Source organism: Chiloscyllium plagiosum, chromosome 1, assembly GCF_004010195.1.
Source record: "Chiloscyllium plagiosum isolate BGI_BamShark_2017 chromosome 1, ASM401019v2, whole genome shotgun sequence".
In the NCBI taxonomy this organism is placed as follows: domain Eukaryota; kingdom Metazoa; phylum Chordata; class Chondrichthyes; order Orectolobiformes; family Hemiscylliidae; genus Chiloscyllium; species Chiloscyllium plagiosum.
Genome location: NC_057710.1, coordinates 99,936,144 through 100,008,232, shown reverse-complemented (window position 1 = coordinate 100,008,232; position 72,089 = coordinate 99,936,144). Strand labels below are relative to the sequence as shown.

General features: G+C 40.8%; 1 protein-coding gene and 1 long non-coding RNA gene across 3 annotated transcripts in view; one reads left to right on the top strand and one right to left on the bottom strand.

The window, feature by feature from the left end:
- The window catches only part of LOC122555723, a 24,042-nt gene extending 9,552 nt beyond the window's left edge, over nucleotides 1-14,490 (bottom strand). Inside the window, exons 1-2 of one of the 2 annotated variants that reach the window (XR_006313347.1) lie at nucleotides 13,455-14,490; nucleotides 4,688-4,722 (exon numbers count right to left, since the gene is read on the bottom strand). This is a non-coding gene — a long non-coding RNA (uncharacterized LOC122555723). The remainder of the gene's footprint in view (nucleotides 1-4,687; nucleotides 4,723-13,454) is intronic. The other variant, XR_006313348.1, reaches the window with a different exon arrangement.
- A 4,456-nt stretch (nucleotides 14,491-18,946) lies between these two features.
- On the top strand, nucleotides 18,947-54,246 carry dthd1 (death domain containing 1). Its single transcript, XM_043693376.1, has 11 exons — nucleotides 18,947-19,406; nucleotides 27,089-27,809; nucleotides 37,225-37,558; nucleotides 37,659-37,838; nucleotides 38,901-39,142; nucleotides 39,339-39,509; nucleotides 40,787-41,076; nucleotides 43,801-44,045; nucleotides 48,401-48,452; nucleotides 49,922-50,220; nucleotides 53,218-54,246. Exons 1-10 carry the CDS (start codon nucleotides 19,115-19,117, stop codon nucleotides 50,203-50,205), a joined length of 2,811 nt encoding a protein of 936 aa, XP_043549311.1. The 5' UTR covers nucleotides 18,947-19,114; the 3' UTR covers nucleotides 50,206-50,220; nucleotides 53,218-54,246.
- Nucleotides 54,247-72,089: the final 17,843 nt, after the last annotated feature.

Sequence of the window (72,089 nt, the reverse complement as noted above, 5' to 3'; positions counted from 1 at the left end):
GCTAATATTATATCTACATTAAAAAGGGAGCTAGAGTATATCCAGAGAACTGCAGCTAGTCAGTTTCATATGGAAGATAATGAAATTCTTAATAAATGAGAAAACTCAAAAACAACTTAAAACTAAAAATATTGCAATTAGTCATCAATATGGATTTCCAAAGTGAAAACCTTCCTTGGCCAACTTCATTGAATTATTTCAAGAAAAGTAAACAGAAGAGAATGCATAGGTTGTGATGCAGTACCTGTGACCTATCTAGGTTTCCAAAAGGCCTTTGGAAAGGTACCTTGGACTAATGACTAAGGTAAGAACATGCTGAACTAAGAAACATTCATAGCTATCTAATTGCAAGACGGAAAATTAAAAGTAGGAGTAAATGATAATTATTCCAAGTGACAAAATGTAGGCGGTGGGGTCCATAAAGAAGTGTACTGGAACCAATATCATTCACAACTTATATTAATGATTTAAATTCTGGAATCAAGAAGCATAATTTCTAAAACTGTTCTCAATATTAATTTCAGAGGATAGTCAATATAGAAGAATGAATTATGAAAAAAATTGATAAGTTGGTAATTGATGGCATCAAATTGACAAGTGAGTTTAAATACAAATAAATGTGAAACCCTTCATTTAGGTAAGAAAAATAAAGAGGTTACATATTACTTGGAAATTGAAAACCAAAAGGGATAGATGAACAAATAGCTCAGTACATTTAAATATGTAAATCACTAAGTTGCAATGTGGATTAATAAGGACATAAAACACAAACCGAGCATTACAAAATTTTCCTGGAGGGTTAGAATTTTTAAAAATAGAAAAGTTGTGCTAAATGTCTATCACTCCTTGATTAGATCACACTTGGAATACCATGTACATTTCTGGTCCTCATTTCATAAAAAGAATCAAGGAATTGGAAAGGGTAAAAATTCTGATACCAGAACTGTGAGTTTCTACTGACCAGTAATAGATGAAATTGAGGATCTTTGAGTTATGGAAGGTTTTTATTGACAGAACAGAGGTGACACCTGACATATGTGTTTGGGAAATTGTTGTCTATAAAATCAACGATAGGGATAACTGATCACCTCCAAAAATTTCAGTTAAACAGGGAGAGTCAGCATGGATTCATGAAGGATGGGTCATGCCTGACAAACCTCATAGAATTTTTTTGAAGAGATGACAAAGATGGTTGACAGAGGTATTTTACTGAATCTTGTTTATATGGACTTCCAGAAGACTTTTGATAAAGTGGCACACGAGAGAGTGTTAGTTAGGGTGGAAGCCTATGGAATTAAGGACAAATTACTGACATGGATAGGAAATTGTTTGAATGGCGGGAAACATAGAGTTGGAATAATAGAGGGAGCTCAACACAGGATGACACCTGGACTTCAGCAATAAAGTCATGAGGGGACACTAGACAAAATAAGTCTTTATTCTCCAGAATTTAGAAGGTTAAGGCTTCAGCATATTAACAGGGAAAGATAGAGTAGATGAAGATATTTCCACTAGTTGAAGATTCTAGAATCAGGGAACATAGACTAAGATTTATGGCCAGGCCATTCAGGAGACGTATTAGAAGCAGTCTTACATGCAAACAGAAGTGGAGGTTTGTAACTCTCTTCCTCAAATGGCAGTCAATTCTAATTCAATTGTTAAATTTAAATGTGAGGAAGAGGACACAGAGTGGAGGTGAAGGGTTGCTTTTCAGACTGGAGGCCTGTGACCAACTGTGTGCCACAAGGATCAGTGCTGGGTGTACTGCTTTTTAAAATTTATATAAATGATACAGATGTGAATATAGGAGGTGTGGTTAATAAGTTTGCAGATGACACCAAAATTAGAGGTGTATTGGACAGCGAAGAAGGTTACCTCAGAGTACAAAGGGCTCTTGACCAGATGTGCCAATGGGCTGAGGAGTGGCAGGTGGAGTTTAATTTAAATAAATGTGAGGTGCTGCATTTTGGAAAGGCAAATCAGAGCAGGACGTATAGATTTAGTGGTAAGGTCCCAGGGAGTGGTGCTGAACAAAAAGATCTTGGAGTGCAGGTTCATAGTTCCTTGAAAGTTGACTCACAGGTAGATGGAGTAGTGAAGAAGTCATTTGGTATGCTTGCCTTTATTGGTCAGAGTATTGAGTTTAGGTGTTAAAAGGACATGTTGCGGCTGTAGAGGACAGAGGCGAGGCCACTTTTGAAATACTGTGTGCAATTATGGCCTGCCTCCTGGAAGAAGGATGTTGTGAAACTTGAAAGGGTTCAGAAAAGATTTGCAAGGATGTTATTAGGTTTGAAAGGTTTGAGCTGTAGGGAGAGGTTGAATAGACTGGGGCTATTTTCCCTGGAGCATCGGAGGCTGAGCAGTGACCTTATAGAGGTTTATAAAAGCATAAGGAGCATGGATAGGGTGAGTGGACAAGGTCTTTTCCCTGGAGTGAGAGAATCTAAAACTATATGGCATAGGTTTAAGGTGAGATGGGAAAGATTTAAAGGGAACTAAGGGGCAACGTTTTCACACAGAGGGTGGTGTGTATGGAATGAGCTGCCAGAGGAGGTGGTGGAGGTTGGTACCATTACAACATTTAAAAGGTATCTGATTGGGTACATGAATAGGAATATTTAGAGGGAAATGGGCCAAATGTTGGTAAGTGCGACTAGATTAAAGATGTCTGATCGGGTTGGATGAGTTGGATTGAAGGGTCTGTACATCTCTATGACTCTATGACAGGTTTTTATTAAGCAAAAGTATAAAGGGATATAGGCCCAAGGCAGGCATATGTAGTCAGGCCATAGGTCAGCCATGTTCTTATTTAATGGTAGAAGAGGTTCAAGGGGCGGAATGGCTTACTCCTGTTCCTATGTTCTACTTATGGGGAAGAAGCCATTAATATAAGACAAGCTTCAGATAAATGAAGTAAAGAGTTCAAAATAAACCACTTTACCTCAAGAGTAGTGAGAATATGGAACTCACTAACATAAAGAATGGTTGAGGTGAATGATATTGATGTAATTATAGGGAAGCTAGATAACCACAAGAGAGTGGAGACTTATGCTGATGGGTTTAGTTAAGGATGGATGTGAGAAGGCTTATAAGGCTTACACAACAGCACCTGTTGTGCTGAATGATGTGTCTAGGTGCTGCATATTCTATCCAAATCCCTGTAAACATTAATGTAACTTATCATTAAGGTCTCTTTCTTTCACCTGTCCCTGCCATTCTGGTAACTTCCTCTATTTTACTTGGTCAACCAATATCTGTCACTCTTTTTGTGTCTTCTTTCTTTGACTTGTAAATGTCTCTCTCGCATTTAGTTCCAATGTCACAATGCCTTTTATCTCCATTGTTCTCCATTGGATTAAAGCATTAATTTACCTATAGCTCATCTACCATACCACTATTACATTTTACTTCTTCTTGCCTCGTCGTTCTTTCTCCCTGCCCTCATTACAGCCACCTTTCTCCCTGCCCTTGTTACAGCCATCTTTCTCCCTGCCCCCATTACAGGCATCTTTCTCCCTGCCCTCATCGCAGCCATCTTTCTGCTACCTTTTCCTTCCCTTTCTGATTGTGTGAATGACAGCCAGAGGGCCAGAACCTAACATGAAATGGGAAAGAGACATGGAACCTTCGATATAAAGCATGAAACAAGGACCAAAATGCCTAAAAATGGGAAGCAAAATGGTGATTAAAGAAATTTGCAAATGATTTATTTCCATGATTTGACTTTTTATGTATTTTTTATAGCACATTGAAGTATTGCTTGATTGATTACTTTTGCTAAATCTAATGTTCAAACTGATGTTCAGACTTAGAGTCCATTCACCTATTAAATCCTTGTGCTATAAATTCAACATTTTACTGTATACATTAGCTACTATGTTTTCCACCAGGTGAACAATTTACAATTAAGCCAAAATGTTTAATCAATAACTTAATTTCTGGCATTGTACTAAATATACAAGAGTGATAATCTTGCATCTTGTAACATGATGGTTTGCATGGAGGTGGTGGTGCTAACCATTTCTTGCTGTGTCTCAGGGGCCCCAGTCTGGCATGGCCAACTGCTGAAGAAGGTAGTGGGCTGAAAAGGTGCACAATTTTCTGGCCTCTGTTTTCTCTGGCTCTACAGCTGAGCCGTATGTACAGTTCTGCTCATGTCTTCCAATGCTCATTCTAACACTTCACCTCCAGACATCACAGATAGCAGCAACAACCAGTCCATCATCCTTTTATCTGGCTTGCTTGTACCAATGGTATGGACTCCCAGTAGGTCAAAAGCTAAATCAGTACTCAGTATATGGTGGCCAAAGTACCATAAAGAAACTCTTGTGGTGTCTAACCATCATCCATCAGGTGAATGAGACTGCGCCAGCACACACACTGTTGGATTGAGAATATACAGTACTAAAGACTGACTTTCTCCTCCAAATCTCAACTACATTGGAGTCTAGGGAATTTCCCCATCTCAGAGTCTATCCAACAGTACATGTCTGCCCCCCTGCCAAATCCAGCTGCTCGGATCAGGCAGGGGGATGCTAGAGTCAAGAGACATGAGCTCTTGACAATTGAGATCTATGCCATCAGTCTGCTGTTCAACCTTCGATCCACTGTCAGTATTGGAATGTCAATCACATTTGCTTTGGAAACATTGTACATTGCTACACATCTCCAACAAATGACTTACTTTGGAAAATGAATATAATATTGTTGTAGAATGTTCTGTGGAGAAAACAAAGAAAAAGAATATAGTATTGTCACTTTTAGCAAATGATGCATGTTCTTCTTCTGAGAACCCACAACCAAGTCTCTTATCTTATTTGCAATGATTTCATCTCTATAGCAACTATGCAACACTATAAACAAGCTGTTCTGCCAGATTCTAGGACATCAATTGATGTTCAGTAAATCAGTCTTGTTTAAAAACTTCTTATCATGTTGACATTTTGTCAATAAGCTTGAATAATGATTTGAATATTGTTATGTTATGCCCTCCTGTGCCCTGCGTATATTATTCATATTTTATGTTCAGGAAACAAGACTATCAATAAATGGTTCTATAGTTTACATTCTCACAGCTCCATCTCATATGTTCTACTAACTAAATGTCACACTGCTTTTTAAATGTTAGTAACTGAAGACTACTTGTCTGACAATCTCTCCTTTGTTCATTTTGACAGGGAAGTAATTTGAAACCTTTACATAATAATTACTGCGTGGATTACAAACTTATCTGATTGGGTTTTCGGTATGAATTGTATCTCAGTCAACCAAGATAATGATAAGAGCTTTGATGCCTAAAATGGACAGACTGAATTTGTTATTCTGAATCTGAATAATCAGATGGAAATGTAGTGCCCTCTTAAACAGAAATAAATTTGTCCATTAACATTTTTTTGTCAGAAAAACGATGCATGCTTTAACTGCAATCTGTTATACCTAGTAAATGTTCGCTTCTGGTCTTGCCACTGTAGAAATTCATATCACTGTTCCTCTGAAAGCTCTGATTAGCAGGAAACCCCTTTCCAAATTATTTCAAAATTTAATCAGACACTCAGTATCTTTTTTCCCTTTAAATTCAATTTAATGTGAGAGAAAAGACAATTTTGCTTTACCCTTATTTGTAGTTAGAAACCCTCAAGGCTTGAAATTCAATCATGAGGCTTATTACCTCTTTCCAGAGTGAATAACATACAGTCTGCTTATTCCTGCATGAAATCACACCATCCTAATACCCCTTCACCTGGCTGCAGTCTTTTTGTATCCAGATGATTCACCACACATTGATCTCTCCACACTACCGCCTCCTAGTTACATCCTGCAAACACACACATGGTTATGGTGCAATAGAGGATTCTGATTTGGTGCTAACCTGATGTTTCACAGTCAACTAGCAGATGCGAGTTCAGGATTCTTAATTCGCACCATGCAGGATCTCTGCTCACACTTATTCATCATTCTTCAAAGGTCTGACCTGTTGCTACAAAATAGGCACTGCCCTAACATTGTGGTAAAAACAATGACTGCAGATGCTAGAAACCAGATTCTGGATTAGTGGTGCTGGAAGAGCACAGCAGTTCAGGCAGCATCCAAGGAGCAGCGAAATCAACATTTCGGGCAAAAGCCCTTCATCAGGAATAAAGGCAGAGAGCCTGAAGCGTGGAGAGATAAGCTAGAGGAGGGGGGGGGAGAGAGTGGCATAGAGTACAATAGGTCAGTGGGGAAGGAGATGAAGGTGATAGGTCAGGGAGGAGAGGGTGGAGTGGATAGGTGGAAAAGGAGCTAGGCAGGTCGGACAAGTCCGGACAGGTCAAGGGGACAGTGCGGGCTGGAAGTTTGAATGAGGTGGGGGAAGGGGAAATGAGGAAGCTGTTGAAGTCCACATTGATGCCCTGGGGTTGAAGTGTTCCGAGGCGGAAGATGAGGCGTTCTTCCTCCAGGCGTCTGGTGGTGAGGGAGTGGTGGTGAAGGAGGCCCAGGATCTCCATGTCCTCGGCAGAGTGGGAGGGGGAGTTGAAATGTTGTGCCACGGGGCGGTGTGGCCCTAACATTCCTTAAATGTTCAGATATTCAGATTGAAAGATATTTTTGAGGACCTTTTTTAAGTTATAAAGTGTCTGGAAGCACACTGGAGTGTTTCTAGAGGTACTGTTTGCTGAACTCCTGGATGTGTTTCAGCATGATATTAAATGCTCACTTCCAAGGTAGATCTCCAGTAAGTGTCCTGTCCACACAAAGCTTACAACAGCTAAGGGAAGCTGCAGTGGCAGTGTAACTGAGTCTGCTGATGCCAGGGAGATAGAGCATAGGCTGCAAAAACAACAACACATGCATGTCATTACCTGGTAAACTGAAGTCAGACCTCTCCATGCCCTTTGACAGTGACAGGAGGTTGTCCAGTTGGTCAGACAATGCATGCGGCATCTCATTGAGTATGCCTATCAGCCTTCTCCATCATGATGCCTCGCTGAGTTTCTCATTTGTGCCCTTTACAGCAAACATGTCCTTGACCTCAGCCACACTTAGTTAGGAAGCAAACTTCCTTAATATCCCTGACTTTGCTGCAGGCCCTTTGTGTCTGGATGACTTACAATGTACTGATCTGGCCACTGTACTGATTTGACAGAGATTGTCCTACTTATATGCTGTAGCAATATCCAAATTGGTGACTGTGATTGTCAGATTTATTCATCTTTGTTGTCTTGGGTAGAGACAAATTAACCACCACCCCTTGACATTCAACGGTGTTGCCATTAGTATCCTGGGGGTTACCATTGACCAGAAATTCAACTGGACTCCCCATATAAACGCAATGATTATAAGAGCATGTCAGAGGCTAGGAATACTATAGTGAGTCCATATTATAGAAGAGGAAGTGCTGGATGTCTTGAAATGGATAAAGGTGGATAAATCCACAGGACCTGATCAGGTGTACCCTAGAACTCTGTGGGAAGCTACAGAAGTGATTACTGGGTCTTTTGCTGAGATATTTGTATCATCAATAGTCACAGGTGAGGTGCCGGAAGACTGGAGGTTGGCTACTATTTAAAGTCACTATTAGTGACACTGTTTAAGCAGGATGGTAAGGGCAAGCCAGGGATCTGTACCAGTGAGCCTGACCTCGGTGGTGGGCAAGTTGTTGGAGGGAATCCTGAGAGACAGGATGTACTTGTATTTGGAAAGGCAAGGACTGATTAGAGATAGTCAACATGGCTTTGTGCATGGGAAATCATGTCTCACAAACTTGATTGAGTTTTTTGATGAAGTAACAAAGAAGATTGATGAGGTCAGAGCAGTAGATGTGATCTATATGGACTTCAGTAAGGCATTCGACAAGGTTCCCCATGGGAGACTGATTAGCAAGGTTAGATCTCATGGAATACAAGGAGAACTAGTCATTTGGATACAGAACTGGCTCAAAAGTAGAAGACAGAGGGTGGTGGTGGAGGTTTGTTTTTCAGACTGGAGGCCTGTGACTGGTCGAGTACCACAAGGATCGGTGCTGGGTCCACTAGTTTTTGTCATTTATATAAATGATTTGGATGTGAATATAGGAGGTATAGTTAGTAACTTTGCAGATGACACCAAAATTGGAGGTGTAATGGACAGCGAAGAAGGTAACCTCAGGTTATAACGGGATCTTGATCAGATGGGCCGATGGGCTGAGAAGTGGCAGATGGAGTTTAATTTAGATAAATACGAGGTGCTGCATTATCGGAAAGTGAATTTTAGCAGGACTTATACACACAATGGTAAGATCCTCAGGAGTGTTGCTGAACAAAGACACATTGAAGTGCAGGTTCATAGCTCCTTGAAATTGGAGTCGCAGGTAGATAGGATAGTGAAGAAGGCGTTTAGTAAGCTTTCCTTTATTGGTCAGAGTATTGAGTACAGGAGTTGGGAGGTCATATTGCAGCTGTACAGGACATTGGTTAGGCCACTGTTGGAATATTGCGTGCAATTATGGTCTCCGTCCTATCGGAAAGATGTTGTGAAACTTGAAAGGGTTCAGAAAAGATTTACAAGGATGTTGCCTGGGTTGGAGGATTTGAGCCAAAGGGAGAGGCTGAATAGGCTGGGGCTGTTTTCCCTGGAGTGTCGGAGGCTGAGGGCTGTCTTTATAGAGATTTACAAAATCATGAGGGGCATGGATAAGGTAAATAGGCAAAGTCTTTTCCCTGGGGTCGGGGAGTCCCGAACTAGAGGGCATAGGTTTAGGGTGAGAGGTGAAAGATATAAAAGAGACGTATGGGGCAACTTTTTCACACAGAGTGTGGTACATGTTTGGAATGAGCTGCCATAGGAAATGGTGGAGGTTGGTATAATCGCAACATTTAAAAGGCATTTGGATGGATATATGAATAGAAAGGGTTTGGAGGGATATGGGCTGGGTGCTGGCTGGTGGGACTAGATTGGGTTGGGATATTTGGTCAGCATGGATGGGTTGGGCCGAAGCGTCTGTTTCCATGCTGTACATCTCTATGAATCTATGAGTTACTCATCTCCTGGCTCTCCAAAGCCTGTCCCCCATCTACAAGGCAGAAGACAGGAGTACAATGGAATACTCCCCACATGCTTGGATGGGTGCAACCCCAACTACACTCAAAAGGTTGACACCATCCAGGACAAAGCAGCCACTTGATTGGCACCACATCTACAAGCATTCACTCTCTCTGCCACCAATGCTCAGTAGCAGCAGTGTGTACTGTCCACAAGATGCACTGCAGGAATTCACCAAAGACCCTTCGACAGCACCTTGCAAACCCAAGACCAATTCCATCTTTAAGGGCAGCAGTACCTGGAATACCATCAACTGCAGGTTCCCCTTCAAGCTACTCATCATTATGACTTGAAAATATATCACCGTTCTCTCACTGTCAATTGTTCAAAATCTTGGAATTCCCTCCCTAATGGCATTGTGGGTGAACCTAACACACATGGAATGTGCCGTTTCAAGAAAGCGGCTCACCACCATCTTCTCAAGAGCAACTAGGGACAGGCAATAGATGCTGGCCAGCTAACGATGTCTAGGACCCATACGTGAATAAAAAAAATGTCTAGGACCTATGAGTCGGTCAGATCTATGAAGGCTTCTTTTAAAAAATAGCTCATCATTTTGAAACAGAAAGAATGTGACTGAGGACCCCTGTTGTTTAATGAAAAGATGTTTATACTTTTGAGCTTATGACAGGCAGTGTAAACACATCAATGCCATTAGCTTTGTTTTTAGTGCAGTTCAGAAAACATCAGGATTGCGTTCAGAAGCAAGGTGTAGTTTCTTTTACAGCAGGATCAGTTTAGGGGATCCAAGGTCAAGTATCTAGTTTGTCCAACTTTTAAACCAAGAGACTTTGGACACAAATTCGTGTCCTATTGGACTTGAGAGTGACGTGACTTGTATCAACACTCTCACAGAACTTCAGTCATCTCTTATTCTGCATGAGGTGCCATCTTTCTTTGTAGATTACACACCAATCCTGTAATAATTGTCACATTGACTTAGTGCAAAAATTATATCGCCACACTTGAGGCGTCTACTTTCCCAAGGACTCTTTGTACTCCAATAATCCCCCATCATTATTGCCCAATCCACCTGATTAAGGTTGACTTGGGCTAAGCATTTAGTGAGCTTCAGCCACCACCTCCTCACTCTTACTTACATACCAGGAATCCTAATTTAAGTCTTTAAAATTATGAAGGGGTTTGCTAGGATGAGGATATAGAAGATGTTTATATGCACAGGCAGTGCAAATCTATGGGCCATAAATATAACACAGTCCCAAATTAACCTTATCAAGATTAATTCATTAGAACATGGATCTTGTCACCACATAGAGTGGTTGAAGTCAGTTTAAGGGGAAGCTAGACAAATAGATGAGGAAGAAAACACTAGATGAATACATTAATATGTTTAGAAGTATTAACATGCATCAAAGTTCCTGTCGATCAGAAATACTGCTACTAATCAGTTGAGCCAGATGGCATTGACCAATACAATAAGTTCAATGCAATTCTATGTAATGGGGATGGGTCTCGTTTCTCAGGGAGGGAGATGAGAACTGGAAAAGGCCCAGAAATAAGGAGGCCATAAATAAGCCGATTAGTAATGGAAATAAGGTTTGGAAAGCATGGAGATAAGGCGATCACTGGTCAATTGTAAGATTCTGAAGGTGCCATTTAAAGCTTGAGGGGAACAATGCAAACCTTTTTCTCGACATTAAGATTCCGATTTATTTTCATTCTCACTGTATTTTCCCAACTTTCTTGCCATTGCTCACACACCAAGGACTGGGGAATTGTACCAAATGAGGAGTAACTGTAAGGATTGGGGTATTGTAAAACACACTGAGGGGTACATTGAGAAGAACATCAAGAAAAAATGTTTTTTGTAAATAATTTGTGCCTTACAGAAGAAAATACTTCACTCTATATTCATGCATGTGCTCCAATGCCTAACTATAATTATAATCTGTACAACCAACCCAAGCTGAATTGAAACATGAAAATGTAAAGTTTTTTTTCTGTTCAAATGCCAAGTATATATACAGTAAATGAATATTTGGAACAAAACCACATTGTGGTTGAAGTTATAGCACAGTTTATCAAACACAATGGATTACAATGTTGTTTGCACTTTGTTTAGTCACGATATCTGCTTTCCACTGATCAATTTAATATGCAGACGCTTCCAACCTTTCTTCTCAACTATATATAATGTCAATGGGGGCTGTCGGGGCACAATAATAATTTTCCCTATCTCTGTGCCAGGAGGCCTGCGTTCAAGTCCCAGCTTGCTCCAGAGGTGTGTCATAACACATCTGAACAGGCTAACTAAAAATATCACCAGTCTGTGAGCTAGTGTTTGTTAAAATAGAGTGGCACAATTCATCTTAAATGATGCCCCCAGCTTCTCAGTTTCCGTACACTGCCTTGACCTGAAAAGGAAGAGAATGACGACAAGATTTAAGTAAACAGAGAGAGATAAATGGATGCTGGAAGCCACTGGGTTTAGTCAAGTGTTATGAGTGAGGGTGAGATTTCAGTGTGAAGTGATGATGAGGAGGAATAACTAACCTGGGGTGAATAAAAAATAACTTAATACAACTATTTTCTTTATAAATGTCAAAATGTTCAAAGTGAAGATTAGGAGCCAAACATAAAGTTTATGAGCTGAACTGAACCTGTCCTTAAACTTTACCACTAACCACATGTTGAAATGACCCATCCCCATTACATAGAATTGCATTGAACTTATTGTATTGGTCAATGCCATCTGGCTCAACTGATTAGTAGCAGTATTTCTGATCGACAGGAACTTTGATGCATGTTAATACTTCTAAACATATTAATGTATTCATCTAGTGTTTTCTTCCTCATCTATTTGTCTAGCTTCCCCTTAAACTGACTTCAACCACTCTATGTGGTGACAAGATCCATGTTCTAATGAATTAATCTTGATGAGGTTAATTTGGAACTGTGTTATATTTATGGCCCATAGATTTGCACTGCCTGTGCATATAAACATTTTCTATATCCTCATCCTAGCAAACCCCTTCATAATTTTAAAGACTTAAATTAGATCACCTTTCAGCTTTCTCTTTATTAGAGCAAATAATCCAGACCGAATCAATTTTCTTTTGACAGCAGTAATTTTTTAAGTTTTGCTATTTATATAAATCTTTATTTTCTTCAGTGCCTTTATATTGAAATATGGAGATATGTCTTGAAACTTAAAATATGTTAAATCAAGGTTATACATGAGATTAATATAATTTTCTTGTTTTGTGATTCTATTCATATGGAAATGAACCACAGTGGTTTGAAAATCAGAATGGCAGAGAATTATTTAACAGTAATAGATTGGACTGGGACCTAGGAGTCCTTGTCCAGCAGTCACTGAAAACAAGATATATTGGCCTTTATTTTGCCTTTGACATAACCATTTTGTGGGTTTATTAATAAACTCATAGATTTTTACAGCACAAAAAATGGCTCTTTTAGCCATCATATCCATATTTGTTGTTAAGCACCTATCTACTTTATTCCAATTTTCCAGTATTTGACCAGTAGCATTGTGTGCTGGGACACTTGAGGTAATCATCTAAGTACTCCTAAATGTTGTGATGGTTCTTTCCTCGACCATCCTTTCAGGCACTGACTTCCAGATACCTACAATCCTCTTCCTTAAATCCCCCTCCAAACCTCCTACCTTAAATCTGTGTCCCCTCCTTATTGAGTCCTCTGCCTAGTGAAAAGTCTTATTTATCCAAGCCCTCAGTATTCTCTACTCTGAATAAACATCCTCAGTCTATTTTGTCTGTCTTCATAGTTGAAATGCTCAAGACTAGAAAATATTCTGGTGAATATCCTCTGCATTTTTCTGGTGCAATCTTCCTATGGTGTGGTGACCAGAATTGCAACAGTACTCCAGTTGTGACCCACCTAATGTCTTATGCACCTCCATCATAACATCTTTGCTCCTTAATCAATGCCTCAACTAATAAAGGTAAGTTCCCTCAAAGCTTTTTCACTATCTTATCAATCTGTCTTTCTACCTTCAAGGTCACTCTGGTCCTCTGCACTTCCTCTGGTTTTGCACTCATTGTGAACCCTAACTCTAATCCTTGTTGGTCTTCCAAAAATGCATTACCTCACACTCTCCAGGATATGTTCCACTTGCCACAGTTCAGCATATCTATATCATCCTGTAGTCTAAGGCTTTCTTCTTCACTATTTATCACACCACCAGTTTTCATGTCATCTGCAGGCAGACTGGTCAAACTTCCCATATTTGTGTCTTGATCACTAATATACACAAACAGCAAGCGACCAAGCACCAAATCCTGTGGTACCTCACTGGACCCAGGCTTCCAGTGACAAGTACACCCTTCATCAATAAGCCTCCACTTCCTGCCACTAAGCCAATTTTATATTCAATTTTCATGGGCTCTTACCTTCTTGACCAGTTTCCATGTGAGGTCAATGATGATATCCATTATACTAGCCTCATCAACAGATCTAGTCAGGTCCTTGGAATATTCAATCAAATCTTTTAGATGTGATCTCCCTCAACAAAGCCTTACTGACTTTCCTTGATTGATCCTTGTCTCTTCAAGTGGAGATTAATTTTGTCCCTCAGACTTTTTTCCAATAGCTTTCCTTCCACTAATGTTAGATTCGCTGACCTATCGTTGACTGGTTTATTCCTTAAATAATAGCGCCACTGTTTGTTATAACCATCTTTAGTGCTAATTGTAGTTTACATTTTGTAACATGCAAACATTAAGAAATTGTGATTCCAAATCTCAAGTCCAAGTTGAGGTGAGCAGCAATAGTGTTTCGGAAATACCACTTGTTGTCTTTGATCTGTTTGAGTAAACAGCTTTAACAGTTATGGTCATGTTTTCACTTTGTGGTCAGTGTGCTATTCATTCTATCAATTTCTCTGGACTGCAGAAGATCTGATGTTCAGGGACTCAGAGGATTTGGGGAGCAGGCAGGAAGATTGAAACTCAAGGTCATCCACGATCATATAAAGTGATGGAGCAGGCTTGCTGGCCTTATCCCTGCTCATATTTCTTGTTTCTTTGTCAGTATCCTTCTCACTGTTGACTCCAGAGGCCCAATATCCACCTGGGGCTCAGCACTGGCCTGGCTTCAAGGCAGTTTCTGACTGACAGTGGCCTTGGCTGTCACAGTCATTGTCAACTCTCTGTGTATGTTGGTGATGTGGTCTCACCAGGTTGTGATCGTGAATGTACTTAGAAGATCGTTTCCACTGACATGACAGTACCTGTGCTGCTAGAGGGTGTGGAGGAATAATGTGAAGCCACAGACTCCTCAGAGCTAGATGACTGTCTCCCAGTCTTCTGATGCCTTCTGGCCTTGGGTTCAACCTGACCTGCATGAAAGAACATAAACATGTAAACACCAGTGCATCTGTGCTTCAGTGATACTGCTCTCTTTCCTTAATCTCTGGGTTCAAGTTCAAGCACATGACTTGAACAGAAAAAAAGGTTGAAATTAGTGCGTGACTGATAAAATGCTACACTGCCAGACTTACAGTCTTTTGGATGATATTTTAAATGAAGGCCACTGCTTGACTTTATGATGGTTATATGCATGGTCTAAGCCACTATTTCAAGGACAGCTAACTCTGACCTCCTGCTCAATATGTATCTTGCAGTTTACATCACAATGAAAGGTAATCCATATTGCTGTTTATGGGAGATTGCTGTCCTTCATTGAGCTGCCGGGTTTCTTACTTTACACCAGTGACACCAGTTCTAAAGCACTGGCTGTGAAGTGCCTTGAGTACAGTGGTTGCAAATATCATGACAGGCAAATAAATATTTTTGCAAGTGTTACCCCAGTTTCTGGGAGGGGGAGGGGAAAGAAAACAGGGAACCATAGTCTTGTTAGCCTGACATCAGTAGTAGGCACAATATTAGATTCTTAAGTAAAGGATATGATTACTGGACATTTTAAAAATAATGTCTGTGTAACTAACCACCTAGCAATTTAATTAGACAGCCAACATGATGGATCTTTATGAGGATACCACTAGCAGAACGGATAAGGAAGTCTCAGTGGCATAATTGGATTTTCAGAAGGCTTTGATAAAGTCCAACAAAGGATGTTACTCAACAAAATTAAACCACAGGAATTGGGAGTAATATGCGATCATGAGTTGAGGATTGGTTAACTGGAAGAAATCAGAAAGTTGGAAAAAATGGATCATTCTCAGATTGGCAGGCATTAGCAGCTGGGTACGTCAAAGATCACTCCATGGTATCCAGCTTCTCACAATCCCTTTCAATGATTTGGATGTGGGGGCCAACTGTTATATTTCCAGGTTTGAGGATGACTCAAAACCTGGTAGGAATTGAAGTTATGAAGGGCATACAATGAATCTTCAGGGATTTTATATTGAATAAGTGGGCAAGAGTTTGGCAGATAAAATATAATGTGGATAAGTATGAGGTTATTCACTAGGGTAGGAGGAATCAAGGTGCAAAGTATGTCGTATATCTTCAATTGTCAGAGATTGGGAAGTGCTTACATCCAAAGGGATCTTGACATCCTTGTTTGTAAGTCATTAAAGCTAGCATTCAAGTGCTGTATGTAATTCAGAAGTCAAATTCCAGATTAGTCTTTATTACAAAAAGATTTGTGAACACAAACAATTGTACTGAGCACTGATGAGATTGCACTTTGGCTATTTATTTTGCAGTTTCAGTCCTCTTTCATAAGGAGGGATATGCTTGCTGTAGAGAGAGTGCGGAGTAGGTTTGCCAGATGATTCCTAGCATGGTGGTGCTGTCCCATGAGAAGAAACTGTGGAGTGTATTCTCTGGAGTTCAGAAGAAGGACATTGGTTAGGCCACTGTTGGAATATTGTGTGCAATTCTGGTCTCCTTCCTATCGGAAAGATGTTGTGAAACTTGAAAAGGTTCAGAAAAGATTTACAAGGATGTTGCCAGGGTTGGAGGATCTGAGCTACAGGGAGAGGCTGAACAGGCTGGGGCCGTTTTCCTGGAGCGTCGGAGGCTGAGGGGAGACCTTATAGAGGTTTACAATATTATGAGGGGCATGGATAGGATAAATAGACAAAGTCTTTTTCCTGAGGTTGGGGAGTCCAGAACTAGAGGGCATAGGTTTCGGGTGAGAGGGGAAATATATAAAAGAGAACTAAGGGGCAACTTTTTCACGCAGACGGTGGTACGTGTATGGAATGAGCTGCCAGAGGATGTGGTGGAGGCTGGTACATTTGCAACACTTAAGAGGCATTTGTTTGGGTATATGAATAGGAAGGGTTTGGAGGGAAATGGGACGGGTGCTGGCAGGTGGGCCGAGATTGGGTTGGGACATCTGGTTGGCGTGGACAGGTTGAACCGAAGGGTCTGTTTCCGTGCTGTACATCTCTGTGACTCTATAACTCTATAATGAGAGACAATTGCATAGAAACTTTTAAAAATGCTTAAAGGGACAGGCAAAGTAAATGCCTCTCCTGGTAAATTTGTTTCCCCTGGCTGTGGAGTCTAGAACAAAGGGACACAGAATGACAATAAAAGACATTTAGGATTGAGATTAGGAGAAACTTCTCTCAAAGATGGTGGGTATTTAGAACTCTGTGCCCCAATGGGCCATGGAAACTCAGTCATAAATCAGGTTCAAGGCAGACATTGATAGGTTTCTAATTACTGATGACATTAAAGGATTACAGAGGAGGATGTGCTGGATGTCTTGAAATTCATAGAAGTGGATAAATCGCCAGGATCTGATTAGATGTACTCTAGAACTCTGTGGGAAGCTAGGGAAGTGATTGTTGGGCCTCTAACTGAAATATTTGTATCATTGATAGTCACAGGTATGGTGCTGGAAGACTGCAGGTTGGCAAACGTGGTGCCACTCTTTAAGAAAGGTGGTAAGGACAAGCAGGGAACTATAGACCAGTGAGCCTGACCTCGGTGGTGGGCAAGTTGTTGGAGGGAATCCTGAGGTAAAGGATGTACATGTATTTGGAAAGGCAAGGACTGATTAGGGATAGTCAACCTGGCTTTGTGCGTGGGAAATCATGTCTCACAAACTTGATTGAGTTTTTTGAAGAAGTAACAAAGAGGATTGATGAGGGTAGAGTGTAGATGTGATCTACATGGAATTCAGTAAGGCGTTCGACAAGGTTCCCCACGGGAGACTGATTAGCAAGGATAGATCTCACGGAATACATGGAGAACTAGCTAATTGGATATAGAACTGGTTCAAAGGTAGAAGACAGAGGGTGGTGGTGGAGGGTTGTTTTTCAGACTGGAGGCCTGTGACTGGTTGAGTGCCACAAGGATCGGTGCTGGGTCCATTACGTTTCGTCATTTATATAAATGATTTGGATGTCAGCATAAGAGGTACAGTTAGTAAGTTTGCAGATGACACCAAAATTGGAGGTGTAGTGGACAATGAAGAAGGTTAGCTCAGAGTACAATGGGCTCTTGACCAGATGGGCCAATGGGTTGAGAAGTGGCAGATGGAATTCAATTCTGATAATTGCGAGGTGCTGTATTTTGGGAAAACAAATCTTGTCAGGACTTATACGCTTAATGGTAAGGTCCTCAGGAGTGTTGCTGAACAAAGGCACATTGGAGTGCAGGTTCATAGCTCCTTGCAGATAGATAGGAAAGTGAAGAAGGCATTTGGTATGCTTTCCTTTATTGATCAGAGTATTGAATACAGGAGTTGGGAGGTCATGTTACGGCTGTACAGGACATTAATTAGGCCACTGTTGGAATACTGTATGGTCTCCTTCCTGTCAGAAAGATGTTGTGAAATTTGAATGGGTTGAGAAAAGATTTACAAGGATGTTGCCAGGTTTGGAGGATTTGAGTATATGGAGATGCTGAACAGACTGGGGCTGTTTTCCCTGGAGTGTTGGAGGCTGAGGGGTGACCTTATAGAGGTTTACAAAATCATGAGGGGCATGGATAGGGTAAATAGACAAAGTATTTTCCCTGGGGTCAGGGAGTCCTGAACTAGAGGGCATACATTTCGGGTGAGAGGGGAAAGATATAAAAGAGACCTAAAGGACGACATTTTCCTGCAGAGGGTGGTACGTGTATGGAATTAACTGCCAGAGGAAGTGGGGGAGGCTGGTACAATTGCAACATTTAAAAGGCATTTGGATGGGTACATGAATAGGAAGGGTTTGGAGGGATATGGATCGGGAGCTGGCAGGTGGGACTAGATTGGTTTGGAATATCTGGTCAGCATTCACGGGTTGGACCGAAGGGTCTGTTTCATCTCTACATCTCTATGACTCCATGACTCTATTTGGAGATAGATGAGAATACAGATGATCCGCTATGGTATGAAATGGCGGAGCAGACTCGAAGGCTAATTGAATCTCTGCCTGTTCCTATCTTTTATGGTCCTCATAGTAAGCAGTTTGGTTGGAAAAGACATCCTTCTTCTTGATGATCTCTTCCTGTCAGACAATGTTGCAAGTAAAAAGGGCCAGAGAAACATCAGCTTGGCTTGCCATCTTCAGAATTGTCTTCCATTTCCCCTCAGCGAAAGGATCTATGATACAAATTGTCTTTATGTTAGAAATGTTCAATACACATTGTCCCAATAAAGCAAGTTTCCAATTAGCAACATGACTAATAATCACCCATTTAATGATAACTAAGGCCTGTAATCAATGTCACCTCTTAATTACAGCCATGTTATTGTTTATGTTTCTCATTGTGTGTTAACTAGACCTAACACTCAAGCTCAGTGTTATATTTATATAGGAATACTAACCCTTTCTTTCTCTGAAATAAGAAAGTATCACTTTTCAGCTAAGCTGGTTTAATCTATAGAACATTCAAAGTCCAGTATCAAAGCAAGAGGCAAACCTTAAAGTGTCCCACCTCCTAGTCGCCTTGGTTACACTTATCTGCAGGGAGTGGAGCACAACAGTCAACAGCAAGGAGGAGAAACATTTAAAGGAACTTTGGTTAAAGAATATCACACTTCCTTAATAATTTCTCCAAATTATAGTAGCTTCAAGTTTTTGAGAGGTCCTGTTTTAGAAGACAGCAGAAATTCTCAGATCTTCAGGTTCAATCAGCTGTGAGGAATGGAAGAGGCAAAGTTTAAAAATGTGTCCCAGCCAGGCAACATTTTCAATATCATTGGAGCAATTCAGCAAAAAAACCATGACCTTAAGTCTTTCCTTCCAGAAAAGGGAAAGCTTCATGAGAATGATGAAGAGAGCATCAAACAGAATCTCGACACAGTTTTGTTCCTAAACCAACAAGTGAACACTGAATTGCTGGAAAAGATCAAAAGTGCGAAACAGATACTTCAAGCGACAACTGAAATAATCTCTGCTCTATGTGAACCATATCGATTAAGTGTGGGCCACAGAGGTAAAAACAACTGTTAAATACAGCATGTTTGTAACACCAAATAGAACAATGCAATGACTTAATCTTTGTTTACAAAAGGGGATGTCACACTACAGAATAATGTACACTTCTACACTTACTGAAAATGATTTTGTTGAAAACTACACATTCTGAATTCAGATGATTTTACTACAATTTTGTACCTCTCATCTTTAATAGTCACCACCTTGATGTGAGCCAAGATTAGAGTGGTGCTGGAAAAGCATAGCAGGTCAGGAATGATGAAGGGGTCCTGCCAGAAACGTTGATTTTCCTGCTTCTCTGATGCTGCCTGACCTGCTGTGCTTTTCCAGCACCACTCTAATCTTGACTCTAATCTCCAACATCTGCAGTACTTACTACCACCTTGATGTGAGGCAATTATCCTGTTTTACTGCTAGTAGATTTTTTTCAGGGATGCTTCTACTCTGGGATTCACAATTGGCTGCCTAACATGACTGCTCCTTCATTATCTCACATTAATCACTCAATTGTAAAAGTAAAAGTTCTCACTGAATTTTCTGGACCATTCACACAGCTTGGATGTATTCCCTTCTGTGATCTTTAGGTGATCTCTTTAAATCTCCCTATCATCTCTATATTTGATTAATCTTGCATTAGCACAGATCATGAAGAGGAAAGGAGGGACATGTATATCCAGAGTTCTACTACTTGAAGTTTTTATTTGCATTTGTATCTATGTTACATGTGCAAGTATTTCTCATAATGGGGAGACAAATTGACAAAGGAACCAGTTTGACTTTAGTTGGTTGTCACATTTTTCCAGGTGCCATTTCCAATTTTTTTCTTTTGAACAATGAGGAGAGATGGGCTTGGCACTGGAGAGTATCTAATGTTGTCAAGTTGATTAAAGTCCAAAAACTGGTGGGGAACTCCCCAGTTCCCTGGAGTGGAAAATAGTTTTAGAATAGTTGGTTATACATGAGCATACCTTGGTAGGGTCAGGGAAAGCAAGCCTTAGCTTCCACCAACTAATGTCTATGTTCTGTGAAATTAAGTGAATGAATGGTCAGGACGTTTGAATTTTACACATATAAATTTAGTTTTGGAGCCTCTTGATTATGGCAAAATCTAATCCTATATACAATTTAATGATAGGACTTCAGCCAATTACCATACTTTTGTTTAGGCAGCACAGAACAAAATGCAATATGAAAATAAATCTTGACTTAATCTGTGTTGGTGTGATTGTAAAGGAGGGAAATGTGGCAGGCAGAAAGCTGTCAGAACAGCAAAGTGATCAGTAATCAAGTAACTATTTTTGTGATGTTGGTTGAAAGATGGATCTTCGCCAGCACACCGAGAGAATCCTTCTGTGAATAGTCCCATAAAATATACATGGTCAAGAATGTGGTGCTGGAAAATCACAGCCGATCAGGCAGCATCCGAGGAGCTGTAGAATCCATATTCTAGGCATAAGCTCGCCTCATTCCTAATGAATAGTTAATGTTCAAAACATTGATTCTCCTGCTCCCCGGATGCTGCCTGACTGGCTGTGCTTTTCCAGCACCACATCCTCAACTCTGTTGTCCAGCATCTGCAGTCCTCACTTTCTCCCATAGAATATACATGGTCACCTGAGAGGGCAGCTAGAGCTTTGATTTCATATCTCATGTGAAAGGCATCATCTCTAACCATGCAGTGCTTCCTGACTACTGCTTCGATGTATCATCCAATATCTGCATGGAAGACCTGCAATGGGCTTGTGCCTACAACCTTCTCACTCAGATGTGTGTATGCTTGTATTGAGTCAGGCTGACACATATATACCATCTCACAATGTAAAAGACAATGGAGATATTTTATAGGGCCTGCCAGAATGGGAGATATGGCAGGAGGGGTGGAATTTAATTAGATAGGACTTGAAATGTTGCATTCCCAATAGCAAGTTCACAATTAAAGATTAACTTGGCAGCATGTCTGTGGTGGCATAGACAGAGTTGTCAGGAAGAGACTTTTGTCTTGACCAAAGAACATAGATCAAAAGTAAGGGGCAGGAAATTTAAATGGGATGCGGGGAAAGTATTTTTTTCACCCAGAGGGTGGTGAGAATCTGGAATTCCTATAAGGATGGTAAAAGCAGAAACCCAGATATCTTTCAAGAACAATTTAGATGTGCATTTGCAGGGTTACGAGGCCGAGTACTGGAAAATGGGATTAGAATAGCTAGGCAGATGCTTTTGACATAATGAGCTGTAGATTTCACTGACTTTATGACTAAAAAGTCAAAGCTTGAGTATTACATTGTGAGGTTAACAGATCATACAGCTGCAGTTTCACTTTTGACTGAAATCGACTCACAAATTTCTCTAAACTACCTTGAGGAAAATGCTAGCCGTTGTGCTGTTGCACCAGTTCTCTTATTCTATTAGAAGCTGCTGTCATTCTCAAAGTGTTCTGATTTCTCCTGTTCTTCTTCCTCATTATAAGGACCAGGAATGTGCCCACTGATAAGAACATCACAGCTGCTTAATGCAGAAAGTGTATGAGGCTGTGGTGGCAGTGGTACAAAATATATTGCGTGCTGTAGATCTGATTGCACTTCATATTACACAGAATTACATAGTACTTACATTGTGGAAACAGGCCCAATTGATCAATGTTGGTCATTCTGACTCTCTCACCTTCCTGCATCTAACTATTTGAGCATAACCTCCTATTCTGAGTAAAGGAGTGAACATCTGCTGAACATGCTCATGAACATCTTTTAGTTATTTCAGTACAGACCTAAGCATGAATTTCCTTTTAATTCATGAAGAATATTACTGCCAAATTTCAACTGCTCTAGTAGAAGGTGTTTTACGAGCATCTGAATTAGCAGAAGCCGTCTGCCATCTTGAGCCTATTCCACCATTCAATAATTGCTAATCTTATTGTGTTTCAAATTCCACATTGCTCCATTGCTGATAACCTCAGATTCCCTTGTCTGACAAGAATCTATGTACCTCCTCCCTATAAATATTCAATGATCCTGCCTCCCCCATCTCCGAGGCTGAAAATTCCAAAGTTGCACAAATCTCTGAGAGAGAAAAAAACATTCTCCTTATCTCTGGCCTTTAACTCTGCTGTGATGTTTTTACTATGTCTTTTAAAAGATAAATGTGTTTTCCACAATTACAAATACCACTATGTTGGAGAGCTTTGGGATCTTTTTGTATCTCATTCTTCCATTGAATCCCTCTTCAACAGATCAAGTCAAATTAGGTAACCCTTTGTGTTTAACATGTGATTTTAAGATTTCTCGAAGTGAAACTAATATGGTTTTGCAGGAAGCCAAAATTTTAAAATGGGGAAAAATTCATAAATTAGAAAGTAACCTTAAACTAATAAATAATACATAAGATTACAAGAAGTGAGAAGGTTTGTGGGAGGTAATGCTTTCTATGGTTTTAAAGTTCTGAGAGAGATTAAGAAAGTGCCTGTGCAACAAAATAAATTTTTGCAATAAGTCTTGACTTTAACGTTGTTCCTCCTCCCTATAGCCATATTGTGAAGTCATTGTCATTGGAGTTTAGCAGAAGCAAAAGGAAAAAATTCAAGGAAGTGTTGAGGGAACAATAAAAGGCAAAAAAAGTTCTAATGAAGGTTGAATTAGGCTGCAGGAATAATCATGAATTGCAAAGTAGATTCTGTGCTCTCACAGACTCATTTTGAAATATTCAATTTTTCTATACCATTCTATTTCAAATTTTCCTACATTATATTTGCTGATTTTTCTCACTCACTTAACCTAGCTAAATCAGCCTGCAACTTCCTTATGTCCTCTTCACAGTATAACTTTCCTACATAGCTTTGTGACATCTGCAAACTTGGCAACCATATGTTTGCTCCCCTCATCCAAGTCATTGGTATACATTGTACAAAACTGAAACCATCATGTGACCCCACTCATTACTTTCTGCTGATCAAGGAAAAGACACATTTAGGCATACTCTCTATTTTCCACCAGCCAATCTTCTAACTGTGCTCATCTGTTATCTCCCCTCTCCATAAGCTTCCGATTTTGCATAATACCTGTCATGAGGCACCCTGGCAAATAAATTAGATTAGGTTCCCTATAGTATGGAAACAGGCCATTTGGCCCAACAAGTCCACATGACCCACCCAGACCTACTTCCCTCTGACTAATGCACTTAACACTAGGGGCAATTTAGAATGGCCAATTCACCTGACCATCACATCTTTAGATTATGGGAGGAAACCAGAACACCCAGAGGAAACCCACGCAGACACAGGGATAATGTGCAAACTCCGCACAGACTGTTGCCTGAGGTTGGAATCAAACCCAGGTCCCTGGTGCTGTGAGGCAGCGGTGCTAACCACTGAGCCACTGTGCCACCCAAATAGCTTCTGAAAATTCAAAGACAGTACACCTATAGAGTACCCCTTATCCAATGTGCATGTTACTCCCTCAAATAAGTACAATAAATTGATTAAACATGATTTCCTTTTAACAAGCCGTGCTGACTCTTCCCAATTATCTGAAATTTTCCAAAGTGCCCAGCTATAACTACCATAATAACCAATTCTAACATTTTTGCACCTGCAGAGTTCAAGCTACCTGGCCTATATTTGTATTTCCATTTCCTACCCTCCTTGAATGGAAGAGTTACATTTGCTTTATTCCAGTCCAATAGAATCTTTCCAGAATTGAATGATGTGTCCAGAACCTCATGAACCACCTCTTGTGAGATCTGAGATCTGAGTTCCACATGGAGAGGGAGACTCGTCAGTTTGTAGCTGCATCAGTATAATCAATGCCACTTTCCTCATAATTAATATTTCACTAAGTTCATCTGTTCTTCCTGATTTATTACTGTAATTTTTATCATCTATAGTGAATCCTGAGTTTAGTACATTTTGGGTTCTGTTTTTTACTTTTGCTTAACTCATAATTTTTCATCACTCACCAGCAGCTCTTTCTTTGTTCTAGCTGTGTCTGTGGCACTTAATTGGAAGAGGATCACTCTTCCCAGAGTGAGGAAAATTGTTAAAGGATGCAACAGGATATAGATCAGTTTGAAAGTTGGGTAGAAAAATGGTAGATGAGTGTTTAATCTAGACAATTTTGAGGTGATGCATTTGGGAGGTCAAATCAAGAGGAAAATATACATTAAATGGTAGGACCCTTCGGAGCATTGATACAAAAGGAACTTAGGATGCAAGTTGACACTTCCCTGAAAGGGGCAACACAAGTGAATAAGATGGTAAAGATGGATGGCATGCTTGTCTTCATCGGTCAGGGCACCAAATATAAAAGTTGCCAAGTCATGTGGCAGTACAAAACTTATGCTAGACAATATTTGGAGTATTATATGCAGTTATGGTTGCCACACTACCAAAAGGATGTATGGAGGCTTTGCAGATGGTGCAAAAGAGGTTTGCCTGGATTGAAGTGTATTAGCTATAAGGAGAGATTGGACAAACTTGGATTGCTTTTGCTAGAATGTCAAAGGCTGAGGGGCAACCTGATAGAAGTTTATAAAATGATGAGATGCATGGATAGGGTGGATATTCAGTCTTTTTCCCAGGATGGAAATGTCAATTATTAGGAGGCATAAGTTAAGGTGAGAAGGGAAAGTTTAAAGGAGGTGTACAAGGCAAGTTTTCATGCAGGGAGTTGCACTGCTCCTCGGATGCTGCCTGAACTGCTGTGCTTTTCCAGCACCACTCTAATCTAGACTCTGGTTTCCAGCATCTGCAGTCATTGTTTTTAGCTAATTGTAGGTACCTGGAATGCACTGCCAGGGACAAAGGTAGAAACAGATACGACAATAACATTTAAGAGGCATTTAGTCAGATATACAATCAGGCAGGGAACAGAGGTGCATGGACCATGTGCAGGTAGATTGGATTAGTTTAAAATAGTTTCATGATTGGTGCAATCTGTTCTATATTCTATGTTCTCCTACTGCAATTTCTTTTCCACCCCTGAGCAGACATCTGAAACTGAAAAGTGTTGCTGGAAAAGTGCAGCAGGTCAGGCAGCATCCAGGGAACAGGAGAATTGACGTTTCGGGCATAAGCCTTTCTTCAGGAATCACCCCTGAGCAGACATCTGGAACTCTGGCGCCGGGCAGACAACAGAACTTTCTGAACTCAAAACAAAAGTAGAAATTGCTGGAAAAATCAGCAGGTCTGGCAGCATCTGTGGAGAAAAAGCAGAGTTTTCTTTTCGGATCCAGTGACCCATTTTCAGAACAGACCCTTCTGAACTCATGCTGCTGCTGCTGCTGCAGCAAACAGTATCAATCCTTGTCAGTATACTGTGCCTTACGAACATGAAACTCCCTTTTGCTTACCCGACCTGAATAGGTTCCCATAGCACAGTCAGTTAGCTCACTCATCCTGCCACCTCCCTTTCTCATTCAAACAAGCAGGAAATGTCACAAATTTGTTGGCCAGCTTAAAGCCTGATACTCCTGCCCTTGTGGTCACCTTGCCTACCTAACTGTCCTTGTCCCTGAAAACTGACCAAATCAGAAGAGCCTAACCCACAGAAAGACCACCTCCTGGATTAAAATGCCCAGGAAACTTCCCCCCCCCCCCCCCCCCCCCGCTCTAATACGCTGAAGCATCTACAGCTCGGTCTCCAGCTCACTGACTGTAAGCTGAAGTTCCTGCAGCTACCTTGCACTTAAATGGTAAACATACACCAAAGCTTAATGGAAGAAATCCCAGTCTTTAGGAAAGACGGTAAAATGAGGTGTTTGGTGAAGTTTGGTGATACATGAATAGGGAGGGAAATAGAGGGATATGGATCCTTTAAGTGAAGACAGTCTTGGTATGGAAGGGCAAAATGTCTCAGCGCAGACTTGGATGGCTGAAGGGCCTGTTCCTGTGCTTTTGTTCTTTATATAAAAGGTATCTAAGGGTCATTTTTTTCACACACAAGGCAGTGTGTGTACGGAATGAGTTGCCAGGTGAAGTGGTGGAGGCTGGTACAATTACAACATTTAAAGACATCTGGATGGATATATGAGTAGGAAGGGCTGAGAGAGGTATGGGCAAAATGCTGGCAAATGGATCTAGACTAATTTAGGATATCTGGTTGGCATGGATGAGTTAGATCATAGGGTCTGTTTCCGTGCTGTACAATTCTATGATGCTGTGACTCCACGTATCTCTTTTACTTATCTTAGAAGTGTACAGTTTGAGAAAAAGGTTGCATGTGCCAGTGTTTGGCATAAATCAGTTATTTACATTTGTACCTTGGGAAAAAAATGACAAAGCATTGCTGCCATGCTACAATTCTGCAAATAATTGCAGCACTCAGTGGGACAGAGGGATCCGGGTGTCCTCGTACATGAATTACAAAACATTACACAAAGTATAGCAGGTGAATAAAGGCAAATGGAATATGTTCATTTATTACAAGTGGGTTAAAACATAAAAACAGGAAAATTTTACGGCTTGACAGAGAACATAGAGTTTCTCATAAATAAAACAAGTATGGCCAGAAATTTCTTTGGAGTTGATCCTGCGCTGTCACATCCGGCAAGTGTAGGACCAGAAACAGTTGAATTGAAATTCACAGACTCTGTTTTTATTGTCAATTAATCTTTAATTAATTAATTAATCATTTTATTAACAAATTTGATTGTCTGATGAATTCTTTCTTTTTACCAATTACCTTTTTACAGTAAGTGCCGCTCACTTCAGTTATCTGGAAAGGACCAACAATTTTCTAAACCGTGTTATCGTGAGTTATAAAAGTGCAGAAAACAGTCTGCATAATATTGATTGCTGTACCAGTGAGGGCATACATGCTTCCTGTGTCTTGGTACAAAGCCAGCTGTTACCCAACTCAGAGCGTATGCAGCAAAATCAGAATTCAGGAAGAGAAAAGAAGATGGAAGGTGAAGAAATCTTACAAACACCTCTGAGTAATTCCACAAATAATCAGGTAATTTGTGAGAATAAACATTACAGCTTGGCAGCAGAAAGGGAAAGCAGTCTTCAACTGTCCAGTTGCAGCAATTTTCAACCAGCCCAAAATGAAGTAACTGAAGTAACTGTCGGAATTAAAGATGATCATTTTCAGACAGCAGATGTGTGCTATCAAGGCCAAAAGGGAGTGAAAAATCAGCGCGGAATTCCGACCCCAGATGAAATGGAGGATCAGTCTAGAGCAATAAAGGAAATGAATTGCAGCTCTGAAGTCAAGGACACTGATGGAATTTTAAAATCTAGGTCAGTTGGTCATAAATGTGGAGGTGAGGAAATCCATCTTCCTGCTTTTTCAGAAACTGGTGAAGTTGCTGAAAAAAAATTGAACACATTAAATGATAAAAATGAGATGATTATTGAATGTCCAGCTGAAGCTGTGAAAATGGAAGAGCGAAGAGACTGGTCCCAAAGAGAGTAAGCATCTTTCAATCCAGTTCAATTCTGTTTCATTGGCACTGTCAAATTAATGAAAGTGTTACTAGATGTTAAAGAGGCCCTCATAAACTTTGGCCTGTCTATATTATGATAAAAATGAATGTAATCTTCCATTTCATTAAAGATTTCAGTACTTCTTTTTAATTAATATTAGGATGAAATTCAAAAATTAGCTTTACTTATAAAAGTTCAAGTGGCATGTATTTTGCATGCTAAACCTTTGTATCATACTTTTAATTAATTCATTATGAATTCCAAAGAAACCTTCAATATGTCACTGTGCAGTTGCCTCCATATATTAAAAATATAACAGCATCAAACTCAAGCTAGCGAAGCACTTAGTGTTTATTGTATCCAGCAATGTTGTGGAGAGAGGTTCAGAATAATACCATATGCTATCATTTCCACATTTGGGTCTGCCTACCCACCATTAATTTACAAATTATGGCAGGTAGGTAAACAGCTGGAGAGCAGACATCTTGAAAGCTTTTAGGTTGGTCCAAAATTCAGATTTTACTAACACAGACTAACTCATATATAAGGCAATGTCCCAGGTTGCTCACTGTTGGGATGACCTATGTTCTGTATTTCAGTTTTTATTTTTGCACATTATCTGGATCACTGGATTAGTAATCCAGTGACAATGCTGTCATCACCCTGTGTGCTACTAAACTGGTAGATAAAGTCAGAGTCATAGAGGTGTACAGCATGGAAACAGACCCTTCAGTCCAACCCGTCCATGCTGACCAGCTATCCCAACCCAATCTAGTCCCACCTGCCAGCACCCAGCCCATATCCCTCTAAACCCTTCCTACTCATATGCTCATGCCTTTTAAATGTTGCAATTGTTCCAGCCTCCATCACTTCCTCTGGCAGCTCATTCCATACACGTACCACCCTCTGTGTGAAAAAGTTGCCCCTTAGGTCTCTTTTATATCTTTATCCTCTCACCCTAAACCTATGCCCTCTAGTTCTGGGCTCCCCCACCCCAGGGAAAAGACTTTGTCTATTTATCCTATCCATGCCTCTCATAATTTTGTAGACCTCTATAAGGTCACCCCTCAACCTCCGACGCTCCAGGGAAAACAGCCCCATCCTGTACAGCCTCTCCCTATAGCACAAATCCTTCAACCCTGGCAACATCCTTGTAAACCTTTTCTGAACCTTTTCAAGTTTCACAACATCTTTCCGATAGGAAGGAGACCAGAATTGCACGCAATATTCCAACTTTGGCCTAACCAATGTCCTGTACAGCCGCAATATGACCTCCCAACCCCTGTACTCAATACGCTGATCAATGAAGGAAAGCATATCCTATCTACCTGTGACTCCACTTTCAAGGAGCTATGAACCTGCACTCCAAGGTCTCTTTGTTCAGTAACACTCCCTAGGATCTTACCATTAAGTGTATAAGTCCTGCTAAGATTTGCTTTCCCAAAATGCAGCACCTCGCATTTATCTGAATCAAACTCCATCTGCCACTTCTCAGCCCATTGGCCCATCTGGTCAAGATCCTGTTGTAATCTGAGGTAACCCTCTTTGCTGTCCACTACACCTCCAATTTTGGTGTCATCTGCAAACTTACTAACTGTACCTCTTATGCTCACATCCAAATCATTACATGACAAAAAGTAGTGGACCCAGCACCGATCCTTGTGGCACTCCACTGGTCACAGGCCTCCAGTCTGAAAAACAATCCTCCACCACAACCCTCTGTCTTCTATGCCTGGATGAATGCTCTGAAGCAATAGGCAAAGCTTCCCCAGGCCCTGGACTGGATGTAGTATGTTGGGAAAGTTGGGAAAATCAGGTGGGAGGTATTGAGTGAAGCCCTTCTCAATACCAAGTTGAATAAAACATATTTCCAAAAGCCCTGAGTATCAAGACAAGTTTCTCACTACTGAGTGGCAACAAGCTCTATGAAGAGGGATCCATGTTCATTACTACTTAATGTCCCATTCTCCCACCCACCAGATAGAAACTAGATGTTAAAAATTCCTACAATGGAAGTCAGAGTGGGAACTGGTGACTCCAGCTGGCCACCTGCTCCTCTGGACCTCAGACTGAACACTGGTCACTAGTATCATGCAGGTAGACTTGTGGAGGGTTGTGGTGGAGGTGACTGCACACGTTCCTTATCCATAAACATTTACATCAGACATGCCCCAGCCTCGCTGCATCCTCCTGGCACATCGCCATTCTCTAACAAAGGTTGCTGTAAGGGTCCTCTGAGCGCTGGGGGAAGCAACCGTCTCAAGGATTGGACCAAACTATCAGCTTCTGCCTTGTCTTGCCTTTTTTGCACTTTGTGATCTTATTTAAAACTTACTGGCTCACAGTACTGCTTTGCTTCTGAAATATTGTGAGCAGTTTTGGGCCCTGTATCTCAGGAAGGACGCATGGGTGATGGCGTGGGTCCAGAGGGGATTTACAAGAATTATTCCAGGGATGAAGAACTTTTCATTTGAAGACTAGTTGAGGACTCTGGATCTGTACTCAATGGAGTTCAGAAGAATGACAGGGGAATCTGATTTAAACTTACAGAATAGAATTCTGAGAGGACTGGGTAGAGGGGATCTGGACAAGATGTTTCCACTAGTAGGAGACACTGGGATCCAAGGGTACATCATCAGAATGAAGGGATGACTCTTTAGAACTGGGATGAGGAATTTCTTTAGCCAGGTGAATCTGTGGAACTCAATGCTACTAAAGGTTGTGGAGGCCGAGCCATTGAATGTATTTAAAACAGCTATCAGTGTGTTCTTGCTTAGTCAGGGGATGAAAGGTTATGGGTAGAAGGCAGGAGAATGGGGTTGAGAAACAGATCTGCCATGATCAAATGGCAGAGCTGACTTGATGGGCTGAATGGCCTAATTCTGCTCCTATATCTTATGGTCTTATTAGTCTTTGCCTTTTGCGTAAACACAAAGCCAGTACCTTATCACGGTTGTTATTAGTCATCAGTTAAGAAGGTGGATATGTTTCTCTTTAGTACCTTGCTACATCAATCTTACATTTGGATAATGTGCCATCAGTTTCTGTGACAAACACACTGTATGTGCATCAAACAAAGGGCCTGTCTCAATGTTTAAGAGGAATAATCCTAAGTCAAGCAAAAGGAGACAGGGGTTGTCAAAGCCTGTTTTCTATATTAGTCCAGGCACAGTCAGTCAGCCACTCAGAGCAGTCATAGTTGGGATCCTCTCCTTGCAGGCAGTAAGGAGCTGAATATCAGGCACCCGACCCTGATGGCTCTGCCAGCCCTATTATGGATTGTTGCTTCCTGGATTGAAAGAAAGGAAGGGATTAGGCGAGATGAAAGTGGGTGGGGGGGGGATTTTAATTGTCTAAAAGATCCTACGGTGGACAGATTGCCCAAAGGCCCCCCCGATATCTTCTTCATGATTTGTATGTTGGACTAAGATTGGTAAATATTTGGAGGCACCTTCACCTTATAGGCAGGGATTTTACATTTTTCTTGAATCCGCACAAATGCCATACCAGAGTTAATCTCTTTTTGACTCCTGCAGCACATTTGGGCTCGATGGTGTCATGTACAATTGGCAATATGACTATTTCTGATCACACTCCAGTGTATCTAATGGTCAAGAGTAAAGATACTATGGTAGGTTCAAGGCACTGGTGACTGGGCCCTTTCGTTCTTAAGGATAACAAGTTTACTGAATTCTTTGCTGAATTCAGGGCACTTTTAGATATTAATTCAGACTTGGCCAGTAATCCATCTATTTTCTGGGAAACTGCTAACGCCTATGTTAGGGGGTTAGTTATTTCCTATTCTGCAGAAAGGTGAGCAGCAATGCTTGCTCAAGACACGTCTGAAGGCAGCTGAAAAGACAGACTTTGATAGATCCTCATTGGCTAAACCGCAGAGGATCACAGTGCTTAGGTCCACACTGAACTCTATGCTCACACAGACAGCTAAACAGGAGCTTACATTTGAAAATCAAAGGCTGGTTGAGCATGGGGATAAGCCAGGCAAGTAGTTAGCGTTTCTTGGCAGGAAAAGGAGTGCTCCCCAAGCCATTACCTCAATCTGGGAAGATACTGGAAAACTAACCCATGATTCTAAAAGGATTAATGCAGCATTTCAGAAATTTTACTCTGAACGATACCAATCTAAAAGTCTTGAGGATGGGCGGATTAGGATTGAGTCTTTTTTAAAGAATTTGGACCTCCTAGAAGTGATCCCTGAGCAAGAGTCTCTTCATAATGCTGTGTTGTCAGTGCAAGAGGTGCAGGAGGCTGTGAGGCAACTTCAGAATGGAAAGACGCTTGGTCCTGATGGACCTCCCAGTGAGTTTTATAAGGAATTTATAAATATATTGTCAGTACGGATGCTTAGTATGTTTAACAATTCACATAGTCGTAGCCTCCTCCCGCCATCTTTATGAGAGGCAAACATCTCTCTTATTCTTAAAAAAGGGAAGGTCCCAGAGGACTGTGCTTCCTATAGGCCCATCTCACTCCTGAATGTTGATTTCAAAATCCTATGTAAGACTCTTACACTAAGACTAAAAACTGTATTGCCCTCCAACTTTAAGGAAGATCAGACGGGGTTTGTAAAAGGTTGTAGATCGTTGAATAATGTCAGGAGGTTACTTAATATGATCCAAGTATGTTAACAACGATCGATACAGGAATTAGTGATCTCTTTAGATGCGGAGAAGGCATATGACCAGGTTGAGTGGCCATATCTTTTTTACACTTTAAAGTGTAAAGCTTGGCTGTGGCCTTTATCAGATGGGTAAAGTTTTTATATAGTGACCGTCTTGCCGCGGTCCTCACTAATGGTTTGCGGTCAATCAATTTTAATATTTTTAGGAGCAGTTGACAGGGCCCTCCGTTATCACTGTTGCTTTTCACATTGGTGATTGAACCGCTGGCGGAGGCAGTATGTAGGGATCCCAATATTTTTGCTCCAGAAGTGGGGATAAAGTCACATAAGATTGCATTGTATTCAGATGATGTTCTGGTCGTTTTATCAAACCCAACGGTTTTGGTGCCTCATCTGATACGATGCATTAATTCATTTGGCGGTTTTTTGACTTACAAGATCAACTTTGCCCATGGTTGGTCTCCTGAAAATGCCTGGTCCTGAGGACAAATCTCTATTTCCCTTTAGATAGTTGCAGGAGGGCTTTCTCTATTTAGGTATATTCATTACTTCCATCTTTAATCGGCTATTTAAAACCAATTTTGCCCATTTATTTGACAGAAATAGGGAGGCGCTTCCGATCTCTTCGTTAGGTCAGATAGCAGTCATTAAAATCAACATTCTCCCCTGCCTGCTGTATCCTATATGAATGCTTCCTCTGCTGTTTACTTAGCAAGCATTTGGAGACTGAACTGCCAGTTCATCTGGTATCGCCAACGACCCATTATTAAACTGACTAAACTGCAGCTACCCCACAGACTGGGAGGAGTGGACCTCCCAGATATCAAAAATTATGAATGAAACTCATTGCTATCTTGCATGAATGACTGGGACAAGGGGGACCCTCACTCACTATGGTTGGACATCAAAGCATCTCAGGCAAGATGTCCCCTTACTAGCTTGTTGTTCTTGGACAAAATAAGGACAGTCAAGGAATATTGCCATCGCCCAATAGGTATTAATACTGTTAAAGCATGGAGGGGAATGTGTCAGAGTGAGGGCAATATTGCCAAAACATTTTTTTTTACACCCATAGTTAGTATGTCGGGTTTTCAGCTGGGGGAGATGGATTCAGGGTTTAAATTATGGGCAGCTAGGTGTGCGTCTTGCCTGGGTGACTTATTCGAGGGGGTAATTCTGATGTCTTTTGACCAGTTGGCTCGGAAATACGTGTTGCTCAGTAGGGACCTCTTCTGTTTTTTTCGAATTACGAATTCCACACAAAAAGAGACCACACTTGAAACTGACTCTTATAGATCTGACATGGAGAAGAGGGTGCTGAGTGCTGAGAACACACTTTCTGTCAGCAATGTCTATCATCTATTGGGAGAGGGTCCCTCAGACGAGTCCGAATAGCTCTGTAAGGTATGGGAGAGGGAGCTGGAAGTTGAGATCTCTTCTGAAGTATGGGAGGATATTTATGAAGATACAAAGAAAAGCTTGACTTACAACAGGACCCATGCCTTGCCACTGAAAATTCCCCACAGGGTCCACTTGACTCCAGACCACCTTTCAAAATTTAATGTGGGAGTATCGCCAATGTGTCCGAAATGCAAAATGAGTATGGGCATGCTCACTCATTGTCTCTGGTCCTGCGACAGGCTGCGGGTATACTGGAGCACTGTGTTAGGTAAAATAGAGAGGGTCTTGGGGTCAGAAGTGGAAATGGGCCCGGTACCTCTTTTTCTTGGCCTTGGTAATCCACTTCCATTAGACGCGCACAAATAAACCTTTTCAGTATCCTCACTTTTTGTGCAAGAAAGAGCATTCTGTTAGGGTGAGTGTCTGAAAACCCCTCGGGTCTGTCAGGCTGGTGTAAGCTCATCATGGAACACATCCTTTGGACATTCTTACAAGTATGGTGCACCATAAAACTGAGAATTTTTATAAGATGTGGCAGTCCCTTCTTGGGTACAGATTTCTCTGCCATACTAATAAGGGCCTTTATATAGCCATAACAATTCTGTTTAATGAATCTGGTATCCGGACAGGAGGAACTACAAACACATGAATATGTATGAATTTATGCTCTCGATGGTCAAGGGCTATTACTTTGTTTCTTTGAGTTGTATTATTATTATCACTGTCATGAATTGTTAGTTAGTTGTTAGTTATTAGTCATGATTTATTTATTTATGTAATTAATGGGTTTCTTTTTGTTGTTTCAAATTGTTTTGTTCAGTATTTATTGTAAAATCCAAAAAATGTTCTTTGTTTTCAATTTGAAAAAAAAGACACTCAGCTGATTTCTGGTAAGATTCAGAACTCTATGCCAATTTCAATTCAATTTATGAGTACACTTGGAATTAAATCTTATTTTTTCTTGAATTTGAAAATCTTGAAACTGTGGGATTGTTGTTAAAATCGCATCTGTTCACTAATGTCTTTCAGTGCTGATGTGGAGGTGCCAGTGTTGGGCTGGGATGGGCAAAGTTAAAAATCACACAACTAAAATCAACTAAATCACACAACACCAGCTGTTCCACAGCCAACTGATGAAGGAGCAGCACTCTGAAAGCTAGTGCTTCCAAATAAACCTGTTGGACTATAACCTGGTGTTGTGTGATTTTTAACTTTGTCCTTTAGGAAGGGAAATCTGCACTTGTGGGGTGATCTAGTTTTGACTCCTAACTATCCTCAGAAATAGCCCAGCAGTCTCAGTTCCCCGACCCCATCCACTCCCACCCCACCCCAACCGAGTTGTATCAAACTGCTGCAATATAGTGGATTAAGGATAAAACAGACCACCTAACATCCAACTAGCTCCATAAATGACAAAAACAAGGTCCTCACTTTTACTGGAGTTCTTTTCATTGGAACGTAGCAAAGTGAACAGTGACTTCATTGAAATATACAAGAAAGTCTTCGTATGGTCAATATGGAAAGGATTGTTTCCTCTTGTAGATCAGCCCAGACCTAGGGGAACTGTTCTAAAATTACTCTTTTAGGATAGAGATGAGGAGCAATTGTCTTTTTTTCAAGAGGGTTTGGGACTTTAGAACTCTGCTTCTGAAGGTCATGAAGGTAGGGTCATTGAATATTTTTAAGACAGAAGCAGATAGAATCCTGTTAGGAGGGGGAATTTATCTGGGGGAGATAAGCAAGATCAAAGGACTGAATGGTCTACATCTGTTCTTATCCGGTATATTTGTACGGTCTCACTAATACCTGGTAAGCTGGGAGAATCGCATAGAATAGTCACGCAACAGTCTCATACTAGGAAAATAGTATTCCATTGACAGAACCAATCTACCAGAGGAAGAGTGGATTATAGTTGAAACAGAATGCTCCTGAAAACCCTTAATGTTGGCACCAATTTTACAGCTCCTAACCAAGTGGTGTATTTACAGGCAGAAAGGGTCACATCAAATAGAATGAGTGGCTAGACCACCATTTTCCTGTCTGTCCAAACTGCCCAATAGAATAGTGGATGGGTAAGGCAGGAACCTGCTCATCTTTAGACCCATTGAGACAATTAACAGGCCAACTAGTGGGTAGTTAAGAGTCTCATTAAGAGTCACCTTTGTCACTGTGATCTTGTGGTCGGGGGAGATGGAACAAAAGAAGCTGTTTCACATACTCGAGCTATAGGGCAGGAATGGAGAAAGGAGAACTAGTTTTTGGACTGTTCTGTGCCTCACACTACCACAAACACTAGATAGCACTCACCCAAGATTATATACCTCTACTTCACACCTCCCACACTATCCCAGTCTCCAGGGTCCACCTGCTCATCCCCTTCTCTCCATACCCCAGATTCAGTGTTTTCTTCACATGATTGGTGGAGGTATATCATCTCAACACCAAAACATAATTGCAGGTGTTCCTTAGGATAGTGTCCCTGGTCCAAACCGTTAATGATTTTTCCGCTATCATAAGGTCATTATTCCATAATGTTAAGCACGATTTCTGATTCATGTCTACATTCAGTAAGATTTGGACAATATCCAGGCTTGGCTTGATTAGTAGAAAGTAACATTGTTATCACACAATGACCATCTCCAAGATGAGATAATCTGTCAATCTTTCTTTGATATTCAATGGTAATAGCATTTTTGAAACCTCCACTGTAAACATCTTGCCAGATTGCCAGATACTAAGCTGGACTAACCTAATAAATACTGCCACCATAACAGCAGGTCAGAGGCTGGGAATTCTGTCGCAAGTAAATCACCTCTTGAATCTCCAAAAACTGTTCATCATTTGCGAGAATTGTGATTGAACACTCTGCACTTGTCTGGTAACTGTAGTTCCAAACAACATTTAAGTTGCTCGACACCAAAGCAACCCACTTGTTCGGCATTCAATCCAGGAAGTCACTGGGACAATTTTGACAGCATCTTCCAAATGCCAGACCTATCCCATCTGGAAAGATGGATAATTAACTCAAGTTATAAATAACATTGATCCTTATGGAATACCACTTTCTGTTTTCCTCCAACTTGAATTGCTGTTCAGTATATCTTTTCTCCACTGTCTTTTGGTTTTACCAATTTAATATTCATTCTCCTATGTGTCCCTTAACTTCACAGACTCTATCCTTTGTCATAGTATCCTATTGTATTATATGAATGATCTTTTGAATGTTAGATGAAAGAGAAAATGTGATAGAATTCATATTAAAAATATTTTCAGCTCATAAAATTGTGAAGTTATATCCATCATTTTGGACAACTTACATAGCTGGATAATAAGCTTTCCTTTCTGTTTGTTTTTAAGACTTTTTGCAGAAATGAATGGTAAAGATGATCCTCAAACTGCCTGTTATGTCACAGCACCTTTAATTGTAGTTCAGAAATTGTTATGCAGAATACTCAACAATAGGAGCCCAATGGTTGTAAATGATGGTGAAGAACTGGTTAGTAATGTGATCAGCATTGAGTGTACAGACTCCAAGATAACGATTCCATTTCCTGTCAAAATTGCTATACCATTCAGTGCACGCTACCAGGGCAATTATCGTGAGATTATGGTAAAAGTTTTGGATGCCACTCCATATTCATGTTATATAAGTCCTATTTCCTCAGACAGAATCTACAGTGGACACAATAAGGTTGGTAAATTGCATTCAGTACAAACATTTGCCAAGTATTCAGTAATTTTTCTATCTGACCACTCTCAAAATATCTCTAATCACTCTGTATTTTCTTTAGGGATCGTGTGCAGAGGTTAAGATATATAAACTTGGTATCTTTTCTGTTGTGTCCTGCTTAAGAAAAGAGACGTTTACCGTACCTAGAAAAGGTTTATCCTTAAAATTGAGCATGGATTCAAGAATTACACTGAATTATCTCCCTGGGTCATTCAGTACCCCTGTGTTTGTTCAATCAAAGGTACAGAAGAATTAACAAGTTGGCTTTTCTTCTCTCGCTCCTCTCCCCTTTGTTCAGCTTCTCTCCTAAAGGTAGTGGTATTTTTCTTTTCATCGTATGGGTAGCAATTCAGTGAAGCAAATCACCAGTTCTTCATAGACCCTCTTTGATTTTCATAACAGTGATTTTAATGGAACGATTCTAAGGCAGGTCTATAAAGCTTCAATAATCTGGTTTGTCAGATTGTCATCCAGGTGACAAGGACAAACATCTGCAACCATGAATGATGCTGTTGTACTGCTTCATGGAAACTAGAAGTCTTAATTTCCCTCTCCAACTCAAGGAGTCAATTCCATGCAATTCAGAATGAAAAGTACAAACAAATATAAACGGATTCCTGAAGAAGGGCTTATGCCCGAAATGTCAATTCTCCTGCTACTCGGATGCTGCCTGGCCTGCTGTGTTTTTCCAGCACAACATTTTTCAACTCTATAAACAAATTAAGTCAAAACAGCTTTCAAAGCTAATTGAGGCTAGACAGAATAGGTTACCTTCAATATTGGGCAGTTAAATTATGGCTTAACTTCCACATGCAACAGCCTGGATTCCTTAAACCTTATTTTGTATGAGGTGACCAAATACACTGCAGGCAAAAAAATTTGCAAATTATGCAGAACTTTCATTAATGACGTTGGACCGTAAACTTTAGTGGGATAGAAACCCATGGTCCTCTTCCAGATGTTTGTTTATGTGTTTCCCGTGTTTTTTTGCAAACCACTGCCTATGTTAAGAAGAGAGAAAGGGCAAACTTGTGCAGAAATTACTGGAAAATGTAATTAGTTGAAAACTTGCCATGGATTCGCATATGTGAAAGTGCCTAACTGGTAAATTGGTGGGGAACCGTATCAGTGGAAATCTGGCTTAATGGGGTCTTCTTTCTACAATTTGTTCTGTCTATTTCACACCATGTTAACTAGATCAAATCACTCAGAAATTATTCTTCACTCACACGCCCCTCAGCAAAACAAGGAGTTGAAAATGTGCCAGATTATTTACTTCTAAACTGCCTATTTGTTCTTATAGGTTCAACCAATTGATTCAACACTGTTGTCTGGACTAAAATCAAGACAAGATATATATCATCCTATAATCTCTACAAGTCCCCTTGTTCATATTAAACATCCATCAACTCTACAGTTCCGAAAATCAATTATGGTCACATTGCCCTGTCCACCAAACCCAGACAAGAAGAAATTAGGAGATGAGAAAGACAACGCTCGAGCAGCCACAGCCATGGTGCACAGAAGCAGCAGTCATCGGATTCGGTAAATTGAGAGATTATCTGCAATAGCCTGGTACTAACAGCTGTAAATGCTGTTCACACACTTAATTCCACAGCTGCAAAAGAGACCAAGGAAATAGACAATAAAATTGCTTTTTCACATCTAAATAGCCTTAACAATTGCAAAATAATGTGCATTTTATTCCCTATTTTGTGTATTTAATTTGTTATTTGTCCAGCCATAGATTAATGAGTGCACCTGTAAAAAGGCATGGAGACGCAATCAACGAACCTTTAAAACTGCTGGGATTTAATTCCAAGATTGAGGAATGGTTGATAATGGACAACGTAACCATGAAAGATATGCAAAATGGATTAGTTGCATTTGAAATTGCAGAAAATCTAGACAGGTATGAAATTTATAATTTAATTGTGATCTTAAAATGTACCGATTCTTAAACAAGACAAATAAAAACACCATCTACTAGAAATGAGTAGCAGGTTAATCGAGGAGCAATATTTTGTGTGTCATCTTGAATCAGAGGATTCAGTGAAAATCCCATTTATTTATTTTTCTGGTTCAGATACTGCTTAAAAAAGCATTGCATTTTTTGGTATTTACTGATTTTCTTTTAGCTTTTGCTTCCTTGTGGTTTATCTTTTTAGGGCCAGTTAAGCCCTTCATGAGGGATTTCATTTCTCAAAGGGTCATTAGTCTGTGGAATTCACTACCCTAGAGTGTGGTAGATGCTGGGACACTGAATAAATTTAAGGAGGAGATGGACAGCCTTTGCATTAGTGATGGATGAAAGGGTTATGGAGAGTAGGCAGGAAAGTGGCATTGAAGCCAACTTGAGATCAGCCATGATTGTATTAAATAGCAGAGCAAGCCCGAGGGGCCAAATTGCTTTCTCCTGCTTCTAGTTATTATCATCTTATGTTTAAACTTTTTTTTGGAATCTCCCATAGTTATTTCTTTCTCTACTATGTATTACCATCTGTACCCATGAATTCTCAACTATCTTAAACCAGCATGAAGAAGTTGAAGAGATACCCTGATAAAAACAAAACATTGTTGTTATTAAGAAATCCAGGGTAGTAAGGATAAAAATTATGAGAAGTTGAAATAATCGAGCAAGAAGCTTTTAAATGGTGCTGACCCTGGGTTTTGAAAGGGTGAATGCTGTAGATGACTGACTGAGTGATGAAAAGTGTTCTTTTTTTGAGATCCCAGGAAGGAATGAGTTGTGCGATGAATCATAAGAGCTAGGTAACCAAATGGTCTCTCTTGTTGAAAAGTAACTGACATTTAGCCTTTGTAAGGAAATGACTGACCTGTACCCTCACACATTAATTTTAATAGACCAAAAATACAGGTAGAATCAGGTGATGTATAAAATGTCCACTCTAAGGATAGAACAAGTATGAGCTACAAAGCTTATCCTTAGCCTGTAACTTACCTCAGTCTGATATAGATTGCAGAGCAGTAGGTTCATGCGATGTTTCTTAATATTTCTTGAATGCAGTAGTCTGCTGTGTGAGCCTTTATAACCTCTGTCTGAAAATGATGAAAGCAGCAATAAAATGACATGACATTGCATTAGGGATAAAGCATTTGCTGCTGTAAAAGTAGTAACATTATCCTGTCTTGTAAATTTGAGCTAGTATTTTTTTTTCCCTTAAACAGATTTATAGTCCTTCGTTTATCATCTTCAGTGGATAATAGTTGCTTGATTCCTTTTATACATGAATTGGAAGAGGCAATCCGATTTACCATGGTTAATATTATTATGTACCACAAAAGGGAAAATTCCCATCGCAATGTAGTCCAGATGGTGCCTTCCAGAGATTTACAATGGGAATTGGCTAAATTGCATGAAGAGGGATACAGAGGTCCACCAGAGCCATCTGAAGAGTTCCCAATGAGAGAAGGCGAGCAGATCATACTCAAGTTTAGTGGCAACATTAAATCATTAGGTATGTTACCAGGAATTTGATTTTCATGTTTACATTTTATCCCCCGAATCCATTATCACATGCTGGAAATAGTTTCAAAGATATGGCCAGCCCTTTAATTCTTTCCCCCATTCTCGGTTTGTAATACCAGGCAGTGCTGCACACATGCTGTTTCACGTTCACTCTGCCTTTGTCTTTCGAAGATAATTCCATATTTCTTCAGACAGTCAGGGTCTGATAGGATCGAATGAGGAAGTGTTGCATAATGTTTTCTGTTTTTCTTCTCTGTTGCACTTGGATACAGATCACCAGCTGCAAGGTCCCCTTCAAACCATTTGTCACCCTGACTTTGGAAATAAATTGCCATGACTCCACTGTCGCTGGATCAAAATCCTGCAACTCCCTCCCTAACAGCATTGTGCATGTACCTACAACAAATGGTCTGCAGTGGTTCCAGAAAGCAGCTCACTTCCAACTTCACCAGGGCAATCAGGGAGAAACAATAAATGCTTGTTCAGTCAGTAAAGTCCAAATCCTTTAATGAAATTTTTAAAATACAGTACCCAAACGATCTTATTGTATTGGGTGTAATGCAACAAAGATACTTACATCTCCATCATTTGAATACACCTTCTTGTCAATTGCCAAGGCAGCTTGGGGAGATCAACTCAAATTCTGTTTTGGATATTAGGTGGGTAATTGACAGGTTAGTTACATAAGTTGGTCTTGCACTCAGAAGAGTTGAGAAGAATGAGACATATAAAGATTCTTAGTGGACTTGAAAGAGTAAATGTTGAGAGGTTGATTCCTTTAGTGGCACAGACCACATCCAGAGGAAAGAATCACTGAATAAAGGAGTACACATTTAAAACAGAGATGAGGAGGAAGTGCTTCTCATATGATAGTGAATCTGTGGAATTCTTTATTGCAGACGGTTGTCAAGGCTGGGTCATTAAGTATGTTCAAGACTGTGATAGATATTTTTGATCAGCGAGTGAATCAGAAGTTATGGGGAAAAGGCAGGAAAGTGGAGCTGAGGATTATCCAATTGGCTATAATTTCACTGAATGGCAGAGTAGATTTGATAGGCTGAATTGTCTACATCTGCTCCTACGTCTTATGGTCTTGTGTGAGTATAGCGGAAAAACCCCTCCGTAGGAATAGTTATGGTCGATACTGCAGCTTTTGGGACCAGTGAAAGAGCATATCAATAACTCTCCTGGCAGCAGTGGGCGAAACTGTCTCCAAACTGCTGTTGGACTTCTGACTGATTGAGGAGCCAATCCAAAAGTAGGAATGTCCTGGCAATGTCATTAACTTCCTCTCAGTTGGTAGCTTAGACACCCCAGTTTTTATCTGTCATTGCTCAAACAGAAAAAAAATCTTCTCCTACTACAATCTATGTTGGAGCTGATCCCACCATGTTGTTAAAGAGAGAGTTCCAGGATTTTGATCCAACGAGGATAAACAGTTGACAATCGATTTTTGAGGATAATTTAGAGGGAAGCATGCAAGCTTTTCCATTGCTTACTGCTTCCATGAGGTAGAGTCTGTGAGCCTGGGAGAGCCAAAGGAGCCTGAGCATGGTTTCTCTGTGCACCTTGCAGAGGATTCACACTGTAACCATGTTGTGGTGGTGGTGGTGATTAAATAGATGAGGCTGGATATGGGTACCAATCTGCTTTGTTTTGATTGCAGAGCTTCTTGCATGATGCTGGAACTGTAGCCATGCAGGCAAATGAAATACATTCCACTGCACCCCCGTGGGCATTGCAGATAGTAGGCAGGTTTTGATTAGATTAGATTCCCTACAGTATGAAAACAGGCCCTTTGGCCCAACAAGTCCACACCGACCCTCTGAAGAGTAACCCACCCAGACTCATTCTCCTACCCGACATGTATCCCTGACTAATGCACCTAACACGACGGGCAATTTAGCCTGGCCACTTCACCTGACCTGCATATCTTTGGATTGTGGGAGGAAACCAGAGCACCCGGAGGAAACCCACGCAGACATGGGGAGAATATACAAACTCAAACAAACAGTCGCCCGAGGCAGGAATCGAACCTGGGTCCCTGGCACTGTGAAGCAGTAGTGCTAACAACTGAGCCACCATGCGGTATTAAATTAATGACCCACAGGATGTTGCCGGTAGGGAATTTGACAATTGCATTGACATTGATTATACAGTGGAAGTCATTGACTAGAACTTATCAGTACAACCATTTATGTCCACTTATCAGCTCAGGTCTGAACGTCTCCCACATTTTGCGGCATTTTGGGATGAATTGCTTCAGCATCAAAGCACCTGCAAATGGAGTTCAACACTGTGCAACAATCAGTGAACGCTTCCCTTCTGACCTTAGGATGGAGGAAAGGTCACTGCTGGAACAGTGAAAGTTGTTGAGCCAAAGAAACTGCCTTGAGGAACTCCTGCAGAAATGTCCTGAAACAGAAATGGTTGGTCTACACCAACTACAATCATCCTCCTGAGTAGTGTAGCTGTGTCCTCTGTCTTCCCATTGGCTTCAGTTTTGCTTGGGGTCTTTGATACCACACTCGATCAAATGTGTCCTGGATGTCAAGAAGAATCACTGTCACCTTACCTCTAGAGTTCAGTTGTATGGCCTCATACACATATGTCAAGGCCTGAGTCGTCCTGGAGGAATCTAAACTGAGCATTGATGAGATCACTACCAATCAAAAAAACACATATAACTGTTTTTTTTTCTACCTTAATTTAGGTAATGACCAAGATATGACACAAGGCTATCCATTAATATTCCACTCCCAGCGGAAATCCAGGCTGGAACTTGATCTGACTGTAGTGGATGAGTTTGGCAATTACTGCTCTCCTCACTACAAGGGGATGACAATATTTTACAAGGTAACTAAAGAAGATCTAGCCCAACAATTGGACGGGGACTACCACATGGTGAATCAGCAGCACTACAATCCTGTATGCAAACTGGCATTAACATTGCCAAAGGTAAGGCACAAAAACTGAAGCATATGTTAATTGAACTGATTAATATTGGAGGAATCAGTGATCATTTTAGCTGTTGATAAAGTAAAAAATGTTTTCACCAAAGCCAGCTAGGCAGATGGGAAAATTACCATTATTTGTAATTATGTCATAATAAGGAACTTGGCAAATTTTAACTATTCCTTTGTTCATCATTTTTTCCCATCTCCTTTATTATTTTGTTCCTTTTTTTTCTACAATTTAGTTCTTCTTTCTGAACATTATGCTTAAAGAAGCTGCATGCACAGTACTATCCATCACTTATGTCTTGGCAAATATTGTTTTTGCAAGTACATTTCAAAAACTCTTGCTTTGGACAGTGTTCATGTTTCCATATTATCATGGAGTCATCGAGTCATACAGTACGGAAACAAACCCTTCAATCCAATTTGTCTGCGCTGACCAGACATCCCCAACTGACCTAGTCCCATTTGCCAGCATTTGGCCCATATCCCCCCATACCCTTCCTATTCATTTACCAATCCAGATGCCTTTTTAAATGTTGTAATTGTACCAGCCTCCATCACTTTCTCTGGCAGCTCATTCCAGACACGCACCACCGTCTGCATGAAAAACCTATCCCTCAGGTCCTTCTTAAATATTTCCCCTCTCACCTTTAAACCTGTGGCCTCTAGTTTGGGACTCCCTACCGTAGGAAAAAGACCTGGATTGTTCACCCCATCCATATACCTCATGATTTTATAAATTTCTGTAAGGTCACCCCTCAGACTCTGATGCTTTAGGGTAAAAATCCCCAGCCTATTCCGCCTTTCCTTAATTCAGACCCTCCAGTCCCAGCAATACCTTTGTAAATCTTGTCTGAACCCTTTCAAGTTTCATAACATCCTTCCTATAGAAGGGTGACTAGATTTGTACACAGTATTCTAAGAGTGGCCCAACCAATGTCCTGTACAGCCACAACATGATGTCTCAACTTCTATACTCAATGAACTGACCAATAAAGGCAAGTATGCCAAACCACATAGGAAAATTATTCTAGAAAAATACATTTTGATTTTCATTCATCAGTGTTTGCTAGTATTCTGCAAAAGGATCAGAAATTTTCAGGTTTGATCTAAGTGCTGGGCTATATTAATTGATGCCAGTTATGAGAGCAGAGGCTTGCTACAACCCAAAGGAAGATAACTGCAAGGTTTCTATTTCTGATTGAGTGAGATAGGTAATTACAAATCACAAGCAGAATTAGGCTTTGTGGCTTCTCCAACCTGTTTCACCATTCAGTCAAACCATGACTGATCTGTTTGTGTCTTAAATTCCAGATTCCCATCTACTCCCAATAATATTTGATTCCCAGGTCAAACAAAAATCAACCTTCCCCTGGCTTAAAAGTATTCATTGACCCATTTCCACTGCCTTCTGAAACAAGTAGTTCCAAAGTCACACAATACTCTGCACAAAGGAATTTTCCTCATTTCTGACCTAAAAGCGTGACTTCTAATTTTAAAACACGCCCCCTGGTTTGGACTCATCCACAACGGGATATATCATTCTGACTTGCATTTTTGTTAAGACCATTCGGGATCATACACACTTCAATCAAATCATTCTGTAGTCTTCTAAACTCCATTGGAAACAAGCCCAGTCTGTCTGACCTTTCCTCATCAGGTCATTTGCTCATTTCAATTATTAATTTGCCAAACCTCCTCTGAGCTGCTTCCACTGCACTTATATCCTTCTGTAAATAAGGAGACCAAAACTGTACGCAGTATTCGAGAGGTGATCTCAGCAATGATCTGTGTCAATGAGGCATAACATTCTTACTTTTATGTTGAAGTCCTCTTATAATTAAGAATAGCATTCCATTAGCTGTATTAATTACTTGTACCTGCACAGTAATTTTTTTTGTGGACTTATAGATGGGAACACCTAGGTCCCTCTGTAATCAGGAATGTTGCAGTTTGATTTAAGTAGTGTACGGGAATGGAGTGTCAGGAGTAGGCCATCCCTTTTATCAAGCCTGCCCCATCACTCAAGATTATGGCTGATCATTTTCTCCATGGTGTTTTCCCATATCTCCATATCTCTTTTATATTCAACATGATCTCCATATCTCCACAACCCTATCGATTTCTGACTTGAACCTGCTCAATGATCCACTTTCCACAGCTTTGTTGGGAAAGAGAATTCCAAAGATCCATTACCCTCTCTGATGAAATTCCTCCTCAATTCAATTTATCCTGAGATTATGCCCCCTGGTTCTAGAGTCACCAACCAGGAGAAACATCAGATCTATATCCCCCCTGTCAATTCCTGGAAAGTTTTGTAAAATTTAAATGAGATCTCCTCTCATTCTTTGAAATTCAAGAGCATACAGGCTCAGTTTTCCTCAATCTCTCCTTGTAAAACAATCCTGTCATCCCAGGGATTAATCTGGTGAACCTCAGTTGTACTTTCTCTATGGCAAGCATATTCTTCCTTAGATAAGGAGACCAAAACTGTACACAATACTCTTGGTGAAGTCTCACCAAAGCTCTATACAACTGAAATAAGACAAATTTACTTGTATACTCAAATATCCTTTGATAAATGGGGCTGCATGGTCGGTACGATACCACCCTTGGACAACTGTCTCTGTGGAGTTTGCACTTTCTCCCCATGTCTGTATGGATTTCCCTAGGTTTAGCCTACTATGCCCAGGTGTTTGAAGTGCTCATCCAGATACTTCTTAAATGTTGTGAGAGTATCTGCATCCACCACCCTCTCATGCAGCACATTCCATTTGTCTACCATCCTTTGGGTGACTTTTGTTTTCTCTCAGATCTCCTTTAAACCACTTGCTTCTCACTTTAAACTTGTGTTTAAGATCACAGGGTATGTCTGTCATGCAGAAAGACATTCTCATGATCTATTTTGAGTATACTTATTATACTTTTGTATACCTCAAACTGAACCTCTCAGCCTACTTAATACTAAAGAAAACAAACCCAGCCTACCCAGCTCCTTCTCATAATTAAGACTTTTTTAAACCTCAGGCAACATTCATCTCCATCTAGATTGTAGATAGATTTTATATTTTCCCTAGTATGAATATTATGCAAACAGGTCTGTATTTGTTACTGTCCCTCTTTATCTGTTCTTAAATAGTGGGGTTATATAATATTCAACCATTAGGAACTTTTCCAGAATCTTTAAAATAATGAAAGATCGTTACCAATGCATCCACCATGTCTATTGCTACTTCCTTCGACAGTCTTCAATAAAGCTTATCTGGTCCAGAAGGTTTTTATCAACCCACAATGCAGCTGATGTTTCAAGAACTACCTCTTTACTAATACTAATCTTTTTATTGCTTTAAATACACAAGTTTCTTAGTCACTCAGTGTTTCTGGGAAACATTCTGTGTCTTCTTATGTAAAGCTGGTTGCAAAGTAAATACTTCATTTCTCTGCCATTCCTATGGTTCCTCATTGTAAATTATCATGTGCCAACCAGTTATGGGTCTACATTTGATCTTGTTAATCTTTTCTCCTTTTTGTATAATCAGTAGAAACTTTGTCAGTCTATCTCAATGTACTTTGCTAGCTTGCAGTCAGTTTCTCTTTGTCCTTTCTTTACTGGTTTCTTGACTCTCCTTTGCTGGTTTATAAATGCTCCTAATCCTCTGATTTGCCAATATTTTTGGTGTTCTTATCAACCACTTCTTGTTATCTACTGTAAACTTTTTTATGCTTTCTGCCAAAGTGAACAATCCGTACCATACACCATCTGCCAACTCACTCACTCTAAGTATATGCATCCACAACATCCTTACGCCTTCTTCACAACATAGTTTTACACCTATCATTCTGGAAAATATCCGCTGGCAAAGGTACTAATAGTGCAGGAGCGGTTCAAATTTAGTTACTCCCGAGATGTGTGTGTAAGGCTAACGAGGCCACCATTTATTGCTCCTCTCCAGTTCCCCTTGAGAAGATAGTGATGAGCTGGCTTCTATTTGAAATTCTAATGGAGGGAACCATTCAAAACTATATCCTTCTTGACTTCTTCCAAATATCTCAAACAAGAACACATGTAACGAAAGATATCAAAAATAAGAAGAGAAAGAAAAGAAGAAAAAAGAAACGAAAGAAAAGAAACAGTTTACATTAAAATAACGTCTCTTGAGGCCTCAAGTGACTCCAAAGCATTCCCACTAGATACGTTATTTTTGAAGCTCTGTAACCATTGTAACACTGGAGATGCAGCATTCACAACAGGAAAATTGCTTTACAAAGTTATTTCTGTGCCAATTTCATTTTACTCACTGTTTTGTCATCTGTTCTGGTTTTTTTTTGCATTATGTTCTGTTTTTATTGTAGAGAGAAAAACGTCTTAATCATTCCACAAGTGTGAACCAAATTTCTCCACCAGGTAAGGAAAAGAATGGAATTCTTGGCTGGAGATGTCCTCAGAGCTAGCTCCCATTTGGTTGGTACTATAGGAGCAGCTCTAAGGCCAATGTAACAACAGTCCATGTGTCTGAGGACAGTAAATGTTCAGCACTTGGTTTCAACGTCCCGTTGCATCCAAATAAAGGTAGAGAATTGTGTTTCTGTCAATTATTAATAAGCATTTCAAGATAAAACATTTCTATAAAATATATTAGGATGGAAGGTCTGTGGTGGTAATCCAGATGCTTTTTTTCTCCCCGTTGAACAATTTAAATCACTCCATACATTTTTAAGACCATTGCCAGAATTCTTGTTTTTTTTGTTCTCATCATGTCATTTTCCCAAAAAAACTCGTTCCATAGTCCTCTAATATGAAATATATTTTAATTTCTGAAACTAATTGATGAAGGTCACATCACCAATGTTTAACTCAACCATAGAGCTGGTCTTTCATTACAGAGAGATGACTGCTGGTGGTTTAACCTAAGGGTCAGCACACCTCAGACAAGGTTTGAGAAGGTGGGACCTCAGCTGGTGTGAAAGTTCAAGCTACATTGGTGGCATCACTCTGCTTAGTGGGCCCATTGTACTAATGTATTTGTACAGTAATGTAGTGTCAATGCTTCTGGATTGAATAGAGTCATAGAGGTGTACGGAAACAGACCCTTCGATCCAAATTGTCCATGCCGACCAGATATCCTAACTGAATCGAGTCCCATTTGCCAGCACTTGGCCCATATCCCTCTAAACCCTTCCAATTCATATACTCATCGAAATGCCTTTTAAATGTTGCAATTGTACCAGCCTCCATCACTTCCTCTGGCAGCTCATTCCATACACGTACCACCCTCTACGTGAAAAAGTTGCCCCCTTAGGTCTCTTTTATATCTTTCTCCTCTCACCTTAAACCTATGCCCTCAAGTTCTGGATTCCCCCACCTCAGGGATAAAACCTTATCTATTTATCCTATCCATGCCTCTCATGATTTTATACATCTCTATGAGGTCACCCCTCAGCCTCCGACGCTCCACGGAAAATAGCCCTAGCCTATTCAACCTCTCCCTATAGCTCAAATCCTCCAACCCTGGCAACATCCTTGTAAATCTTTCCTGAACCCTTTCAAGTTTCACAACATCCTTCCGATAGGAGGAAGACTAGAATTGCATGCAAAATTCCAAAAGTGGCCTAACCAATGTCCTATACAGCTGCATTCCAGGTATAATTGTAGTTTAAAAACTTCATTTAACTTAAAAACTGCTTAAAATAGTTTAAAAACTTCAATCACATCTTCCTCTTAACCTTTGAATTGGGCATATCAAACCATTAGTTGTCAAAAAAACAGTGAAGGACTACAATGTTGTCCATTCCAGCAAACAGCCTCATCCCACAAACCAACAATAAAAACAAAACACTGATGATTAATTGGTGCCTGAACTCTTTAACCTACAGAATCCACATCTGGGAATGTGCTTTACTGGCTGGCGTCAGAGCTTTCTGAAGAAGATGCCATGATGCTTGTGACCTCCCTACGAATGCGGCGCAGCGCCATTCAACTTGTCAAGTTGAACAATCCGGATGATTTAACAGATCAGATTTTCAAAATGCTCAACATGTGGAAAAAGCTTCTGCCAACATCCATAAATAAAGTAGAGATCCTTTCCCGGCATTTGAAAAGGTGTGGCAGGGAAGATTTGGCTGAAGAGTTATGGTCCAAACAGGATTCTGAGGAGTAATGAAAGCATTATAAGGTATACCTTTCCGTTGTACCCTCCCAATATGAAATCATGGCTGTCAGGGCCACAGATAAGTAACAATGTGCCTCCACACCCCCATTATTCCCTCTCTGTTAAAACAAATGGATGGGAAATGCTGGAAGGATGGTCCTGATGATCAGAAGGCTAGAACCAGGGGTCACAAATCATTAGAAATATCCCTCCTATATTCACCCTATCTAGTCCTGTCAGAATTGTATAGGTTTTTATGAGATTTTCCCTCTTTCTTTGAAACTGCAGTAAATATGATCATAATGGATCCAATCCCTTTGCATACATTAATGTTGCCAACCCATGAATCGGTCTGTGAGTGGACCTATTCACAGCATCCTTGCCTTACCTTGCCTTTTCACACTTTCCCCCTCAGCCAGCGTTACCAGTCTGCCAGTACCCTGCCTATTTGGCACAGAATGAAAGCCAGGAAATTTGTCGTTTTTGTTAGCAGTCTTCTGTCAAGTCAAGGGAGGTGGCTTTGCTCAGAGGGACCCAGCAATATCAGTCAAAGACAGCCTCTGATACCAGTCCAGGGGCTGGAAAGGAGGGCGGTCTACACTCAAGAGCACCCTGTCTTCAAGGGCGTGGGCAGTGTATGACCACACTTAGCATGGCTCCTCATTTGCCAGGAGTTATTAGGGAAAGGTGGGCATGTGTCGGTCCACATGGAGATCTTGGAGGTGGGAGGCCTGTGGGGTACAGGAAAAGGGCTACCATAAAGTCAAATTGGATGCCCGTGGTTCACTGACATAGAGTTGGAATCTGCAAGCAACTGGCTGAGGAGCACACACTATTGCTTACCAGGGTGGATGGCTGGCCACTTTTGGAGTCTCCTAAGTTGTGACTTCTGAGGGGCCTTCTTGTGGTTCCTCGACATCTTGGAGCCTCCTGACACTGCTCTGTCACTTTTGAGGAAGGGGCGCTTAGAGTGCTCCCTGAGTTCCCAATTCCCCTCATTATCATTCCTTCAATCCTGTGGACCAAAAGCTGCATAGAGTGAGTGCACGTATTCAGTAGACCCTCTTGGTGCTGAGGTAAAATCAATGACTGCAGATGCTGGAAACTAGATTTTGGATTAGTGGTGCTGGAAGAGCACAGCAGTTCAGGCAGCATCTGAGGAGCTGGACCTGGCTCTCCCAGGCAGCTGCCAACCTGTCCATGGATGCAGAATGAAGGTCACATGACTCACTACACTGCTGCACTTCTGGGTAATTGCCGTCCAATGCGTTTCTGCTGCTCCAGTTTGCGTGCCTGCGCGTGTGTGAATGAAACACTTGCAAGAGAAGACTGGAACCACTCCTGTGACTCCCTCTCCCATCTACAGAATAAGTCACACTCTTCATTCCACCGTAATCTTCACATTAACACACTGTCAGTGTCAATCTCAGTGGTCATACTGACACTGATAGTCTTCCCATGCAAGAGTCAGGATTTTCTCCTCATGTTGGGTGAGGGGTTTGATGTCACCCATCCACCCATGCAGGCTCTTTCCACCCTGTTATGGCTGGCTTGGTATGAGAGAAAGGAAGGAATTGAGTGAGATGAAAGTGGCTGACATAGCCGTTAGTCCTGACATAGATGATGGAAAGGTGACGAGGCATCCTGAGATACTGGGAGGCAGCACCAAGACCTTTCACATTTTGTTATGTAGGAGGAGGTGGGAGGAATGTGAGCAAGCAGGCAATAGTGAGAGAGGTAGAGCATGGTGTGAGGTAGATGCAGCAGTAGAGATGGAGTGAAGGTGAGGAAGCAGAGAGAAGAGTATGCTCAGAGGACATTCCTCCACACAGTGAAGGGGCCACTGACCCTGATGGCAGCCTGCAGTTAGGCTCCACGGCCTGGTATCATGGCCTCCTGCAGTGGTCTTCCAGGAAGAGGACCCTCTCGACCAGGCCCACCAGGTGCCTATCAGCGAATCATAATGCCATCTCCCCTTCTCTGACATCTTTTAAAATCATCTTTGACTGATTGAGGCAACTTCAGAATTCCAGTGCTTGTCTGGGTGGGGAGTTAACTTTTTTAAAAGGCAGGGCTACAAGGAATGCTGGTCTTTCATGAGATCTGCTGAGGGCAAATTGTTCCAGGAATTGTCCATGATAAGATGGAGCCATGGGTGGGATAAGCCCATCTAGGTTTGGGATTGTTTGGTCTCCCATGAATATGTTTCACGATTCCATGATCTTCTTCTGATCTGTAATTACAGCTAGATCTTTACACACATTCTCTTCTTATGCAGTTCCCATTTCTTCCAGGTTTCTCTACCTCCTCAAGTGGCTTTAGCACCAAGATTGCATAATCATCACGTATGCATTTAATGTTAACTCCATTGCACTTAGAAAGATGAAATGTAATGTACCACATTCTTGCACTTCCTCAGTGATGATCATGCATTGATAAGTGAGTTTGGTGAGAAAACTCACAAGGCCTCATGTCAGAATTCCCTCCAAAAATACACGACACAACTCTGACTTAGCCAAAAACAAATGTAATGTTCAGCCCATTGTTCTAGAAATGTTCCTTTTATGTTTCTACCACAGTGCACCATAGGGCACACTCAATGGATGCGCTTGATGTGTCAGTTCAGAATAATAACAGTGTATCTGTTGAACGTTTGAAGTGAAAGTAGAAAATGCAGAGTAGTTCTGACAGGATCTCTACAGAGAGAAACAAAATTATCAATCTGCACTCTGCCAGAGATTTGCAGAGAGATTGGAGGCTACCACAGGGTAGCCAGGAAAATAGACAGGACTCACATGAGGACATCTGCACAGCACATTAATGCACTGAGGATGCTTGCCAGCGATGGGTCAAGAAGCGGATTAACTATGACCAGTGTGAAGGCAGACCACCCTTTAAGGTCTTCCATTTTGCCACCATGTTTTGCCACCCCTGCCCTTGCCATGTACAGACACCATCTGCTCAATCAGATCATTGAACTAAAATGTAAATCTTTTTCCTGTCTCCATTTTTTTAATCCAGGTTCCAGAGGTTTATTTCAGGAAAATGCATAATAATTGACAGACTGCCCTTTTACAAAGATAAAGAAAAAAATCACAGAATATTGTTGAAATTTTGTTTCAACAAGATATTTCTCAATGATGCATCAACAAATACAAACACTTTTTTATGATGGGACCAGGAGAGTGCCAGTTGATCAAATATTCCGGTTGGTCAAGAGGTCCACAGAATCAATGTAAGAACACATACTAAGTAATAGAAATGTAACACAGTTGGCATACACATTACAGTATAAATAAGTTAAATAATGATGCAACTTTAATAAAATTTACTGGCTGAGAGCCTTCTCACTCACACCCTCAACTGATTACTTGGACATCGCAGAGACCGTGATATTAGAAGAAACTTCCGGTATTTCAGGCATATAATTTTTGCCGGTTTATCAAGAGCTCCGGTTCATAAAGTGCTGGTTAAAACGAAGTAAGTTATGTTGTTTATGTCTCACATGAGTTCTAGAATTCCCATTACCTGATATGTATTTTCTGTTTAATGTGTTAATCTGTATCACTTTATATTGCTTGAAAATACAGTTTTGTTCCTCCCTTAATATTAAAGTTGCTTTTATTTATTTTTTCACTGAGGGGAGGGCACTTTGCATCTTAGCTTGCTTGTGCTATAAGTTTTGAACAAACTGCTTCAGACACAATAAGAAGGGGAGACCCATAGCACTCTAATGAGAATGTAGCACAATGTCCAGAACCAACAAATGAGGACTATACTTAAAAGCATGCCATGTGGTAGGTTACTTACACCTGGTAGAAGGAAATTGAGGCAATATTTAATAAAATCTTAAGGACACTCTCTCTGAATACAATTTTTCATAAATGCAAACGTCTTGTCAATAGTCAGGCAATAAGCCTGTAATTTTCTTCTAACGCACCACTGGCATGCAGATGAGGTAGAAACTCCAAAAACACAAGCAATTTGAGATGGTTTTAACCCCAGAATGGGAACAATACACTCAACACACTAAGAGCTCGAAGAGAAAGTGAGCACTGCAGATGCTGGAGATCAGAATCGAGAGAGTGGTGCTGGAAAAACACAGCAGATCAGGCAGCATCCGAGGAGCAGGAGAATCGATGTTTCGGGCGAAAGCCTTTCATCAGGAATGAATGAAGAGCTCTGTCAATTATAAAAAATATGATCAAAATTAACATCTTTGTATATTTTTGTTTTCTTTGTTTGCATTTCTGCCATCGTTTGTTTTGTTTGAACTTAGGTCTTCCTCTCCCAGCGCGGGCAATACTTTGCACAAACAAAGCAACAACATCGTTTCAAACACTTAGCATTTTTTTGAAAATTGCATTAGTTTTGTTTTGAATTCTAGGTTTGGGATTGTTTGGTCTCCCATGAACATGTTTCATGATTCCATGATCTTCTTCTGATCTTTATTTACAGCTAGATCTTTACACACATTCTCTTCTCATGCAGTTCCCATTTCTTCCAGATTTCTCTACCTCCTCAAGCGGCTTTAGCACCAAGATTGCATAACCATCACGTATGCATTTAATGTTAACTCCACTGCACTTAGAAAGATGAAGTGTAACATACCACATGTTTGCACTTCCTCAGTGATGATCATGCATTGATAAGAAACCATGCTCAGGATCAGTTCTTCAGGTACTAATTGGTCACACAGCAGTGAGGGGTTTCTCAAGAAGCAACAGAAGACAGCCCCTCAAGGTAATACCTTTCAAATTTCCATTGTGTCAAATCCATCTGGGTACAGACATTTAAGATCATTGACAAGTCAATGTCATCATTTTGTGTCCTGTTCCACCAAAATGGGTATGGGTTGAATCTTGTGAATTGTTACTATACCATGATCTATATATTAATGGTGGTCCTGCTACTTCTGGACTACTGGTATCTACCAAACAGAAGATTTTTGGAATCCACAATGAGCTTGCACATTGACACTGCAGTTTAATAATGTTCATGCATGAAATTGGTGATCCATTCTATGTCGCGAGATTGTCTTTTGTAATCTGCACTATTAAGCTCCATTTGCTGTGCTACACATTTGTCAAGATGCATACTGGTAATACGTTGGCATTTGTTCCTGTATCAATTTTAGCTTTTAATATGTGTCATCTGTCTTTCCAGAACAAAAGATATAAATGGTTAAAATGCTTCTAATTTCCTTACACTGTTGACATGGTATGTGAAGTTAACAATTAGAAAGCTTGATCTTCTTCTGAAATTTGACTTGAGCTTGGTTGATTCTGAACCTCATTGATTTGTTTGTGTTTGTGCACCTTTTTAACACTTCCCTCGGTGCCAATGTTGTACCAGCTTATTGATTACCTATGTTTTATTCTGGGGTCTGTCTTGGCCTTTGCAAGCAGATTGCCTACGCATGCCTGCCCAATGTCCCTTGGTGCCATGTGTTTTACAGATACCAAGAACAATTGCTCAGCTTTTGGGTAGTTGTGACAAACTGCATCAGTTACAGATTTAGTTGAGTTAGTGCAGTTTGCTGACCACAGCAATCGCAGCTAAAGCATGTAATTCTTGTTGCCTTTTACTGCTATGGCTTCACATTTGTCCCCCGGTCCTTTTTCCTGCTCAAAAATTCATTTCCTAATGGCATTACTTGCTGAATCCCTTTGACAGTTCATCATATGAAAAAAACTTGTCAGTAGAGTTTGGGGTTACTGTCTGTATGTCATGAGTTTGAGTCTATTAATTCTAAAATTAAATCTTTCCTTGATCTGGTCCACAAGAACATTATAGATCTTTTCTGAATCGTTATGGTTATCCGTGGAAGAAAATAGAACAATATACATTGTTTAAACAGTTCTGCTTCAGTATGGGTGTCATTGGATCCTCAGTCCACAATAAGGTTTCTGCTGTCTATGATTCTGGATTAAAATCAATACATTGGTTAACGTGTCGCTTTATGCCCCTAATTTTGTATCAGTTTAAATTTAAACCAGTCTTTCTTTAAGAGCACAGACTCTGTCGCTACTGTTATTAGAAATGGTTACTTATGTATTAGACTATAGTGAGCAGAATTAGGCCATTCAGCCCATCAAGTCTGCTCTGACATTTGTTCATGGCCGATTTGTTTCTCAATCTCATTCTCCTGCCTTCTCCCCATAATCTTTGATCCTGTATTGACTGTCAAAGAACAAAGAAGAACAAATAAAATTACAGCACAGGAAAAGGCCCTTTGGCCCTCCAAGCCTGCACTGATCCAGATTCTCTATCTAAACCTGTTGCCTATTTTCTAAAGATCTGTATCCCTCTGCTCCCTGCCCATTCATGTATCTGTCCAAATGCATCTTAAATGACACTCTCATGCCTACCTCCACCACCTCTGCTGGCAACATGTTCCAGGCACCACCACCCTCTGCATAAAGAACTTTCCACGCATATCTCCCTTAGACCTTTCCCGTCTCACCTTGAACTCATGACTATTGGTAATTGAGTTCCCCCACTCTGGGAAAACAAAACTTCTTGCTATCCACTCTGGCTATACCTGTCATGATTTTGTAGACCTCAGTCAGGACTCCTTCAACCTCTGTCTTTCCAATGAAAATAATCCTAATCTACTCAACCTCTCTTCATAGCTAGTGCTCTCCATACTAGGCAACATCCTGGTGAACTTCCTCTTCAAAGCATCACATCCTTTTGGTAATGTGGCGACCAGAACTGTACATAGTATTCTAAATGTGGCCGAATCAAAGTGTAGTATAACTGTAACAGTGTTTGGGAACAGTGATCCTCCAGCTTTCTGAACAGCTGTTCATTGGCTTTGCATTCCAACTCAAATGTACATTTCAGCCTTTTGTTTTTCTTTTAATAAGACAGCCTTAAATGCTTCTTTTATCGTGGACAAAGTTAAAAATAACACAACACCAGGTTATAGTCCAACCTGCTGTTGTGTGATTTTTAACTTTGTCCACCCCAGTCCAACACTGGCACTCCACATCTTCTTTCGTGAAAAAGCTTAGACTCTAACTATGAGGACATTAGCTTTGTTTTTCTGGATTTTTAATATTCTACCTAAAGATCCACAGAGCTGTCTGTCTTCACAGGAACTTACGCAGTTTAAGGCTGAGAAATTCTCCATTCTTCCAAATTCTCAAATATTGTTGAATTGAAGAATCCAACATTTGTTATTCCAATTCCCTATTGTGTAGAGAAAAATAAAGAATTCATTGGGGATATAAGTCTCTGGGCTGAAATTAGGTTTCTAAATAACAACAGAGAAGCAGAATTCCAGTACAGTGTCATGCAACAAGACCCCTGAGGTATGATTGCAAAAGAGATCTTCATGCCTTCAGGTCACATACTTTGGTGCGGTGATTTTATCATGAACATGTCATAGAGTCATAGAGATGTACAGCACGGAAACAGACCCTTTGGTCCAACTTGTCCATGCTGACCAGATATCCCAACCCAATCTAGTCCAACCTGCTAGTTCCCAGCCCATATCCCTCCAAACCCTTCCTATTCATATACCCATCCTGTTGCCTTTTAAATGTTGCAATTGTACCAGCGTCCACCATTTCCTCTGGCAGCTCAGTCCATGCACATACAATGCTCTGTGTGAAAACATTGCCCCTTAAGTCTCTTTATATCTTTCCCCTCTCACCCTAAACCTATGCCCTCTAGTTCTGGATTTAACCAGCCCAGGGAAAAGACTTTGTCTATTTATCCTATCCATGCCCCTCATGATTTTATAAACCTCTATAAGGTCACCCCCCTCAGCCTCCGATGCTCCAGGGAAAACAGCTCCATCCTATTCAACCTCTCTCTCTGTAGCTCAAATCCTCCAACTCTGGCAACATCCTTGTAGATCTTTTCTGAACCCTTTGAAGTTTCATAACATCTTTCCGATAGGAAGGAGAGAAGAATTGCATGCAATATTCCAACAGTGGCCTAACCAATGTCTTGTACAGCTACAACATGACCTCCCAACTCCAGTACTCAGTACTCGGGGCAATTAAGGAAAGTATGTCTTTTAAAATACAGGTATACTGATAAAAGTGAGACAGGTTAGTGGACCCAGTAAGCCATCCGTTATAACAATGTAAGTGTTGAGCTATAAGAAGGCAGCTAACAAGTGGCAGGTATAATTGATAGTCATAGTGATAGACTGATAGTCACAAGTGACTGACACATTACAGGTCATAGAAACACCTTCAATCCAACTTGTCCATACCGATCAGATATCCTAAATTAATATGCCACCATTTGCCAGCATTTGGCCTATATCCCTCTAAACCCTTTCTTTTAATGTACCCATCCAAGGTGACTTTTAAATGTTGTAATTGTGCCAGGCTCCACCACTTCCTTTAGCAGTTCATTCCATCCATGCACCACCCTCTGTGTGAAACAGCTGCCCCTTAGGTCCCTTTTATCTTTCCCCTCTCACCTTAAACCTAAGCCGTCTGGTTTTGGACTCACCTAAACTGGGAAAAAGACCTTGACTATTTACCCTTCCCATGCCCCTCTTGATTTTACAAGCTTCTATAATGTCACCACTCAACCTCCGACACTCCAGGGAAAATAGCCCCAACCTATTCAGCCTCTCCCTGTAGCTGAAACCCCCTAAGCCAAGCTTGTAAATCTTGTCTGCACCCTTTCAAGTTTAACAACTTTTTTCTTATCACAGGGAAACTGATTAGCTGATCAATTTGGAGAGACTTCATCCCTTATACTATGTTTAACTACAAGAAGGCAGATGGTACATGACAGATTTTTCAGCTCAACCTGACTTTCACCTCTTGTATTGTAAGTGTGGTATAAAGAAATGGCATGTTCATAAAGGAGCTAAGGTAGTCAAGATGTTTTTGCTCCTCAGAGCTTGGAGGAAGCAATCTATCCTACAGGATACATGCTCATCATATATATATAGTCACGTTTGTGAACATACTTGGTTCCTAGTTGTGACTAACAAGATGATACCTGTGAGTATAATTCGAATGGGCTTAGGTATTAATGAGTATTCCTGTCAGCCTAATGAATGCAAGACTGGATACCAGTAATGAAGGTCAGGAAATGCGCCCGACATTCCAAGAATGTAATATCAAAATTCTGAGCTGCACAGGATATTGACATTTGTATTCAACCTAAATAATTCCCCCTCCTAATCTCCCATCTAAAAGCTCTGGGTGGGTCCAGACAATTCTGCCCACTGTGTTTCTCAATGTAATTTCAATGGCTAATTGTTGCATGGGGCCTTTCAACATGCACTTACACCGTTATTCACATTCTTCATAATGCATAACATATATTTTAGTTGTCTGTCTGAGATGCATATTAAAAGCTGCTCTCATGTTAACAGTGTCACCCGTACATGCTCAGATTAGATGAGGGTTGTTTGCCAAATTGCTAAATCCTGCATTTATTTTGCACTCACTGATTTTAACAAGACATGTAAACATATTGTAAATATTCAAAAAATGTCTTAAAATCTTCTGTCAGAACATTGCATGAAATGAATTACATAGGTTAGGCATATTCCAAATTGTAAAAACATTTTATCTGGATAATTACCTGTAAACCTTAATGCGATGATTTCTTGTGGTCCAATGCAAATTCAACTCTGTATTTGCATGGATATGAAATCTTTTGTCATTCTGTAAGTTAAACAATTCTTTGATGCTGTTGCATTTTAATTTTTTGGTATTAATAAAAGGCAAGTTTTTATTTCCAACATCAAATACAATATTTAAAAAGGCTAATGATTAATCATTTTATTTTTTAAAAAATCAATGCAAACTATTAAGAAATGTAGGAATAATGAATGATGATTAGATTTTGTCATGTGCACAGTTTCAGCATTGAGTATTAACAATGCTATCTGTCTAATTATTGGTGCCTGCACCGTGTCAAATTAATAAATGTATTCTTGTGTAACTGAAGTACTTTGATTATCTACACAGTGCAGCAGGGTTTGTAAAATCAATTCTGGAAAACATCGAAGATGAAGACAAACAATTAATTTTTCTCTATTCAATTCTCTCTATTGAATTTAGTCCATGGCTTAAAATGAATGCCCTGCCAGTTTCAGCTAAACAATTACTTTTAACAAACCAATGGGAGCAGTGGGTAAAGCAGCAATCACAAATTAGGAGAGAAGAGAGAGACGGTTGTGGATGAACAGCATGCAATTGCAAAGGTGTTCAGCCTGTGGCATCCCTTAGATTCATTGACAAAGGCTTTGTATCCAAGTGGGCGTTCTCTTTGGTAGTACTGAATTTACAAACAGAAAGCATCCTCATTTCCTTTGGAACGTTGCATCTCTGTGTCTTTTCAAGTTGCTTTCAATGTCAAAGCTGGGTGAAAATGTTGCCCCTAGCAAGCATTACCTTGATGGGATTTCTGTGGAGGCTCTTCAATCACCTGTTTTCATATCAGTAGACACCCCAGGGAAATATAAATTGTCACCGGTTGGGAGTCTGAGTAGATGTGGCAGTATGACAGGTGAATATTGTGAGACCCTTCACAGACTCTCCCTTTATCTCCTATGATTGTGAGTGAGCTTGCAGCAGATCACAAAGCTCAGAAACAATGACAGGGGGAGACAGAGGAGCAGAAGCCATACCTTGTTTATTGTGGTAGTTGCGGAATAATGACTGATACTGATACAGAATATCATCTACTTGGCTACTTTTGCTGTGACCTCCTCATCTTCTCTTCCTCATTTAAATCATGGACACAATAAAAACTGCAAAGGAACTACAGTCCCACAGCAACAAGGGTGAAACCTGTATGAAACTGGATTTAAAATACCAATAGATTGATGCAAATATTGTACCCTTTACAGCAAGATTAATGACAGCTGAGAGAGTTAATTGTAATTAATTAGTTCCTGATATTTGAATACTTGCTTCTAGTGTTAGATATTCTGAACCAAGAAATTGGAACACCAGTCATATGACCTGTAGCTTGAATTAATGTAACGCTTTGTTGATTTACCCTAATTGGAGAATCATAGTGTCATACAGCACAGAAACATACCCAACATGTCTGCACCGACCAGATTTCCCAATCTGACCTACTCCCATTTGCCAGCATTTGACCAACATCCCTTCCTATTCACTTACCCATCAGATGCCTTTTAAATGTAGCACTGTAATTGTACCAGCCTCTACCACATCATCTGGCAGTTCATTCTATACACACATCCACTCTCAGCATGAAAAGGTTACCTTGCTGGTCTTTTTAAAATCCTTCCCTTCTCAAATCAATGCCCTCTAGTATTGGAGTCATCCTTCTAATGAAAAAGATCTTGACTCTTCACCCTCTTCATTCTCCTTATGATTTTATAAACCTCTAAAAGGTCACCCCCTCAGCCTCTTGTGCTCTGGGGGAAAAAAAAGCATATTCAGCCTCTCCCTATAGCTCAAAACCTCCAAACCTGCCATCTTTCTTGCAGATCTTTTCTGAATCCTTTCAAGTTTAATAACATTCTTCCTCTAAAAGGGTGTCCAGAATTGTATGTAATATTCTAAAAGTGACCTCACCAGTGTCCTTTACAGCTGGAACATGGTATCCCAACTCCTATGCTCACTGCTCTGACCAATGAAGGCAAGTGTGCCAAATGCCTTCATCACCACCCCAACTACCTGTGACTCTACTTTCAAGGAACTATGCACCTACACCCCTAGATTTCTTTGCTCGGCAACACTCACCAGAACCCTACCATTAACAGTATCCTGCCCTGGTTTATCTTACCAAAATGCAACACCTGATATTTGTCCAAATAAGACCCCTTCTGTCTCTGCTCAGCCCATCTGATCAAGGTCCCAGCCTAGCTCACCATAATGTAGAGACACAATTCAAAACCTTTTTTTTTGTTAATCATTGTTGAGAGATGGTTACAGGAACACAGGCAGCTTGGTTATTGGAGAATCTGCATAGGAGTCCCTGAGCCAATGTTACAATCATGGAAATGAGGTCAGGGATAAACCAAAATTTGTGGCGACTTCATCACAATTTGCCGGAGAACAAGTGCAGACATGTCGCAAATCTCCAAAACCAGTCAGGACAATCCACATTGGCTAATCAACTCCTCAAACAGGTTCCACTATTCAGTTATATCTTGGCTAATCTGATTGCCACAAGGTCAGCATTTATTGGCCACACATTTACATTAAGATGAAAGGCCAAGATTTCTACTTGTGATACATCAGTGTCTGAACATATAACTCTCAAATGGAAAAGTCTTTGGGAGGTTGCCTAGTTCCTTCCATTTTTGGTATCTTATCAATGGAGTGACATTGGTAGCATCTGCTTAGAAGAGGGAAATGTTCTTTTATGCATGTACTAATAAATCATGGGAAAACCTGATGGCTTAAAAATTGGATTGTCCTGATTGGTTTTGGAGATTTGTGACATGTCTGCACCCGCACTCAAGCAAATTGTGATGAAGTCGCCACAAATTTTGGTTTAGCCCTGACCTCGTTTCTATGATTGTAACATTGACTTGGGGGCTGCTGTGAAGTTTTTCCTCTCACCAAGCTGCCTGTGTCCTCGACACAGAGTTGTTTACAGACCACTTTTGTCTTCTTAAAAATAGGCAGTAACTTAAAGGGAAGGTGCACAAAGTTATTGCTGCAAAGCTGCAAATTAAATGAAAGCAAAATGAACAGAAAAAAGAGAGGAAGTCGTAGTGGCACCAGAATCGTGCTGAATGAATGCCTTATTTTACATGCAGGCCTTATTTTACATGTGTGCCTTATCCTCAAAGAACAAAGTACAGTCTGTGTAGTATGGTTAGGCGAGCGAATCACACGTGAAAAATGGTGAAAGGTTAACGTTTTCACAAGCTACAGCACACAAAGCAATTCTGTGCTCTATTTGACATACTTCATTGTTTGTTGCTAAAACTTTGTCAATAGTATGTCATTCTGATGTTGTAACCGGAACTTAGTTCCATTGCTGCTTTTCGCCTTTCCCCACACAATTATAATTAAAATTTGAAGCACCAGCGATGTGCATAGAAAATGGAAAACACATTTGAATTAACAGCCAGTCTTGCATTTGTGAAAGCTGCTGTCAGCTGACAATACAGCAGATCCAAGTGGCCAATCAAACAGCCGACTGGACATAAAGGGGGGCTCGGCCTGAGGGGCCACAACTTTCTTGCCCATTAACTCAAGACTTGAAGGCACAGAAGCTGCAAAGTTGATTTTAAGAATTACACATCACCAATAAATTTTGCAAATTGTACTGGTTTCACTTCATTCATGTGTGTGTTATCATTAATTTCTGAGATCTGTTTAGTCAGAGAGGTAAATGCACTGGCCTGACACATGGTTGGCATTTATTGATAGTTACAGGGGCATTCCTTTTATAGATAGAGAAATTTTTTTTGTAGTCACTCTTTCTTGAAGTTTCATGTACGTGGTTGTTCTGAGTAGTATGTAGGATCTGGCTGAACTGGCCCTCCCTTCCATGCATTATAAAAGAGATTGCCCAATAGGACTAAGTAGACAATGTCAGAAACAAAGCAGCTCCTCAATCATGTGATCATCTCACAGTCGCAGCAAACATACAAACATTCAAGCAACATCCTCCAAATACTTGGATATGGAGACCCCCGACAGTGAAGTCAGTAGGATGCCTCAACATGAACCTTGCGTACCTTTGCCCTGATCCAGACATATGCTGCTCAAGTCTTTTGGTAACATACAGAGGGGGCATTTATTGTCCACACACTTAGATTAAGATGAACAAGCATGAAGGAGAACCTCTCACTCCACCCCCAATCCTCAGAATCACCAAGAAAGGCAACATTGCTTGTGGGATAATGATATGGATATTTCATCGTGAAGTGAGCAGGAACCTTGGAAGGTGATAGTGGCTAAGGTGGATCTTTGCAGTCCGTACAAGGTGTTTTTCACAGCCAGTAGTATAATTGATTCATGTTGCAGAACGATGTGGTCCAGATTGCATCTGGCAGAACTTTTTCACTTGGCACAGTATGTCAGTTCATGTGGTCCATTTAAAGAACTATGTGATAGCAGGTATCTTTCACCTGTATTGTGTTAGTGTCTGTTTAACATTACCAATCTTTGAAGAACGTCTATAAAAGTGGAGTTCCCTCCATCAGTGAAGAATAACACCTACTTTGCTCACTTCAGGTTCTTTTGGTAACTATTCTTGATTTCCACTGCACCCTTGTAATTTGGATAAGGATGGAAGACATCATAGGTCATGCTTTACGGAGTGAGTTACAGGGCTAGCCTCTCAGTCTAGCTGACCTCCCCCAGTGCTCCTTTCTGCCTTGCCATCACCATCAAATCCATTGGCTTTGATCTTCCTCACTTTCCCACTCAGTTATATAACTGTTAATCTCCTCATTTCAGTCCCTGAACCTCAGGCATACAGTGTAGTCATAGCAAGCATTATTATGCATTACCCTCCTATGGTGTATCGTCATCCACCTTTATACATTGATTTGGCCCCTTCCCAATTGTTATCCAAGTGTGCTGCCCCCAAACCCAACAACTGACTTCCCTAACTTCCCTACGAACACGGACACCTGATGACCCATTTAACACATATACTGACGGTCGTTCCTTCCCTGTCTGAATTGGAAAGGCAGCTTTGAGCGATGAGTGACCAGACGCTGACTGATCTCTAGCAGCTTCTCAACTGACTTTTGGGAAAGCAAATCTTAGCAGGACTTATACACTTAATGGTAAGGTCTTAGGGAGTGTTGCTGAAGAAAGAGACCTTGGAGTGCAGGTTCATAGCTCCTTGAAAGTGGAGTCGCAGGTGAATAGGATAGTGAAGAAGGTGTTTGGTATGCTTTCTTTTATTGGTCAGAGTATTGAGTACAGGAGTTGGGAGGTCATGTTGCGGCTGTAGAGGACATTGGTTAGGCCACTGCTGGAATGTTGCAAGCAATTCTGGTCTCCTTCCTATCGGAAAGATGTTGTAAAACTTGAAAGGGTTCAGAAAAGATTAAAAGGATGTTGCCAGGGTTGGAGGATCTGAGCTACAGGGAGAGGCTGAATAGGCTGGGGCTGTTTTCCCTGGAGCATCGGAGGCTGAGGGGGGTGACCTTATAGAGGTTTACAAAATTATGAGGGGTATGGATAGGATAAGTAGACAAAGTCTTTTCCCTGGGGTTGAGGTGCCCAGAATTAGAGGGCATAGGTTTAGGGTAAGAGGGGAAAGATATAAAAGAGACCTAAGAGGCAACCTTTTCACGCAGAGTGTGGTACATGTATGGAATGAGCTGCCAGAGGATGTGGTGGAAGCTGGTACAATTGCAACATTGAAGAGACATTTGGATGGGTATATGAATAGGAAGGGTTTGGAGGGATATGGGCCGGGTGCTGGCAGGTGGGACTAAATTGGGTTGAGATATCTGGTCGGCATGGACGGGTTGGACCGAAGGGTCTGTTTTCATGTTGTACATCTCTATGACTCGATGACTCTATGACTTACTGCAAAATCCCAATTTGTTGATCCAGAGCTGTAGGTCTGGCTGTGGCCCATTTTCTGGGTTGTAGCAATATGGATTTCCCCATAACACTCGGGTAGATGACTGACTGTGTCAAAGCCTATGGACTGATACCGGATGATCTTTTGACTTACTGTACCAGTTCCCTTTGGCACATCTGCTCAACTGATCATAGAGCAATTTATTACATTCTAAGGCAATTTTCTTGACAAAAGAGTCATTAAATATTTTTTCGAGTTGTACTCAGCCAAGAAGGCTTTGCATAACACCTCCAGTCTGTGTCCAGCAGGACCTCAACCTTCTCGTAGCCGGCCATGCTCACATGCGCACCTGTTGTCCTAGTTAGAGACAAAAAAAAACTGCAGATGCTGGATACCAAAGTAGACAAGCAGGAATCTGGAAAAGCTTCTCTACATCAGTGAGACCAAACATAAACTAAAGAAACGTTTTGCTGAGTATCTCAGCTGGGCCCATAAGGGCCAGCCTGACCTCTCGGTCGCTGCCCATTTCAATTCCCCTTCCCACTCCATCTCTGACATGTCCATTCTCGGTCTCCTCCATTGCCTTAGTGAATCAGACTGCAAGTTGGAGGAACAACACCATCACTTCCACCTGGGCAGCCCGGAGGGCTGAATATTGAGTTCTTCAATTTCAAATAACTTTCCCACCCATCCCCCAACTCCCTACCCAGCCCCGCCTCCTCCCTTCCATCCCTCTGACTGACGCCTCCTTCCAGCTACCAACCGGATTCATTCCTCCCATCGACCAACCAGGTCGTATCTATCACCTGTACTCACCTCCCCACTCTGCACTGTCCCCACCTAAAACCCTTCCTGCCCCTCCCCTTTATCTGCAGCTCCCCCTGCCCTCACCCCCAGTCCTGAAGAAGGGTTACACCCAAAGCATTGACTTCTCCACAACCTGATGCTGCCTGGTTTGCTATGTTCTTCCAGCCTCCTGCTTGTCTACCTTGGATTCAGTATTTTGCAGTTTTTTTTGGCTCTTCCCACATGTCTGTCCTTGACATGTTGCAGTGTTTCAGTGAATCACAGCGCAAACTGGAGGAACAACATCTCATCTTCAGACTAGGCACTCTACACCCTTCTGGACTTAATATTGAATTCAACACCTTTAAGTTGTGAACAAACTCCCATTTCTTCCTTTTCTTTTAGCTTGTTAACATGTCCTCCCCTCCACCCATCGCACTGACTGTCATTTCAAGTCTGGCAGGAGACAGGCCATTGTTCTGGCATTCTCACATTCCGATCACTTAATCTGAGCTACCAACATTTTTCCTCCATCAGCAACCTACACCCACTTCCCCAACCCCCACCCCCACCAAACTATAGCATAAATGCTGTCCCCTCCACACTTCACTTCAGCTCTGATGAAGACCATCTAGGCTCAAAACATTAGCTTGCTCTCCCTCCACAGATGCTGTCTGACCCACTGTGATCTCCAGCACTTGTTGTTTTCAGTAGATTCCAGCCTCTGGCGTAATTTATTCCTACAAGGTGATCAGCCAGATGGGTAGCTGCACAAATCCAGTTGTGATCATTCTCCGGCTGTTAAAGTGATGGTCTGGAAATAAGGCCAGTGAACTTTCTGAAAGTTTTAAAAAATAACTTACCGTTTGATTAAGGTTCAAGGTGTTTCCCTATTCTGGGTGGAATACATGACACTCTGCACTTCAGTGTAATAGCCAAGCAAAACCAAAAAAGCTAGAATAATCTCAGCAACCACTTTTGATTTTAGAAAACTTGGGTGTGTAGTGTAATGAAATCATGATACATATGATAATGTATCAGTGCCAATAGCAGTCATGTGCAAGAGTCTGAGGAGGAGGGAATTATTTATGCAGGAGACGGAGATGCATGAACCCAGAAGTGTAGAATGTACCACTGTGTTAATAAATGAATTCTGAAGCCGCTTGCTGGAATCAGACCTTAGTCACTCGTAGGTAGGAGGAAACCTTTCAAATTTAGAACAGGCCATAGGTCCCCCAAAAAGATATGGAAAATATTATTTAGACTGGAACCAAGTCATAAACACTGGATCCACATTAGATAAGGGCCAACACAGCATTTCACTAAACATTCAATGTAACAGGACAAGATTTCTATATCACCCAAAAGAGCCTACTCTAGGTTCTGAAAGCAAAAGACAATTCTTCAATGGTTTCATAGAGTCGAGAGTGTGGTGCTGGAAAAGCACAGCAGGTCAGGCAGCATCCAAGGAGCAGGAGAGTTGACATTTTGGGCAAAAGCCCTTCATCAGGAACCAGGGGTTTTGTCCGAAACGTCCCGTCTCCGGCTCCTTGGATGCTTCCTGACCTGCTGTGCTTTTCAAGCACCACACTCTCGACTCTAATCTCCAGCATCTGCAGTCCTTACTTTCGCCTCGTGGTCTCTATAACCCTAATGTGTGTCACTGTTGATTCAAAACTTCTTTTGCTATTCTATCTTGTTTCTCTGATCTGACACAATGTGTCTTCCCTGAGTTGATTATTGTGAATCACACCGAAAATTTGAGCATTTAGTTTGACTTTACAATCAGGATCAGGTAGGGTTGTAGGGAGTTGAGGTTATAATCAGATCCACCTGCAACTTACTGAATGACAGTGCAGGCTTGACAGATTGACTCGCCTACTCCTGCTCTTGTATGTTTGTATGTAAATATCATTGTCAAACCTAAGGTATTAAAAATGGCAAACTACTTTGACAGTTTTTTTTAAGCTGGAGGAATTTTGTAGTCCAATTACAACAAAATAAAATTTTCAAAATAATAACCTAATGATGTGGCTGTTCATGTGTAGTACTTTCTAGTGTACACAGGGTGGCAGAATATTCATATGAATGCTTCCTTAGATTTTCTCAAAATTATGTCTATTTTTACAGAGTGTTCATTGAAATGACAGCAATTTATATTTGGAGAATGAAACTCTTTCAGTTCAAACCAACTTCATTAACAGGCTGGGGACAGTCAGGAACCTTCTTATTTTTGCTCTTGATTATTTTTCGAGCAAAGTAGTGCAGTTGCAAACCACTATGTCGCTGACTTGCCCATGAGACACTCCTGGTAATGAATGCAGTTCATTGGGATGATTGTTTGGAAAATTGTGTGCCTGTCGACACTGATTTTCCATCCATTTCAATTAATCAACAGAAAATCAATCCCTGAGGACTCATACATTTCTGGTCAGCTCTTCTTTCAAGGTTGTTCTTTATGGGAAAATCAACCTGATTTTATTTGAGCACAATTTGCTTTCCAGTATCAATTTTATCAGGCCAGGGTGATTTTGTTTTATATCTGATTAAAATAAAGGGGTAGAAATTCAGGAGACTTGTTTTGCATAGGTAGCAGACAATCCCAGTTGAGAGGCATGGGGCTGGTCCTCAGGCCTCATTAATATTTTACATCCAATCCGTTGGTAACTGTCATGCCTCTGTAGGTAGCTTATTCAATGAAGGTTAAAGATTTCAGGGACATGGAGGGAAATAAAAGAAGTGGGGGCATGGGAGAGGAAGGCTGACTTTTCATTTGTTGAGTAACACTCTTGCTCTTCCTGGATCACTTGGACATTTGTCTAAAAATACAATATGAAGAAAGTGTACAGTAAATCCACCATCCGGAAACACATTTACTGGAGGGATCCAAGGGCACATATATGTCTTAAAATATTCAATGTGTCTAATTCCTGTTTTAGGCAACTATCTACGATGCTTACAATGTGAAGATGTCAAATTTAATGTTCGTCCGAATGCACAAAAATATTGAGCATATTTCATTCTGCTGCTAAATCTGAGAGTATTGTGCTGGCCTCTACTCCAATGACAGATGTAATCACATTCCTGATGAAGGCCTTATGCCCAAAATGTTGATTGTCCAGCTCCTCGGATGCTGCCTGACCTGCTGTGCTTTTCCAGCGCCACACTTTTCGACATAGGTGTAATCTCATGCACTGACTGCAGAAAGTTATACAAATATATACTGTTGTGACTTATATAACTTAAAATTTATAATTTAAAGTTAAATAAATTTCTCTGTGACTCTCTAACCTTTTTGTTATACTAAGGAATTTGTTTTCACTAGTTCTGTTGTACCTGCAATCTGAATTTCAAAGTTTTACATTCCATCACAGGCTTGCACCATTGTGTGATTTCTTTAACTATCAATAACATGAAGGTGGTAAATTTTCAACGAATAATGATCTTGGAGCATTTGCTATGGTTCATTGGGGAACAACCTCCAGTGGTTATGGTCATACCTGGTACAGAGGAAGATTATTGTGGATATTGGAGGTCAGTCACCTCAACTCCAGGATATCTCTGCAGGAGTTCCTCAGAGTAGTGTTCTAGGTCCAACCATCTTCAGCTGCTTCATCAATGATCTTCCCTCCATCATAAGGTCAGAGGTTGGGATGTTCACTGATGATTGCACAATATTCAGCACCATTCGCAACTCCTCAGACACTGAAGCTGTCCACATTCAAATGCAACAAGATCTGGATAATATCCAGGCTTGAGCTGAGAAGTGGCAAGTAATATTTGTGCCACACAAACACCAGGCTATGACTATCACAAGTAAGAGACAACAAAATCACCACCCCTTGATATTCAATGGTCCTACCATCACTAAATTCCCTACTGTCAACATTCTGGAATTATCATTGTCCAAAAACTCAACTGGACTCACCACATAAACACAGTGGCTACAAGAGCAAGTTAGAAATTAGGAATACTGCGGTAAGTAACTCACCTCCTGACTCCTCAAAGGCAGAAGCCAGGAGTCTGATGGAATACTCCCCATTTGCTTGGATGACCACTGCTACAACAACACTCAAGAAGCTGGACATCATTGAGGACAAAGAATCCTATTTGATTGGCACCACATCCACAAACATCTACTCCCTCCACCACCATCGCTTAGTAGCAGCAGTGTGTACTATTTGCAAGATGAACTGCAGACATTCACCAAAGATCCTCTGACAACATATTCCAAACAATGACCACTTCCATTTAGAAGGACAAGGACGGCAGATATATGGGAACATGACCACCTTCAAGTTGCCCTCAAGCCACTCACCATCTCGACTTGAAAATATATCACTGTTCCTTCACTGTCGCTGGGCCAAAATCCTATAATACCCTCCCTAATGGCTTTTTGCCAGAAGGTGGACTGCAGCAATTCAAGAAGGCATCTCACCACCACCTTCTCAAGGGCATCTGGGGACTGGCAATAAATGCTGGCCCAGCCAGCGTCACCCACATCCCACAAATGAATAAACAAAACAAAAAACTGGGAAAGCTCTGCAATGTGTGTTTTCAACAATACCAATATGGCCAGGTTAGAGATGATTTCTTCTATTGACCTGGGTAAAACATTACATCAGTTTTTCATCATTCACAGAATGTGGACGTCGCTGGCAAGACCAGCACTGAGTGCTCATTTACAGACGCCTTTTTAATTGATGCAAATGAGTGGTTTTCCAGTCCATTTCCAAGGACAGATGTAAGCCACACGTAGGTGTACATTTGGAGTCACAAATTGACCATTGGGGTTGGTTAGCTCAGTTAGCTGATTTGCGATGCAGCGTGATGCAATCAGTGTGTGCTCAACTCTTGTGTTGGCTCAGGTTAACTTGAAGGACTCTCCACCAGTTGTTTCTTTCTAATGAGAGAGCAGCCCTATGATCTGGCTATGACTCGAGTGCCTTTACCTTTCATGAGGTGAGATTCGCAAATTTTGTTCCCTATTATGGTTACTATGATCCTACTCCCAATCTTGGCATATGTTGATGCTTCAATGAAAAGAAACATCTAAATGAGGACATTTCATAAACAGAAATTAAGTCTAGACTATCGTTCAACACTTCCAAGACACTGAGATTAATTTATTAGATTAGATTAGATTACTTACAGTGTGGAAACAGGCCCTTTGGCCCAACAAGTCCACACCGACCCGCCGAAGCGCAACCCACCCATACCCCCACACTTACCCCTTACCTAACACTACGGGCAATTTAGCATGGCCAATTCACCTGACCTGCACATCTTTGGACTGTGGGAGGAAACTGGAGCACCCGGAGGAAACCCACGCAGACACGGGGAGAACGTGCAAACTCCACACAGTCAGTCACCTGAGGCAAGAATTGAACCCAGGTCTCTGGCGCTGTGAGGCCGCAGTGCTAACCACTGTGCCACCATGCCGCCCCATGTAATTATTATGTAATTCTTGCACTATTGCATCAGCCCTTGCTGTTAGAAAAGGACTCTTGATCTTCACACTTCACTTGTTCATTTGTTGTTTCTTAACTGCATTAATCCAATGTTGAGTCTGTTTTTGTTTGAGTTTTGATTTACTGTGGATGATTGGGCAAAAGTGGGTACTGCAGATG

Bases quoted from the DNA above. Each gene is read 5' to 3' on its own strand.
- dthd1 (XM_043693376.1), top strand. From the start codon at position 19,115: ATGGAAGAGGCAAAGTTTAAAAATGTGTCCCAGCCAGGCAACATTTTC. The intron at 39,143-39,338 runs GTAAATTGAGAG...TTATTTGTCCAG, and splicing joins AGCAGCAGTCATCGGATTCG to CCATAGATTAATGAGTGCAC. The intron at 41,077-43,800 runs GTATGTTACCAG...ACCTTAATTTAG, and splicing joins TGGCAACATTAAATCATTAG to GTAATGACCAAGATATGACA.